The sequence below is a fragment of the Chlamydotis macqueenii genome, chromosome 25 (genome assembly GCF_036417535.1).
Source record: "Chlamydotis macqueenii isolate bChlMac1 chromosome 25, bChlMac1.mat, whole genome shotgun sequence".
In the NCBI taxonomy this organism is placed as follows: Eukaryota; Metazoa; Chordata; class Aves; order Otidiformes; family Otididae; genus Chlamydotis; species Chlamydotis macqueenii.
Genome location: NC_141580.1, coordinates 1,620,094 through 1,676,862, shown reverse-complemented (window position 1 = coordinate 1,676,862; position 56,769 = coordinate 1,620,094). Strand labels below are relative to the sequence as shown.

Sequence of the window (56,769 nt, the reverse complement as noted above, 5' to 3'; positions counted from 1 at the left end):
GCCAGCGCCTAAATTTAGTCTGGGCACCCCGCTCTGCACCCGGCGACGGTGGGGGCTTGGGGTCCCCGGAGTGGGGAAAGCAGAGCTTGGCTGTGTTTTGGGGAGCAGCTGGGGGTTGTGGTTTGGTTTTTTGGGGGGGTTATGTTTGGTTTTTTGGTTTTTGGTTTGGTTATTTTTTTTTTTTTTGGTCCCCTGCCCTTGAGGGCTGGACGCTGCTCTCCTTGATTTGGGGTGAAATCCCCCCAGAATGGCTACATTACAAAATTGCTAAATTCGGCTATTTCTAGGAGAGGTTTTGCTGCTTATTGCCGGTTTTTGCGACTTTTCGGGTCCAAGCCGCCGGCGCGCTGCGAGCGCGGAGCAGCGCGGGGACCACCGCGTCCCTCCGCACCCCTCCACGCGCCGCGGGGGCGTGGCTCCGGCGGGCCACGCCCCCTTCTCTGCGCGCCGGGGCGGCTGCCATTGGCTGTGCGGGCGGTGACGCGCGGGGACTGCGGTTGTTCCGCGAAGCGGCGCCGCGGCTCCGTTTGCGTCGCTTTAAAGGGGCCGCGCTCGCGGCAGCCCCAGCAGCGGTGCCGGCCGCGCCGCACCGCACCGCACCGCGCAGCTCAGCCGCCGCTTCCCGGCCCCGTTCACCGCCGAGACGCCCGGACGTCTACGCACCCACCGGCACCGGGGCGAACCGGGCGCTCCCGGGAGGTTCCGACCCGGTAAGGAGGCTCCGGGGACTGAGTGACCGGTGACCGGTACCGGGAGGTGCCGAGCTGGCAGGAGGCTCCAGTGCACCGGGTGTCGGTGCCGATCTGCTACGGCTGGTGCCGGTACCGGGAGGTGCCCACCCGTTGGGGGTCTCGGGACCGGTACCGGGAGGTGCCCGTCCGGTAGGACCCTGCGGGGACCGGGGCGGCTGGTGCCGATACCGGAGGGTCCCCACCGGCTTGGGCTCTCGGAGAACCCGTGCGGCTGGTACCGGTACCGGGAGGTGCCGACCGGGCACCGATCGTGCATGAGTCAGCCCGGTTGCGGCTGCCGCCGGTACCGGGCGGACCCGAGGAGCGGCCGTGCGTGAGTCGGCACCGGTCCCGCTCCCCGGGCTGGGCCGTGCCGGTACCGGAGACGGAGCAGCACCCGCCGCTGTGGATCCCGGCACCACCGGCAGCTGACACCGGGCTGGCACCGGCACCGGAGGGCGAGGGGCCGAGGGATGCGCGTGCCCGGTGCCTGCTCCAGCACCGCAGTGCTGGGATCCAGTTTGGGATTCCCACAAAACCAGCTGCCAATCCGGCACTCACCGCCTGCCAGCCGTGGCTTTTTGGGGCCAAAACCACCTGTTTCGGGGTTTTTTTTGTTTTTTTTTTTGTTGCTGTTGCAGAGCAGAGCGCTCCGGCCCCGATCGGCCGCAGTGGGAGCCCTTGGCTGCCGTAGCGCTGCGGCTTCCTGGCAGGCGGCAGGAAAAATAAACACCGTTAAAAAAAAAAAAAAAAATGGAACATCCCATAACCCGAGATGACCGGGGTGGGTGTTCCCGTTCACCCCAGCTCACCCCGGGCGGGGCCAAGCGGCAGCTGTGGGGCAGAAGAAGGGGGTGAGGTGGCAGAAGAAGGGGGTGAGGTGGCAGAAGAAGGGGGTGAGGTGGCACCTTGGCGCGTGGAGGGGACGGGGGCTGGCTGAGACACCCCCTCCGAGCTCTGCTGGCCGGTGCTTTGTGGTTTATTTGCTCGTTTCTGCTTCGGGAGCTGTGGAGCTGGCCGGGGAGGGCAACGGGCTGGGTTTTATTCCGGGAGCGGTGAAATCGTCTCCTGATCCCACTGACGCGTCCGATGGGGCTGGAGCGGGAGCGTTTCCCCTCCTTTGCTTTTGGGGCAGCGGGACTTTGTCCTCTTATTTTACCCTTAGTACTGCCCTGGGGGGGTGGACAAACAAGGCCGCCGAAGGTCAGCGGTTGGGTTTTGAGTTAAAATTTAAAAATCTAAACGTCGTACGCGCCAGAAACATCAGGTGGTGTTTTAAGGTTAAAAACGTTAAAACCAGGTGAGAGCAGAGTGTGCTGGGGGATCCAAACCAGCCCAACGGCTGTGCCTGCAACTGGGAAACGGCCCCATGCCCCCTCGCTTTCCCGGCTCCGAAATCGGGTGCTGATCCCCGTCCACGCTGGCTTGGGCGCGACGGGGGCTCGCGCAGGGCCTGATCCTGCGGCGGAGGGCGGGTGCGCCGTGCAGCGCCGCTCCTCTCCGTGCGGCTCGTCCTGCGCTGAACCCGCTGCGGGGTTAAGCCCGGAGTGGCACGGCGGTGAGCGGATCTGCGGAGGTAAGGAGGGCAGCGAACGTCGAAGGGCTTCAGCCTTTCCTCCCTGGGCCTCCTCGGGGCAGAAGGGTCCGGGGGATGGCTGGAGGTACCGCCAGAGAGGAAGAAAACACCGAGATTTTGGGGATAAATAACTCTGGGGAATTACTCTTGTGGTGAGCCCAGCAGCTCATCGCTTTTATCGGGTGTATTCTGACCCTCATCCCGAATTCAGTTTGTTTAAGCCGTTGTGTTTGACGCGATTAACGAGCAAATACCTGTTTTATTTTCTGTTTCAACATTCAGGCGTTGCATAATGTTAGGAAGCGCGGCCGCTTTGCTTTTATTTTGGAGAGAGTCCCTTTCTTGCAGAAGGTGGACGGACGCGCTCCCGGGAGGCAGCCGCCGGGTGAGTCATCTCCACGCAGAAATAGCTTTGCTGGGAGCGGTGACACGGTCCTGCACGGATTTCACTTCTCCCCACCCCGGATGGAGCCGGCTGCTCCATCCCACGCTGCTAGCGGCGTGCCCACGGGCGCTGCCAGCTCCCGGCTGGATTGAACGGGCTGATTTAGGGCTGGGAGATTTGCGAAGTATTTAAGGTTTCCAGGGCAGAGGCAGGGTTTGAGGGGGCTGCTGTCAGACCCCACCGCTCAGCCTGCTTCTCTGTAGCTGGAGAGGATGAGCGCTGGTTTGTCAGAGTCGCTCTCAATGCTGCTATCATCTCCCTTTTCTGCATCGTAAGGGGAAAACAAGACATGGGGAAAGGAATTTGCCCAGCAGCCCCCGGAGACCGGTGGTGAGAAGTGCCATCCCAGGCCTTTATTCACTGAGCAGCTCTGGCTTAGATTTCAAATCCTCCTTTGTATAAAAGCAACGCACATTTTGGTGACGATCAGTAGCGGTGTTGGGAATGGCTGAGAGTGGAGGGCTCTTGCCAAAGCGTGGCAGGGATGCTCCGATCTCCTGCCCGTAGAGAGCTGGCCAAGCTGACCTCACAGATTATTATTTTCCTTAAAAATCCTTCAGAATATGGTCCGGTGGCCTCTCTTCTCCCCCATGAAGGGGAAGCAGCCGTTGAGGCACGCGGCTCGGAGCGCTGGGCTGGGAAAGGCTCTGGTGCCGCGGCTCTGGGGACACCGGGGCAAGGAGCCTGGCAGAGCCACTGTTTTTTTTGTTTTCCAGCCTTTGGGAGCGGCTGGATTTATCCCCGTTGGGGCTGTTGGTGTCCACGGTGCTTCAGGGAGAGCAAAGTGATGCTGGGGAGGTGGGGAGGGGAGGCAGGGGCTCCGCTGAGGGCACGTTAGTGTGAGCTCGGGGTGGCTGATGCTGCTTCCCACCTCGTGCCGGTCAGCTCTCGAAGGAGGCCGAGTTAAAAGAAACCAAAAGAAACCAAACTGGCTTTTTTCTCACCTCATAGGTCAGGGTTTTTGTTTTGTTTTTGTTTTAATGAGTGTAACAAAACGTTAATTCAGGAGAGGGGGCGAAGTAGATGAAGGGGAACCTGAGCTGAAAAGCGCCAAGGGGGCTGTGGATTGCGGGGAGGTGGCTGTTGGGGTCTGTGTTTGACCTGTCTGCCTCAAACCCCGGCTAGGTGCTGTGAGCCTTTCCCAAAAACACCAAAATGCGGGGCCCCCACTGAGCTTTCTGAGGGGCGGGCTAGCCCCCCCGTGTCCACGTCATCCCTCACGCCGTGTCCGCGGGGATAACCAGCCGTGGCAGGGCTCCTTCCCTCTGCTGCTGCATTGGCACCGCACCGTCTCCTTGCGGCTTAGACCCAAATTATTTTCTCGCCGCTGGCACCTCTTCAGAATATAATGAAAAGAATTACAGTTACTCTTTCATTTTTCATCTTTTTTTTTTTTTTTTTTTTTTTTTTTTTCCTGTTTCTCTTGGTTTGGCCCTGAAAATCACGGTGGCTAACCCCACCCCCAGCCCACCTGCGGCATTATTTGCTTTCAAATTATGTCTGTAAATAAACACCAGCTTTTAGTGGATGCTTCTACCAAGAAATAACCAGTGTTTGGTTTGAAGGCTTCACAAAAAGTCACTTTTACAGGATTTCAACCCGGGCTTTAATTCTGAGAGCCCGCTTCCTTCGGCCGTGTGCCACCTTGGCGGCGCGGTTGCGGTTTATTATTTTAGCAGCGGCGTGAATGGCATTTGTGCCCAAAATAGCTCGCTGCTGGGCTTCAAACCAGCCAAATCCCCCGCGAGTCACCTTCAGCTGGAAAACTCGTCCTGGTGTCATCCTGGTGGCAAAGAAGTCGTTGAAATTCTTCCAGCCCCAGCTAAGCCACGCTACTGGTGCCCAGTTAAAAATTGCCCGTGTCCCACTGTGTTATTCCTCCCGCTAAGCATCCGATTGAGTTTCCAGCCAGGTTTGGCTGTAAGGTTGGGGTTTTGGTTTTTTGGGGTTTTTTTTTTTTGTTTTTTTTTTGAGGTTTCTCATCGCTCTGCTTTGATGGCTGAGGACCACAAGAGGTCAGCAAAAATCAGGAGACGGAACCTGGGCTCTGCCTTCGCTCCGGGCTGCGGCCTGGCACATCCTCGCCGGAGCTCCTGGGCACCCGGCTCCATTCCGGGATAATTACTCCATTAAAAGCAACACCCCCAGCTAATTAGACTGGAAGAAAACCAGGGCAGTTTTGGAAGAGGGAGCATGTTGCCGTGGTTTATTGCCCAGCTGTCCTGCTGGCCGCTTTCACGTGCGGCAGAGCGCGGGTGCGTGGGGAATTAAGAGGGATCAGGAGCATTAAATGGGCTCTGCCCGCTCGCCCCGCTCTCCGGAGACTCCCTTAATTCCTCCGCTCCCGGTACGGAAGGTCCCGAGCTCGGAAGTTCACTGCAGGACGTAGAGCCCGGCCATGCCGTGACGTTTGGTGCCGTGCCCGAAGGGGGCAGCCGGGACAAACCCAAACCGTTCACCCAAATCCCCTCTCCCCCTTGCAGCCCGGAGAGCAGCCCGGCGAGCCCTGACCGCTGCCCCCAGCGTCGCGCTGCCCGCCGAGGGATGGTCTTAAAATGAAACGGTGCTGCGAGGGCGTCGGGCTGCCATGCCTGTTTAAGGTCAGTGCCGCTCGCGCCCGGCTTATCCGCTCGGAACGGGGTTGTCCCCTCCCTTCTTAGGGGCAGGGAGCGGGAATCGGGTCCCCGTCCCGCAAACCTTTGGCCGCAGACAGCGCGGGAGCGGCCGGGAGGTGAGCGGGTGCTACTGGGGCCGCGGGGGGTTCAGCCGCGGGGAGCGGGAGGCTGGGCTGGGGCTCTCCAGCTTTGCACCGTGTCGGCAAAGCGGGTGTACTTCGGTTTTGGAGCAGGGCAGGAGCGGGCTCTGAATTACGCCGGGCTTCGCGGGAGCCTGCGGAGCCCGAGCCAGGGGGAAACTGCATCCAGGGGACGGAGCGAAAATGAACCTGCTGGGAAGAGCCAGACTTATCCTGGCAGCTGGAGGGGTCTGCAGGGACACAAACCCCTCTTCAGAGGTGGGACAGGAGATGGCCAGGGAGTAAATCGCTCCCACAGGGCAAGCCGCCCCGAGGCGCATGCTGTCCCCTCGCCCCTTGGGAGGATGTGCGCGGTGGTCGCTCGGCCCAGTGACCGCCTGGACCGCAGGAGCGGGATTAGCCGTGACAAAATGATCTCTTTACAGGCAGGATAAATGCCTTAGGGCTGAGGTATGTCAGTGGGGGATTAGCTCCCCCAGGCCCAGCTGGGCTAATAAGCTGCCTGGGGGTAAGGTAGCCAAGGGGCATCGCTCTGCGGGGCCGGCCGCCTCTTGCTGCTGTGGTTGCCACCATCACCATGCCTTGAACTAACGGCTGGGCGTTATCCTTCCGCCTCGCAGGGTGTTGGCATGGCCAGCCCCCGGCCTCCCAAATACCTCCTCGTCTTCGATTTCGACGAGACCATCATCAATGAGAACAGCGATGACTCCATCGTCCGGGCGGCTCCGGGGCAGGCGCTTCCGGAGCACATCCGTCAGACCTTCCGCGAGGGCTTCTACAATGAGTACATGCAGCGCGTCCTGGCGTACATGGGGGACCAGGGAGTCAAGATGGGGGACTTCAAGACTGTCTACGAGAACATCCCCCTGTCCCCCGGCATGCCGGACCTCTTCCAGTTCCTCTCCAAGAACCACGAGCTCTTTGAGATCATCCTCATCTCTGATGCCAACATGTTCGGCATCGAATGCACTTTGAGGGCAGCCGGTTTCTACTCCCTCTTCCGCAAGATCTTTAGCAACCCGTCCAGCTTTGACAAGAGGGGGTACCTCACCTTGGGGCCCTACCACAGCCACAAGTGCCTTGACTGCCCGGCCAACATGTGCAAACGCAAAATCCTAACAGAGTACCTGGCAGAGAGAGCCCAGGAGGAGGTGGAGTTCGAGAGGGTCTTCTACGTGGGAGATGGCGCCAATGACTTCTGCCCTTCCGTCACTTTAACTTCAGCTGACGTGGCTTTCCCGCGGAAGGGCTACCCCATGCACTTGATGACCCAAGAGATGGAGAAGAAGCAGCCTGGAGCCTTCCAGGCCACTGTTGTCCCCTGGGAGTCGGCTGCGGAGGTGGCCCGCTATCTCCAGGAGGTCCTCAAGAAGAAGTGTTGAGGCTGGCTCAGAAGACACTTGCATACAAGAAGCGGCTGGGAAAGGAGAAGCCTGGGGCGGTCAGGCCCCGTGCCCCACGCTCGGCGGCACTGCTGGGTTGCCTTCCTCTCCCAGCTCCTTCCTCCCTGGTGACTCCAGCACTTTCTCTCAGACCCCTGCTCCTTCCCCTGCCTTCTCTATGCAGCGCGGACGTCGGCCGGCGTGGGTGATTGCCAACACTAATGGTGATTTGTTTGTGGGTTTTTCTTTTTTCCCTTTCTCTTTTGACTTCACAAGAGCAATTCCTAAAAGCCCAGAAGCCGGCTCCCCGCGGGCTGGACCCTGCACACGCTTCCTCCTGCCTTCGTCCCCTCGCCTGCCTGACCTTCCGCCCTGCCAGGAGCTGCGTGCTGCCTTGAACCCGATGCCCGAGGGCTCCTTTTGCCTCTTCCCGAGGCCACAGAAAATTGAATCCAGGAAATCGGCGCTGCCTGGGCTCGTCCTCCACGTCACGCCCCTGGCTGAGCTGCTGAGCCTCTTGATGGACTTACCTGGCCCTTGAGACTTTATCCTCTGAAAAAACATGACACTAGGAACAGGAAACCTTTCAGAAAGGTGGTACCTTGGGGAAAAAAAAAACCCCAAAAATCAACACAACCCTCCTCTAGCCCATCCCCAGCCGCTTGCCCAGGGCACGGGCACAGTGGCCCATCCCGCTGCGGGCAGGTGGGCCTGTTCTCGCCTTCCACTTCCATCCTCTGCCTCTGCTCCCGGGGGAAAACGTCCCCCGTGTCCCCGGGGCGGGCAGTTTTCTCCCTGCCCTGAGCCACTACCGCTTGTCTCTTGGCGTTTGCCGGATCACATCGACTCCCCTCGTACCCGGGCGGGCAGTTTCCCTCCTGGCCCGGGGGAGAGGTGCCGAGCCTCCCCGGGAGGCCTGGTGCTGCGGCACTTCTCCTGGCACGGGGTCCCACGGGGGGCCAAACCCCACCTCGTACCCCCCGATCGCACTCCGCGGTGGGGACCTACAGCGTTGGCTGCTCTCCGGTGTTGGCTTCTCCTGGATTGATCCGCAGCCTTACCGGCCCGTGAGGGCGGCTTGTGACTCCTCCAAAGCCTGGAAACCCTGACAGCAAAGCTGAGCAGTAAGGAAATAACCAAAGCAGCCCTGAGTTGGTCCTCCTCTACTTCATTTCCCCTCTTCTTTGTTCTTCCTCCTCTGGACCCTGTTCAACTGTGTGGAACTTAAAGCCATGGAATTAAAAAAAAAAAAAGAAATACATATATATGTACATAGCTAGCGATCTCTATATTGCAGATACACAAGCTGTTGGTCTCCAGGACATAAACCTGCGTGAGAACCGGCTCCCAGAGTGGCACGTGCTTCTTGTTTCTCTTCCTCGGGCTGGTGACGGGGGGGTGGCGGTGGAGGGGGAGCAGCAGAGCGGGGCCAGGCTGCAAGCGATGTCTGCGGGGGGACGCTTTGGTGCAGGACTGGGCGCGGGCTCGCCCCCTTCTGCGGCTCACGCCGACGGGGACAGCAGGCGGGGTCCTGGGGACGCGGCCGGGCGCTGCTCCTTGTCCCTGGGGGTGCTCAGCCTCAATTCTTTCCACGCTTTGGTCCTGCGCTGCCCTTCTTCCTCCCGCGGGGCCGGGAGCGTCGCCAGCGCCAGGCCCCTGCGTTTCCAGCGGCTGAACCTCCCCAGCACCGGCAGCAGCCCGTGAAATACAGACAACGAGGGCGGGCAGGGGGCCGCTCCAGGCACCGGAGGCTGCCAAGTTGTGCGAAACGCCAGCCGTGCAAAGCCGACGTTGGACGGGAAAAGCAGAGGCCTGCCCGAGCGGGAGCAGGATCCGGGTGATCCGTGCTGAGGGGTGCGGGGGAGGCCGCCCGCCCCCGGCGCTCAGAAGGGCTCCACGTAGTTGCTGGGGAAGAAACCCGCTTCCTCGCCCATGACGCCCTCGCACCAGCCGTCCGAGTAGCGGCGCGTGACGAAGAGGAGGGCGCCGGGCTGGAAGGAGAGCTCGTTGTCCTTCTGCCGCGTGTAGGGGTAGAGGGTCACCACTGCGAGAGGAAGGAGAGGGGGCCATGGAGTCCGGCCAGGACACCGCAGGGGACAGGCCACGCCGGGATGGGCGGGAGGGGGGGACGTGAGCAGATCAGAGCGTCGCTCGCCACCCCAGCCCCAGACGACGTGGGGGCAGATTTGGGCCCTTTGTGCCCTGGGTGTGGGCAGGGGCTCAACTGAAAGCCCCACGGCACAGAGATGGCGGGGGGGGAATCTGGGGACCCACCGTACCTTTCTCCAGGTAGCTCTCTGGCGCCCAGGGGGGGTCCTCTGCAGCCGGGGGTGGGGGGGGGGCCAGATCCTCAAAGTCAGGCAAAGCTGGCGGTGGCGGCGGCTCGAGGTCATCAGGGGCTGCAAAACCCACAGAAAATCCATGGGAGGTGAATCACAGGAGGGTTTGAGTGGGAAGGGACCTTAAGGATCATCCAGCCCAACCCCCCTGCCAGGAGCAGGGACATCTCCAACCAGATCAGGTTGCTCAGAGCCCCGGCCAACCTGGCCTGGAACGTTTCCAGGGATGGGGCATCCACCGCCTCTCTGGGCAACCTGGGCCAGTGCTCCACCACCCTCACAGGGAAGGATTTCTTCCTTACATCTCGTCTAAACCTACCCTCTGCCAGCTTGAAGCCATCACCCCTCATCCTGTCCCACCAGGCCCTGCTGAAGAGTCTCTCCCCATCTTCCCTGCAGCCCCCTTTGGGCACTGGGAGCCGCTCTCAGGTCTCCCCGGAGCCTCCTCTTCTCCAGGCTGAACAGCCCCAGCTCTCTCAGCCTGGCCTCACAGCAGAGCTGCTCCAGCCCTCTCATCATCTGCGTGGCCTCCTCTGGACCCTCTCCAACAGCTCCACGTCCTTCTGCTGTTGGGGGCTCCAGAGCTGGACGCAGCGCTGCAGGGGGGTCTCACCAGAGTGGAGCAGAGGGGCAGGATCCCCTCCCTCGACCGCTGCCCACGCTGCTGGGGGTGCAGCCCAGGGTGCCGTTGGTTTCTGGGCTGCCAGCGCCCGTTGCCGGCTCACGTTGAGCTTCTCGCCCACCAGCACCCAAGTTCTTCTCCTCGGGGCTGCTCTCCTTCCATTCTCCACCAGCCCAAAGGATTCCGTGGGTGGCAGAGGCCACACGCAGCCCCCATGTCCCTGCTACCGCCCCGGACCACCAAGCACTCACCTGGGAGCATGAGGTCCAGCGGGGACACGGCCAGGTCCGGCGGCGGCGGGGGCAGGTCCCCGGGCAGAGGTGGGGGCGGCGGGACGGCAGCCGCAGGCGGTGGGGATGGCCCGGGCGGGGAGGGGAGCGGCGGCGGCGGGGGGATGCCTTCACTGGGCGCTGCCGGGGCTCCGCTCGAGCTGGGGGTGGAAGAGCGGTGGTGTCAGAGTGGGGGGCCAGGCTGGGGGGAGCTGGCTGTGCCCCCAACCCTTTGAACACAGACAGGATGGGGTGCCACTCGCTGCGGTCGCCCCGTGGGCAGGATACCCCAGCGTCTCTGTGTTCTCCCCACACAAGCCCTTTGCCCGCTCCGTGCCTCGGTTTCCCCATGGAGGGCCACCTCTGTAATGGGATTTTGCTCCAGAAACCAGCGCTGCACAGGGCAGCGCATCTCCCGCTCCCCAAACCCACACAGCGGGGTGACGGCGGCTGCCCCGGGCCCTGCCGACCCCCCCAGACCCTCCCGACCCCTCCGGCAGCCCCCGTACCTGACAGAGACCAGAGAGGAGGTGGAGGAGGCCGCGGAGACCTTGCCCTCAGGAACCACGGGCGGCTGGACGGGCTCGGGGACGCGGGCGCTTCTCCTGCGGGCACAGAGCGGCCGCTGAGCCCGGAGCCTGGCCGGCAGCTCAGTACAGGGATGGGGGACGTGGTGGCGAGCCCACGGTGGCTCTGTCCCTGTTATTGTCACCCGTTTGGTGACACAGAAAGACAAAGCCCCAACCCCGCACCCGTCCCCACCCGCAGCCTCACCCCAGGGTGCCCGCAGCCTGCGCCGCCGACTTGGTCCCCTTCCGAGCCAGGGTGCCGGTGCGGGACAGCTGGGTGCTGTGGTCCTGCGGGCACAGGGAGACATGGAGGCACCGTGGGTGAGGGCTGCAGCATCTGCCCCCCAAACTCATTGCACCCCAGAGAGCCGTGGCCCCCCCGCCCCAGGCAGCAGCACCCCGAGCTCCCCGGTGGGAGCAGCCGAGCGGAAGGAGCTGCGGTGCAGAGGCGGCCAAAAAGGCGCCTGCCACCGTGAGAACCACAGCCCCAGCGCCGCCACTTCCCCTCCGGCCCCGCCGCGGAGTCGCTGGGGGCTCGCGCCCGCAAGGCTGCCGAAACCCCGCCACCCGCGGGTGCCTTCCTGCGTGGGCGGTTTCGGTGCTGGGAAAGGCACCGTGGGGGTGGGAGCGCCACGGCTCAGCACTGGTCGCCTTTGCTGAGCGCCGTGTGCCTCAGTTTCCCTTTGCTGGGTTGGATGGTGTGTCCCCCTCCCCAGTCTGGGACCGCTGAGCGCCAGCAGGATGAGTCCTGGGCACGGACGGACCCCAGTTCTCCAGTCTGAGCCCACCCGTGCACCCATCAGTGTGACACTGGCAACATCGGACACCGAGAAAGCCCAACCGAGCCCCCCCACCCCGGGCTGACCTTTATGCCATGGCCAATGTCGTCCAGGATGCTGAAGTTGAGGGGTTTCCTGTAGTAGGGCTCCAGGCAGGGCAGGTTCGGGGGGGACATGATCTTCTGGTAGGACAGGAACCTCTTGCCGACGGTCAACGAGCCGATCTCCCGGCGAGACACCTTCTCCTTGTGCATGTCAACCCTCTGCAGAGCCAACACTGCCTCCACCGTCCCATCTCGGCTGCTCCGCACCTCCTGCCACCCCTCCATGTCCACCACCCCCTCCATGTCCCACCACCCCCTCCACGTCCCGTCTCCCTGCCAGTAACAGGGGGGTTGCGGGGAAGGATCAGGGTTGAGCCTGACCCAAAGCCGCCGGGGTCCTGCCCTGCTCCATCACAGCAGGGCGAGTGACGGCCCTGATGTCCCTGCAAGCAGATCTGGCCCTTCCAAAAGCAGGGTCAGGGGGACAGGGCAGCGGCGGGGGGATGTGTGAGCCTCGGCCGCCCTGAGCTGTTCTCCAGCGTGACCACAGGGTCCCATCTCCTCCTGTGGCTGGAAAGGCTCCGGGTGGCTTCCAAGTGCCGGGAAGAGGGTGAGTGGCCACGCGACTCCGCACCGGCATCCCTCGGATTTGGGAGGACGAGGCCAGGCCCCAGCAAGGGGAAAGCGTGGCAGCCAGCCCAACACCCGGAGCCCCATCACTCTGCTTTGGCTCCTCTGAGATTTCCCAGGCAGCTCCCACCACCCCCTCCACTGGGATTTGCAAGTGCCCAGACTGGGAGAACACGCCAGAGACCAGTCTCCCAGCCCCAGCTGGACTCATCCCCCTGGGACGCGCTGGGTGACCCCCACCACCACCCGAGCAGAGGGTCCTACGTTTCCACTGCACGGCGACGCTGCGATGGGGGCCGAGGGGGCCAAGGGGAAGGAGGAGGCTCTTCGGCCCCTTCAGGCTGCCCACGCGCCCTTTCTCAGGGCCCAAACCCCGCCATGCGCCCGCGCCGCGGGGGGACGGTCCCACCTGGGCCACGCAGCTGACGTCGGCCTCCACCCTGCGCAGCTCGGCCGCCTGCAGGTCCAGCAGCCGGAGGAAGGCGGTGGCCAGGTTGCTGACCTGGTACGTCACGCTGGCCAGGGACTGCGTGCTCAGCGCCATCGTCTCCTCCAGCGCCTTCCGCTTGTCGCTCGCCTGGCGGGGGAAAGCCAGCCGGTGGGACCAGCCCACCCTGGACATCTTCACGCGGAGTCACAGGGTGGCAGAGATGCTTCCTTCTGCTTTCCAAACGCATCAAACTTCCTCCGGCTCTGCCGGCCGGACACACGGCCACGCGTCAGGCAGCAGCGCCTGGCTTTTCCAGCCCCAGGATTCAGCGGGATTCCTCCCCCGCGCAGTGACAGGGGGTCCCCGCTGCCGGGACGCTGCGGGCGCTGGAGCCGAGCACCAAGCTCAGCCCCCTGCCAGCGCTGGGGACAGCTGGCCCTGCCACCAGCCGTGCTGGGGACAGCATCTCCGTTCTCTGAGCAGCTCAGCGCGTTTCCCCTTCAGCTTCGCTCCGGTGGGTCGGCTGCTGGCAGCCCCCCGGGAGCAGCGCCGGGGTCTGGCTGGGGCCAGCGAGGCCACGGGGATGGGCTCTGCCAAGCACGCAGGGACCCCTCCGGCCGAGACACCCTGCTCGGCAAATAGGGCTGGAATGAGCCTTTTCCCTCCTATTTCACCCCAAAAGCTCCTGCCCCCCACCTCCCTCAGGGCGTCCAGGCAGAGAGGAGGAGGAGGGGAGCAGACAGCAGCAGAGCTCTGCCCTGCCAGGAGGCACCTCCAAAACGCTGGGGACAGGCTGGGGACAGCCCAGGCAGGGCCGGTGTCCCCGTCCCCTCGCAGGGCTGATCTGGAGGCACCAAACTCCCTTCATCCCAAACCCCACCCTGAGAGCTGAGCAGAAAAGCTGCTGTGGAGCAAGGGGGGAAACTGAGGCACGAGAAGAAAGAAAACCACACAGCGGCATGCAATGCGTGGTAGGAAGCCTTCCCCATCACCCACCAGCCACCACTGCAGGACCACCACCACACCAGGGCTCCCAGCTGCCCCCCGCATCGCCCCCAGCATCGCCCCCATCCCCAAAGCCGCAGCTCGTCCCGCGACGCCCCCCGGCTGTCCCTGTCCCCCTCACCTGCAGGTAGTTGCTCTCGCAGTAGTCAGCGACCCTGAGGAGGTTGCAGTGGTGGTCGCGCAGGACCTGCCGCCCCGCCGGGATGTCCCGCTGCTGCAGCTGCTCCAGCTCAGACATGGTGCCGGGCTCAGCTCCCACTTCCTCCCCGGCCGCCTCGCCGTCTGGTTTTGAAGCTCGCGGCGGAGCTGACGCAGGGCCCCTGGGCGCCACGGTGTCCCCGTCCCTCTGAGGGACACCCCGCCAGCGTGGAGCCCACCCTGGCCACCTTCACATGGTGGCTGTTGGCCAGCGTGGCTCCGGCCCCACGTGTCGGTGGCCAGTCCCCGGCTGTGGCCGGTGGTCACCCCGCTGGGGCGGGGGATGAGAGCGGCTGCCACGGTGAAGGATGTGAGTCACAGGGGAACCTGCCGCGCAGGGTAGGGGTGAGCGACCAAAGAAGATCCCGACGCCCCCATCTCTGCCATCCGCACCGCCCCCGCCAACGAGGGGTGCTGCCCTCCCAGCAGGTGTGGGGCTGAGCACCCAGGGAGGGCGATCCCCTTCCCATCGCCTCCATGAGCCAGGCAGAGCCAAGGGCAGCGCTCCGACTGCCACGTTCCCCCCCGGAAAAGCCCCGTGCACCCTGTGCACTCCACGCAGCATCGCCCCGGCCACCCGGACCCCGCTCAGCCCAGGGCACAGAGGGATGTGACAAGTGACCCCGTGGAGGTGTCCCTCCTCCCCTCGCCCGGGACGGCGCGTCCTTCTCCATGCTTTGCTACCGGCATTTCACGGTAAGCCACGGGTGAGGCTGTGTGGGGGGCAGGAAATTCCCACTTCCCCACCGCTTGGAAATCCCCCTCCACCCTCTCCTCCTCCTCCCAGCGGCGCTTCCTCGAGGCCTCCCGGGCTCCGTCCTCAGCCCCAGCGACTTTGCACCGGCCAGACGGGAGCGAAACCCACGCCAGGGCTCGGCCCTTCCTGAGCCCACGGCCCCACCAGCACAAGGACGAGGGAAATGATGAATTTCCTCCAGCACCGGCCCAGCTCCTCACACCCTGAAGGACCCCAAGCCGCTCCAGCAGCTCCCAGCCCCCCGATGAGGCTGCGCCAGCCCCTCAAGGTCCCCTCACCCCCATCCCCCTCCTAAACTCCAGGAAAGCTGCTCTGATTCCCACAGGGGACGGTCCTTCTATCCCAGCCCAGGGCAGGGCCCAGACACCCATGCCAGGAGCTTCCCAGTTGCCCCAGTCACTTGTCCCACAAAGCATTTCTCCACCCCACCCTTCCTCCCCCTTCCTCCCCCTCCCCGCAGCCCCAGCAGCGATTACCCCGGCTCTAAGGCTAATGCCCAACACCTGACCAGCTTATTCTCCTGAGTCTATTATCAGCTTAAGGACCAAAGACATCTGCTCCCCGCCGCCCTCCCGCAGAGCTGAAGGCATCTTCAAGCCAGGATCAGGAGAGCGAGCGTCCAGTCGCCGGCTTCTCCTCTTGGATGGATCTCTGAAGATCTCCGCTGAGAGGGGCAGTCCCTCGTCCCCAGAGGTAAGTGGCCTTGCCCCCTCCAGGGACAAACGGCATCGTGGGGTCCACACGGCGCGGGAGCCACCTCCTCTGCGGGTTGGTAGCGTGGCTGTGCCGTGGGTTTGGGCTCCTTGTGCTCTGCATCTCCCCGGGCATCAACGGGGAGAGGAGCACTGGGCACTCACACACCCCACCAGAGCAGCCGCCGAAAACCAGCGGGATCTGGGCCACGTGAGCCCGACGCCTCCCAAAGCAGGGCCAAGGCACTTTTCAGCTTAATCACATTTACATTTTTTTTTATTGAAAAGGTCGCGGCCAGGCTTTCAAACTCAGGTTTAACACGGGAACTGATCTCAGCAGTGCGGGCTAGCTGTGCGGGAACCTCACCTAACCCTTGGATGGATTCTGTGAGAAAACAGCTGGGCTTTTCCAGCCCACTCGGGCTCAAAATCCCGCTGTCGCAGCAAGGAAGTCCTCTGCGTTATCACTGACCTGGGGGGAAGGCACAAGGAGGGGAGAGAAGGAAAAAAAATACATATATACTTAGCTCCTTACAAAGATGCTCTTGCCCAGGCACAGGACATGATGGGGAAGGTCTAGTTTGCAAACCTGGGCATCCAGGTTCTCGTACGAGGCTGCTGCTCCGCCAGCCCCCAGGTAGCGGCTTTTCTCCAGGCTCAGCCGGCCCCGCTGAACGGCCACCTCCCGTCTCAGGGAAACTGCCTCCCTGGTAGCAAAGATCTCCTTAAAAACCAGGCTGGATCCTCCTCCACTGCCCGCAGGCTGCATCCGTCGCTCCACGTGCCTGCTGAGAGCACGCAAACGAAAATCCAGTTATGGCAAACGTTACACGGAGGGGTTTGAAAGGTGCCTCAGTTTTTTATCACCCACATCTCGCGACGGGAGTAACCGAGACCTTAGGGCCGAAGCAATAGTCCTGATGTGCCTCAGGAGAAGCCCAGTTATACACCAGTAACGAGCTGTTTCCCGCGGTTACAGGGCAAAATGGCTCAGGACATGACGGAGAAGGAGCTGCTGAAGATGGAGCTGGATCAGCTGAAGAAGGAGGTGAAGAACGAGAGGCAAATGGTGAGTTTTTCACCCAGACACAAAGGGGCTGCTCCCTGGGGTGACCTCCTGACACGATTGTGCTCCAAAGTTTTTTAAAAAAACACACAAACACAAACAAAACAAACACAACCCCTGAAATGAAACCCCAAACACAGGCAGAAGCACAAACGCGGCCCTCGGGCTTCGCCCCACGTCCCAGAGCCTGGGAACTGCAGCGAGGTGCCCACAGCACCCCGGGGACACCCCACGCTGGGTGGGACGTTCACGGCCACGCTTCCCCTTCCCTGGCTACACGAGTGGGCTCGTAGGCAGCCGACGAGCGGGAGCGCTGAGGGTTCGCTCCCGTCACCCACGCAGAGCATCTCCTTCCTCGGCAGGTCTCCAAGACCGGCAAAGAGCTCAAGGAGTACATCGAGTCCATGGCGGGCGAGGACCCGCTGCTGAAAGGAGTCCCGGAGGACAAGAACCCCTTTAAGGAGAAGGGCGGCTGTACCATAAGCTGACCCCTCGCTGCTGTCACCGCCGGGCACGGGGATGTTCCCGCGTGCGAGCCAAGACTGTCAGGAACCTGCTTTCCCTGTAGTCTGACCTCAGCATGGGGAGTCCAGAACCAAAGCGTAGTGCATCCAAAGGACAGCAACACACAAAAAAAAAAAAAAAAAAAAAAAAGGGGGAAAAAAAAAAGAAAAAAAAAAAATCACCCCACTGCCACCGGAGATGAAGGTCAGCAGCCAGCGCAGTGGGTGCTTTCGTGCTCCCACGGCTAATTTACATTTGGTTTCCTGCAAGCAAAACTTCTGCATTTTCAGCAGCCAGCAGCAAACTGGGCTTTAATGCAGCGGCAGAGCTGTGTCTGGTCTCAGACTTCTCCAAGCAGCCCAAGCCTGGAGCTGAGCCGCTGCCCGCTGCCGAGGCGGCTCCCAGCAGGACCTTGCTCCAGTCAGTTCCTCTTGGTGCCTCAGTTTCCCCGCCCGGTACAGGAGGGCAATACCCACCCCGCTGCTTTGAGGCTTCCAGGGGTCTGAGGCTTTATTCTCTTTATTCTTACGCATCCCCCCCAGCCCGTGACCACCGCTGCCCACCACTCCTGCAGCCCACGGTCCACGCCCAGCCAGGGGAAAGCCAGAGCAGGGCTGGGGGGGCTTCACCCAACGCAGGGTAGGGCACGGGAAGGAGCAAGGCCCCAGGCAGGTTGTTCAAACCCTCACCCCCACTCTCAGTCTCACTTCCTCCCCTGGAAACCCCCCGCAGCCGTGGGAAAGCAAGCCCAGGGCTGCCAGGTCCTGCCTGAGACCGGTGGGTCTGAGCGCTGCCTCACCAGCTGCAGCGGGCAGGGAAGGGTGGCCACGTCCCGTACGGGCAGAGGGGCTCCGAAGTCTCATCTCACCACGTCCCGCCCGTGACGGGGATGACTTGGAGCAGGCGGTTTGTGGGGCAGCAGCTCCTGGGAGCGAGACAGGATGCACCAAGCCCTAAGCTGGCAATGCCAGGCCACGATCCTCCTGCTCCCAAGGGCAGCTTCTTCTAGGACAAATTTCATCCCCTGCCTGACGGAAAATGCACAGCAGCTGGGGTGCAGCCTGCTTCCGAGTTCAGCAGGGTGATGCTTTGGGGAAGATTCAAGTTGTTTGGATTAGTTTGTTTGTTTTAAGTCCATTACATCTACATACCATCTTTTAGCAAACTCCCCCAAACATCCTCAGATGATGAACCCCAAACAGAAGCTGCAGCTCTCTATTTCTCAGAGTCCCCCAAGTCTCATCTCTGCCAGTCTGTCCCCGCCCCACTTCTGCTTCGAGCCAGCCGACCTCCGACACGGCGGCAGCCCTCAGCCCCACGCGGACACAGCCTCTGCTCCGAGGTTCCACACATCCTGCGGTAGATTTGGACACAGCGAAGCCAACGGCTGCAAACCCAGGACAAGAACAAAGCTCTCCCACACGGTGGGACAGGGTGTTTGGGAAGAGGCGAAGGGCGTGGGTCTACCGCGATGGCGGCGGCTGGGGCTCCGGGAGCGCGTGGAGATGGGCCTGGGAGCAGTCCAAATGCAGTGCTTGGAGGACACTGCTTTCAACCCCAGGCGGAGCGGCGTTTTCCTGCCTTCCAGGCCACTGCTTGGTCTCCTCGATGGCCGGCCCTGCTCCGCACCGAGCCCCAGAGGCATCCCAAGATGGGGGGTCCCCGGCAGAGGATGGACACAAGGAAGAGGCTTTTCCTCAGAGGGGGCCATTCCTCTGCAGCCAGCACCTCCGCTCCCTATGCAAAAAAAAAAAAAAAAAAAAAAGACAAAAATAAAGGTGGTTTTGTTCGTTTTGTCCTCCCTCGCAGACGCTAAATAAACCCGCCAGCTGCACCGCGGCCTCTGTCTTTCTTGTGGCAGCGAGGGGCAGGGTCGCGGGGCCGGCGGCCCTGAGGAAAGCGGCTCTGCCAGGGCCCGGATCCCGGGCCAAAGCCGGACGCCGGGGCCCGGGCTGCCCCTGATCCGCGGCCATAACCCGGGTACGGCCGGGCTCCCCGCCCCGCGAGGGGATTGACCCCGCTAAACGGCTGGAGACCCGCGCCAGAGCCGGCTAAGCCGCTGCTGAAGGGATTCGGGACGCTCCTGGCCCGGTGGGGCGGCTTAGGCCGGCGCCGCTGTCCCCCCCACACCACCCACTCGCGACCGCGACACAGGCGCGGTGAGACCGTGAGCCCCACCGGGCTGCTCACGATAACGCAGTGGGAGGCGGGGCGCAGCGCGCTCTCAGCCAATAGCAGCTCGTGGAGGCGAGAGTGTCAGCCCCAGCGCCCAATCAGCGCCGTAATCTTTGAGAGCGCTCGCTGTTCTCCGCTCCGCCCCGCCGCTCCGACGCATGCGCAGTGAAGAACCGGCGCCCACGCACAAAATGGAGACCGGCGGGGGCTCGGAGGGTGCGGGCGCGACGCCCGGTGTTGTCGCCCCTCAAGCTCCGGTACCGGTTCACAGCCGCCTTCCGCCGCCTTACCGGAACGGCGGGGAGAAGGGCAAAAGGGAAGACGCGAGGTCCCACCGAGATTTGAACTCGGATCGCTGGATTCAAAGTCCAGAGTGCTAACCATTACACCATGGGACCGCTGCGTGTAAAACCCCTCCCCGCACCCTCCATCTATCCTTCCGCTGCCCACGGGTGACACCCCACACGCGCAAATCCGGTTGATTCCCCCCCCCACCCCTCACAAGGGGGTCTGCTTCCCACGCCGCTCCGGTATTTTCCGTGTCCGTCCGCGGAGGAGGGGACCACGGGGCCCGTCCCGTGTCTCCACCCCACGAGCAGCCTCCGGACCCCTCCCGGGGGGGCTCAAGGGCACCGAGAGCGACCGACCGGTCGCTCTCGGTGCCCTTGAGCCCCCCCGGGAGGGGGCCGGAGGCTGCAGCTCCATTGGGGAAGCATCCCCGGGATGAGAAAATGATATTAATTATTCTTACAAACCCCATTATATCAGGGTACCGGCCCCGTTTGGGTGCTACCCGCGCGGAGGACATTCTGGAGCATCCTCCAAGATGTCCCCGAGCTTCACCGCTGTCGCCCTCTCCTCCCTCAACACCCATTTCCCCCCTTTCTTTCTCTATTTTTCCCCATTTCCCCCCTTTCTTTCTCTATTTTTCCCCATTTCCCCCCTTTCTTTCTCTATTTTTCCCCATTTCCCCCCTTTCTTTCTCTATTTTTCCCCATTTCCACCCTTTCTTTCTCTATTTTCCCCCCTTTTCCCCTTCTTTCCCCCCCATTTCCCCTCCCGACTTTTCCATTTCCCCCCCATTTCCCCTCCCGACTTTTCCATTTCCCCCCCATTTCCCCTCCCGACTTTTCCATTTCCCCCCCATTTCCCCTCCCGACTTTTCCATTTCCCCCCTATTTCCCTTCTTCCTTTCTCTATTTTCCCCCCTATTCCTTCCTTTCTCCATTTTTCCCCTATTTCACCCCTTTTCCTCCCCCAACTCCATAAAAACACACACACACAAAATTTTATTTTTCGCTTGTTTGTTGTTTTTTTTTTTCTCTTTATTTTTTAAAATGGAACAGTGGAGTAAAGCGGTTTGTGGCAAAAAAAAAAAAAAAAAAAATCCAAAAACAACCTCGCTGGAAGAGAAATGGAGCCCACGTCCATCCGTAATCCCAATTCCACATCCAAGCCAACAAACTGCCTCACGCGAGGGGACAAGGGAAGAACACGGATTAGAAGAGGCAAGGAGGAGAGGGAGGGGGAAAAGATGAAAAGAAACAAATCAGCTGAAAAGAGGAAAAACAATATCATTACAGGAAAGTACTTTTTTTTTTTTTTTTCTGAATAGCCTGAAATTGTATTGGGGCGGCTGCCGAAGAAGCAGCACCCTTGGGTGCACCCGTCCCGTGGATGAGGAGGCGCTGGGTGCTCTCAGTGTCGGGGCGCAGAGTGATGCAGCGCCCCAAATTCAGCTCGATCCACCCCCTCATGCTATCATCAACCCGCTGCCACCATCCTGCCCCAAAAACGCTGCTGGGGAAAAAAAAAAAAAAATAAACAAAAGAAAACCATCGACTGTGACTCCCCCACCAAAAAACGGGGTTCAGCCCCGCCGGGCTGGGGAAGCGAGGATGGAGGTGCACTGCTGATGGAGGAAGTAAATATCAAAGTTCAAAAGGAAAAAAAAAAAAAAAAAAAAAAAGGAGAAATGGAAGATTGAGCACTGAAAAAAAAAAAAAAATTAAAAAAATCAGTCACAACCAAACGTTTCGGACTGCTGAGGTCTGGAGCTTTTACAACTAATGACCACTTCAAAGTGAAAAGAAAGCCCATAAATTCTATTTTTAAAGAACATTTTTCTTTGGAAAAAGAGAGTATTTTTTTTTTCCCCTAAACTACAGCATGTGGAGTTGCCACTACCTAGTTTTTACTCTATTGTCGCTAAGAGGTAGATAAACAAAAATGAATTGGTTATATATAAGGTCGTGCCCCGGGTCTGACGCGCGGCGGAGCTGAGGGGCTCCATGGGTGTGGAGGGGGGGGTCTTCGCCTCCTCTGCAGCCACCCCAAAACCTGCCGGGTTCCAATCCGGCCGCGGGAGCCGACGGAGGCGGCAGTGGCACGGGGTCGCGGTTTAGGGCCAGATTTTCTCCCGAAGTCAAGGAATTTGACGAATCCGGACGCACTCTGAATGAATCGACGCAATTAACTGCCGGGTAACGAACGCTCACGCCAGTTACGGCCGTTTGAAGGATTCCCTCCCGCCCCGATTCCAGTCAATCCCACAGATTTCCCGGGACGACCCACCAACAGCGCCGTTCCCTGCCGCGCGCGGCTCTGCCGGGGCCGTGCTCCGGATCAGCCCTTCCCCATCCCGAAACATCGGCAAACTCCTTCCCAACGGACCTCGCGTTGCTTTGCAGAGACCATTTCCTAAACCGGTCCGAAAAAATGGCTTCCGTTCTGTCGTACATCCCGACTCCTGGGGCTTAAATTATTAATTATTCTCTTCTTTTTTTTTTTCTTTTTTTAAGCAAAAAAAAAAAAAATCCCTTTCGCTGTTAGCTCGTGCTGATCCGCAGCACCCAAATACTTTTCCACAGTTCATAACCCACCGCTCTGCCGCGCCGGTGGGGACGGGCCGCTGCCGCCGTCCCGCCACCGCCGTCCCGCCACCGCTGTCCCGCCACCGCCGTCCCGCCACCGCTCAGAGAGGTATTCGTCTTCAACAACAACAAAAAACCCAAAAAACCCTAAATAATTCTGCCACGTACAGTAAAGCAGCAGGGATCACACCCGAGTCAGCCCAGGGCTGCCTCTTCAAGGGGTCCGACTCGGCCGCTGTCCCACCCCACCGCCCTCCCGGGAGCCTTCCTCATCGGCTCTCCTTTTCCTCCCCCACCACGCAGCCCTCCCTACGCGCGGGGCGGAAAGCCGGGACGCCAAAACTGCCTCCCCACCGGCCGGGAGGGTCTCTGCCGAGCCCCGGGGTGCCGCAGGCCGGATCCTGCTGTGGGGGGGACGGTGAGGGACCCCCGTCCCGTCCGTCCCTCGGGGCTCCCCGTTCGCTCTGAGGTAGTTTGCACGTGTACGTTTCCAGCTCGCAGCACCTGCACCGTCTCCGAAAAAAAAAAAATAAAATAAATTCATGATTTAAGAGCCTCTGGCTGGTTTCGCTCTGCTCTGGATCTCATCCACAATGACAAATGAGTTAAAAAAAGAAATAAAATTTAAAAAAAAAAAAAAAAAAAAAGTCTGATTCGACCAAATGGGGATGTATCTCTCTCCTCCCCACGCGCCGCCGACACGGAGCCGCCATCGGGCGCCCCGAATTAATCCTAGCCTTGAACAGCTACCGCCAAGCACCCGCTCCGCCGCCGCTTCCCAAGCGCAGGCATCCGGCGCGCGGCCGCCCGCCTCCGCCCCGCAGACGAAGCCTCCCGAGCTCGAGCGCCGCTCGTCCCCACTGCCCCACGGCCGCTCCCGAAGCGAAGCCAACGCCAAATCCTGCGCCCTCCGGCCGGGAAAGGCCGTGGCCGGGCTCAGCACGGCACAGCCCGAGGACGCGCGTTCCGAGGATGCTGAAATATTCCCGTGCCCTCCCAGGAGAATACGCGTTTCACAGGATCGCACCGATTTCACTCAAACAAAACAAAAAGCTATGACGGAAAAAAATAAAAGATATTTTAAAAGACTGAAAAAAATCAAAACCCGCCAAAAAAAAAAAAAAACCCCACCCTCGGTTACTAAATTCTCTGAAACAAGAAAGTTCCAAAACCACCAAAGCCTATGCTGTGTGGACCAGCAGGGGACGGGGAGGGAAGACCTTCGTCAGTAAGAAGAAATTAAATTAGAGAGATGTCTTCAACTGTCTCATAGCAGGTCTGCACGTCTGATCTTTTTTCCCAAGTCTAGAAAACACTCAGAATAGTTGGAGCTAGAAGTTAAACAAGATTTTTTTTTTTTCTGGCACTGATTACCTATCTGACTAACTTTTACTGCTTTTTTCTTTTCTTTTTTTTTTTTTTAAATGCATTAAAAAAATAAAAACAAACCTAAAACCTAATGCCCAGGAAACACGAAGTGTAGCTTAGAGGCAGTTTCTTTTCTGCATTTACAACGGATTTTCCCCGGGTTTGACTCTGTGAAACCCTTCCACGTGCGCCAGCCGGGTCGGGCTGCAGCGAGGAAGCACGGCCCCGGCGTCGACGCCGAGCCCGCGGATGCTCTCAGCGCCCGAGAAAGCGTTCAGAGCTTGGAAGAGGAGAAACATGGGTTGAGAGTTGGGGATTTTTTTCTTTTTCCCTCTCTTTTTTCTCTAGCTGAACGACCAAAGAAGATTCTGATGGCACTAAAATGAGGCGAACCCCCAAATCCAAGTCTCTCCGTAGCGCGGCGGCGGTTTGTTCCGGCGACGCTTTGCAGGGGATACGGAGCCAAGGAGCACCCGGCGCTGCCGAGACCCGGCTCCGTCCCTCCGCACGCCAGCCCCGCGGGGAAACCGAGGCACGGAGAAACGCTTTCCCTGCCCGCTTTCCTTCCCCACCACGGCACGGGACGCAGCCGGCGGCACAAACCCTGCCCGCAACTCCTCCCCGGCACAACCCAGCGAGCACAAAACCCATTTTACGCCGTTCCCTTCTCCTTCCCGGAGGCTCCCTATGTTCCCCCCGACCCCACTCCAAAACCTGGCACCCCTCCTCACCCCACGGACAAGGATGCTCCCGGGCAGCAGCCAGCCCCTGGGACGGGGCAGTGCTGGGGCTGCTCCTTGCTCACGGGAACTAAAAAAAAAATTAAATAATTTAAAATTAAAAAAATAAACCCAAATTATTTCTGCTAGGATGAAAACACGGCAGAGAGGAGCCAACATCGGTGCTCACCCTCCAGGCAGAGGTTTCCCCTAAATTACCTTTTATTCTGGAGCAAGGAGCGACCAGAGGAGCAACCGTGGGGCTGGGAATCCTTCCTGTTCGCTGTCGGGGTTCGCTAGAGCTTTTTTTTTTTAAAAAAAAATTTTCCTGCTTATTCTTTCCGGGTCTGATCCAGGGCTCGTGCCCATCTCCTGCCACCCATCTCACCGGTCGGCCGCGCCGGGGATCCCGCTTTATCCCGCCTTCGCTCCTTCCAGCTCCAGCTTGGCTCTGGAGAAATACAGGAGATGCTCGGAGGCGTCTTCCTTACCGCAAATCACTTTATATACGCAACTTCCCTTGGGAAAACAAAGAGATTCACAACCCCCCCCTAAAAAAAGCACCGATCGCTCCCGCGTTCCGGCAGCGGGACCGGCTTGGGGGTGGTAAAAGCATCAAAAGTTTCCCAGAATCATCAGATTTTAGGTCAAGATCTTCTCACTGCAACAACCAGATCAACAGGACTGGGGGTGCTTGGGGTGGGATCCGGGTTTGTTCTCTTTTTTTTTTTTTTTTTTTTTTTAATCCCTCAATGATACAGTAAAACCAGTTATCAAAAACGCTTGCTGTCGGGAAAGTCAATTATAATCACCGATGTCTGAATACACTGCTCTGTGCAAGGCTGGAGAAAAAAAAAAAAAAAAAAAAAAAAAAAAAAAGTAGAGAGCCAGAGATTTCAAGTAATAAGAAACCGTTTTTCCCTAGGACAAATGCCAGTCTTCCTTAAAAAAATTAAAAGTAAAAAAAAAAAAAAAAAGAGGAAAACCCCACAGAAGCCCCGCTCCCACCTCCCCCCGAGGGGCAGGAGCTGCCTAGCCCTAATTTTGCTCATTCGACCCCAAATTTATGGGAAAAAAGGGTCAGCGCTTCGCTACTGCCAGTGCCGGGCCAGATCCCACGCTCCTCACCCACCCCAAATATTTTATTTTTTTTAACTACCATTGAAGCAAGAGTCGTTTTCCTGCAGGTACGGTGAAAAATAGCAAGATGGGACTCAAAAAAAAAAAAAACAAAACAAACCCCTGCGAACCGTTCAGAGGCAGAGGTTCAGGCCCATCGGTCCTCAGGGTCGGATCCTCGATGTGCGTTTCTATTTTAAAAATTGGCTCCTATTAATTTCTCTCTCCTTCTCACTTTTTTTTTTTTTTCTTTTTCTTTTCTTTTTAAATTGCTTATCCTCGGTAAAACGGAGGCAAATCTCTGTAAAATATTTCACAGCATCATAGTGGAGAAGATGGTTCGACGCTGCCTCCGTGGCAACACGGGAGGCCGATTGGTTTGGGTTCTGGGATATATATAAATATATAGAGATATATATATGGCTTCCAAGTGTTAGGAAAAAAAAAAAAAAAAAAAAAATCGCCTGAGCTGGTGCGGTTTAAATACCAGCAAACCCCATGTACCCCACTTTGCATAGTCAACGCTGCCTAGGAGTCCGTCCCTGCATCCCCAGGAGTGGAAGATTCCTGATCCCAAAGCTCTTTCACATTGATTTCTCGATGGAGTCGGATTGAGAAAGGCCTTTCAGCCAGTGGCAGGTGCTGGTTGGTTTTTTTTTTTAAAAAAAAAATTAATTAAAGAAAAAAAAAAAAAAAAAAGAAAAAGAAAAAAGAAAGAAATTAAGTTTTTCCAATTGAAAAAGTCGGTGGGCTCCAATTTGTTCAAGGTCTCGAAGAGTCGCGACATCTGACAGCTCTTGCGTTGTGGTGAAATTCCTCAACTGGCTTGAAAAGGCCAAAAAAAAGAAGCTGCTGCCATCTTTTCCACTATGTCTGAAATTCCTGTCGTTCTCCATAGAGAGCTCATAACACTTGGTTACCTGCACATAACTCCTGGCTCATAAGAAATTATGAAACTTAACTTCTCTTTTCATTAAAAAAATAAAATATTCAAGACTATCAGCTTTTATATAAAATATCAGCAAGCCCAAAAAAAAAAAAAAAAAAAAAAATCAATTGCTGAGGTAACTTCATACCTTGAGGTAGCTTTTTTTTTCCTTTTCTCTTCTTTCTTTTTTTTTTTTTTCTTTTTTTTTTCTTTTTTTTTTTTTGCGTTTCTCAAACACACAGCAATACCTGGCCTTCCCCCCCCGACATCTCCCTGTTGTTGCAATGGTTTCAGGGACGGTAACTGCTGCCGCGTTCCCTTATCGCCCAACCGCCCGCCTGCCCGCCGCCGCCGAATTTCAAGCCGGGTTTTGGCGTTGGAGGATGCGCCCAGGAAAAGGCCTGTTGGAGCGGGAGGGCTGGTCTCCCGTTCCGAAAATAACCGGGTAAAAGCACCAGTGCGACGTTTGATCCGAATTCCCACCTTTTAGCCCCAAATTGGCTCCCCTGTTGGGTCGCTCCCAGGTCTCCTCCTGCCCGGGGGGTGCAGGATCCCGCATCATCCCTCTCCCCGCAAATTAACCCCAATTTTGCTTTCCCACCCTCCCAAAATCAGCGTTAAATCCGTATTTTTGCTGGATTTGCGGCAGAAAAAGGCGGCGCGGGGGCTCGGCCGGGGGCTGCCTGGGAGGGGTGACGGCAGCAGGTACTGTCCCTTCCAAATACTCCATATTAAAAACAAATCATTAAAATATATCTAAAATATAAAATCCACGTAAGAGTGATGGGAATCAGTAACCATATTACATTCGTGTGACGCGTATATTTGGTATCGTCTCATGAGAACGGTTATTCTTACCGCAGAAAGGAGGGTGATGCTTGGTTGCCTCTTTTTTTTTTAAATAACGAAAAAAAAAAAAAATCTTTCTATACTAATAAAAATGTGCCAAATTTCAATCGTATTTTTTCCCCACCTAGAGAGATTTGGAGAGGGGAGAGTAAGACACACAGAGCCCCGGGGGAGTTCAGGTGGGCCGGCACCTCCCCGGCTCGCTAACAGAAATATTCCTGGGTGTTTTCCGAAAAATTCCACACGGCTGAGCCCCCGGAGGCTCCGATTTCGGGGCACAAACCTCCCGTTCTGCACGCATTTAGTTCCCATAACCTGATCACGAAAGAGATGAAGATTAATTCAATATTTCCTACCAACCAGGGTTTCTTTGCCTTTTTTTTGTTTGTTTGTTGTGGTGGTTTATTGCTGTTGCCCGGAGGGAAAAGCGAAGCCCTTCCCTCGCCCTGCCCTTCCCCAGGCGGTCCGTTCGTCTCTAGGACGCGTCGTCACCTCCGCAGCGGAGATCACGGAGAAAAAACGGTCGCGTGTCCCGCTTCCGCCATTATTTCATAGGCTTAAAAAAAAATTTAAAAAAAAAAAAAAAAAAGAAAAGAAACATTCAAACAATGGGAAAAAAAAATAATCCTGGAAAACAGAGGTGCTCTCCTGGCTCCTAAGGCTTTACAAGGCACTGCACGGGCAGGAGGAACGATGCCCCCCACCGTTCCGCAACCGGAGCGGTGCAGAGCTCCCAAGGGACCCAAACCCACTTGGTGCTACGGTGGGGGTTTTATCTTTTTTTTTTTTCCCCCCTCCCGCAATGGATGTCGTTACCAACAGGGGTTGGTAAAAACCCACTGGAATTTCTCTTTAAAAAAAAAAAAAAAAAAAAAAAAAAGGAAAAAAAAAAAATCGAAACGAGAGGCTCCAAAAGGCTGCTCTGGGAACACCCACCAGCCGCGGGGCGGGAGGGAGCCGGGGGTCGGGGAGACGCAGCCACCGGGCGCCCCGGCTGGGACGGGACCTCCGAGGGCTACTTAAACGAGAGGGCGAACGCTGCACCCGCCAGACGGGACCCAGCGCCCTCGCCGCGCCGTCGTCCTCGGGCGCCCGGCACTGCAGCGCGCGTCGCAGCAGCTCTCAGCTTCTTTTAAGTCGCTGTGCTGGCACGTGGAGCTAAAAACGGATCCGATTTTTTTTTTTTTTTTTTTCTTTACCCTAGCCATCTACCTTGGAAGCCAATCAAACTGCCTTTTAATCTCGATCGGTTAATGAAAAAATTAGCAACTGTCTACGGTAACTGATTCCCAGCCACTCTTAAGCCCGGCATTGGCTTGTTCCGCTTTTCACGTTGGTGTCGGTGCCGCTCTTATTTCCTCCGTGCTTGCGTCTGGCCGCTCTGTCCCTTCTGGTGCTGCTGCTTCACCTGGGCCAGGATGTCTCGGATCTTGCGCTGAGCCATCTGTGGATGAGAAGAGCAAAAGGGGGAACTGGGGGGGACCCCGGGGCGGGCAGGACCCCAGGGGCAAGGGAAACGGCTTGGCACGTTGTGAAAGACGCTACAGTTCGGCAGGGCTGGGCGAAGTTGCTCCTGGAGATCCCTTCCTCCTCTATTTTTAGTGAGGTTTCCTCCAGACGTTGGGTTTGGGAGGTCACACACGCTCTGCGTGTACACAGACTCCCACAGTTCTCCCTGTTTCCCCCACCACCGCTCCCGGCAAAAGGCAGAGCTCACCGTCACCCACTTCGGCAAACGCCACCGGCCAGGCGTGGAAAAAATGTCCACAGGAAGGCACACACATGGGCACACCCCCATACGAGCCACCAGAGAATCCACTAGCGCTAGCGCAGGAGCTGCCGGGGCTGTACCTGGCTGGCGTAGAAGTGCCCAATGATCTTCACGATGACCTGCTCGTTCTCGTCGGGGGTCTGGTCCCGCGGCACCACCACCTCCGCTGCCGTCAGGTTCTGCAGCTCGTTGACCTGCGGGGACGGGGCAGAGAGCACCCCGTCACGCTGTGCCGGAAGGACCGGCCCCTTCCGGGTAATCCCAGTCGGACCACTGGGAAATCCGTCCCTGGGATGTCCCCAGGGACCGGCAGGATGATCCCATTCCCACCCCAGCATCGCTCCCACTTACGGTTTTGCCCCCCTTGCCGATGACCCTGCCCGCGGCCGAGGCGGGGACCCGGATGTGCGTCTCCAGCTTCACTTCTTCCTTCGGCCCAAAGAAGTTCTCCTCCTTCAGCTTCCCGTAAATCCTGCCCTGCGCCTGCGGAGGGGAGGGAGCACGGAGTCAGGCACCGTCCGAGATGTCCCACTCCCGCATGTCCCCACCAGTTCAGCGGGTCTCCGTCCCCGGGACGCCACAGCATCCCATGAAATCCCAGTTCCTTGGGGTTCCAAACCGGCTGAGCTCCTGGGAGAGCTGATGCTGGGTTTGCTCAGCTGCAGACCGGGTTCAAAACTGGGTTCACCGCTCTGCTCCTCCCTTCCCAGACCCGTGGGGCGCTGGAGAGGGACACCCCAAATTCCCTGTGGTGACAACCTTGAACTGAGCTTCCGGAGGGCCCGTGATGACGACCATGCGCACTTTGGAGTCCGGCGTCTCCGGAGGGGCAATCTGGAGGGGGGAGAGGACGGTGGCTGCGGCGGGGGCGGCACGGGCAGGGCGGCGGCCGCACCCTCCCTCCCACGTGCCGCAGGATCGGGCCCCCAGCCCAACCCCCTGGGTTTTCCAGGTGGTTTTCCCGGCTGGAAAAGCCCCCACGTGAGGAGGTGCTGTCAGAGCAGGGGTCCCCACGGGGCAACCCTACCTTGATGGAGGCACTGGCGAACCGGGAGAGCTGCTTGATGTGCTGGCCCTTCTTGCCGATGATGGCGCCGACCGCCTGCGCAGGGATGAAGACGTGCACCGTCTCCTGCTCCGGAGGCTGCGGGGACAGCGGCACCGCTCAGGGCTCGGCGCCACCGCGGGGACGGGGGCTCCAAGCCCCCTCTCCCAAAGCGATGCCCACACCACTCTGAGGGCGCAGGGCTGAGCCGCCAGCAGACCCCGCGGGGTCCGAGCGCCTTTCTCCACCGCGTTTGCAATAATTTAAGAGACCAGATCCCGCGCCCACGCTGGACCCGAGCTGCCCGCTGCCAGCACAGGATGGCGATGGCACCACAACCCTGACCATCGCGAGGGTCCTCTCCGCACAGGGGAGATCCCGAGGCGGAGGCTGGAGCGGTTGGAGCTGCCCGGTGTTCACGTACCATGAAGGAGCTGTACGGCGCGGCGCCGGAGACGCTGCTCGGCGGAGGAGGGACCGCGTTGGAGGAGGCAGGGAAAAGGCCAACAGCAGCCAGGTTAAGGCCAGGGATGAGGTGAGACTGCAACTGAGAGCGAGAGGAGAGAAACGCTCATCGCTTGTATCAGGGCATCTCCCTAGAGAGCTCCCGTCAGCGGAGCCGCGGGGCAGGACCGAACCCCACTCACGCTCATGGCGGCCACGTCGTTCTCGTAGGCTTCCCTCACTTTCTTCATGATCTCCTGCTCGGCCTTGCAGCAGTTCTCGATGGAGCCCTTCACCGTGATGGTCCTCTCGGGGTTGTACAAGGTCAGGTCCTGCAAGCTGATGGGAAAGCCAGCGTCAGCACAGAGACCCTGCCCTGCCCCACCAGCGCCACGCCAGGTCCTCCCGTCCTTCTGATGGGTGCTGGGGACACGGGGTGCCACTGCCACCGTGTACTGGGACTGCCTGCTGCCAGTCAGAGCAGGGACCAGCATCCTGGTTTGCACTGGGAATTCCACTCCGCTTTCACCCAAAACCATGGCTGAAGGGTAAAACTCCAGTGCTGGCCACCAAACCAGTCGGTCCCGAGCTCTGCAGCCCTGAAGGGACGGGGAGGGGACACGCAAGGCACGGGGAGGGGAATACAGAAAATACAAAGCCCAGATTTTTCAAGAAAGCTTTGGGGAGTAAAGCATCCACGCCACAGGTTGGCTTCTCAGCTGCCGGCCAGGCACCTCTGCCCGCTCCCATCCCATCACCCACCTCCTCCTCATCCTCCCCCTCCGCCCCGGGCTGAGGCAGTTCTGCCCTGGTTTCCCCAAAGGGAGCGAAGAGCCTTACGACGAGATGGTGATTTTTGTCTCCGTGTCCTGCTCCACTTTCTTCAAGTTTCGCCCTTCTTTGCCGATCAGGCGCCCCACAAAGTTGTTATGGGCCAAGATTTTCAGAGGCACTTCATCAGCTCTTGAGAGAGGAATGGGGAAAAAAAAAAGTCCAGCGTGAGGGATTAGTGCAGCCAGAGGAGGAGGGATTCGGTACGGAGGGATGGGGGAAGCTCAAGTCCCGCGGTCCCCCAAACCAAAGCTCCCGCACGCGCGGGAGCATCACCCAGCCCCAGGTGCCGGGATGGTACCAGAGCTCAGCCAAGAGCTGCGGACGGGATCTGCGCGCACAGGGAGAAACCTTACGTCTTGGTGTCCTTCGCCTCCTTCTGCATGATCTCCAGAATCATCTTGCAGGCAGCGGAGCAGCCCTCGGGGGTGGAATGGATGCTGATGGCTTTTTCTGCAGCTCCCGCGTTTTCTTTCCGGTGCACGTCAATCCTGGAAAAGCACGGGATGGATGCTGAGGCGGAGGAGCGGCTACGCGGCTTCCCGGCTGCTCCGCTCCCCCCACGCCCTTCCCGGAGCTCGCGCTCGACCGTAAGGTTGTGTGCGCCCAGGGAAGGCGAGACGAGTTAATTCTGGGCTCAGCACTCGACACGGCCGTGGCGGCGAGAAGCTCAAATCCCAGAAATCCAAATAAGGCACCAGCATCTATTTATTTTAAGTAACACGAGCGATGAAGCGGTGGTGCGAGCACGTGCCTGGGGGACGGGGTGGGCTGTCCATCACTTCGCGTCTTAGATAAAGCCCTCCTTGGGGGACAAGAGCCGCAGCCAACACAAGCTCAGGGGCCAAGGCGGGTGGAGCTCAGCAGGCTCGGGCTACGCGAGACCGGCCGGAGCAGTGACCTCGGAGACACGTGGGGAAGCGCGGCCAAGAAAGCCTGGCTGGGGCAGGGCACGGGACGGTGGCTCTTGGACACGCTGCCCTGCGTGGCGAGAGAGGCCCCAGACAGCCCCTTCTCCAAAAAACCCACCCTCCTAAATCCCTAGGGACCACTCAGCTCACCGAGGTGCAAACCGGCTGGCGGGAGAAGGGACTCACTTGGACTGCGTCTGCTTGGTGATGTTCCGGATGGTGGCTCCTTCCTTGCCGATGATGGCACCCACGTACTGGGTGGGCACCAGGAGGCGAAGGGGGATATCCACCGGCTGCTGCTTGACCGGCGCGCCCGCGGCCACGGGGGAGCCCTGCCTGGGAGCGCCGCGCGCCCCGAAGCCGCCCCGCCGCCCGTTCTCCGGCCCTTGCACGGACTGCTCGTCGGGGATGTAGGACACCTTCAGCGCGTGGTTCTCCAGCTGGTGCCCGTTCAGCTTCATGATGGCTCTGCAAGGGGAGAAGGGGTTGGGGCGGGGGTCCCTCCCACACCGAGGGGCCGCGCATCAGCTCAACTCAGAAGGGGCCAAGCCATCCCTGGCGTAACACCCGGCGAGGAAGCACCGGGAAGGGGGAATGGAGACGTCGCAGATGCTGTGGGGACCCGGCAGGACTTTCCACCCGGCCCAGATGAGTCAAAATATTTTAAGAGGAACCACTCTGAGCACCCAGGGGAGGGGGTGGGAGCGATGGATGCAGGACAGGATCGTGCAGGGAATGATTCCCATGTCTCCGCTGCCTTCTGATTTTTGGCTGGTATTTCAAATCCCTCTCCCGGTCGAACTTCAGGGGCTGCAAGAGCTGAAAGCTGCCGGTAGATGGGGCTGGCAGCAAGAGCAAGGCGGCGGCTTTGGCCACCGCTCTCCACAGCTCCTTCAAACCTCCCCGGCTTTCTACAGAGAAAACCAGAACTGCAGCTCTCCAGAGAGTGGTCAGTGACTCAACTCTTGGGGGGGAAAAAAAAATAAACCAAAAAAAACCCAACAACCCACCAAAACACCACATAAAAAAAACCCCACCAACAAAATTCACCCAAAAAAGCCCTAAAACCAGCTGAGCAGAGACTGTCCCTGCTCGCAGTCCCATCCCTGCAGGATGCGAAGGAACCACAGAAGGATGCTGGTTCCCCTGTTGTTGTCGTGGGGTGACAACCCGTGAAGGTTTCCTGCGGCCACCACGCAACCACAGCAGCCACGGGTTTAACAGCTGAAGCGTTACCGGCCATCGGGAAGCTGGTGCGTTGGTGGAGCGACCACAGGCCACGTCCCCAGGGACGGCGGCCTGGCCGCGTCTGAGACATCCCCACCTCGGTGATGGGAACCCTCCCAGAGAAAAACCTATCCATCCATCCCTGCGCTCCTCCAAGGCAAAGCGCTGATCCCGTCCCTTTTCCAGCTTTCCAGAGCTCTCCGTCGAGGCAAAGGAAAGCAAAATAACCAGTGAAAACCCAATTAATTTTCCATTTGCATTTAGTGGGACAGGGCAGGACGGGGAATGGAGCCCCAGTGACATGGCCATCAGCCAGAGAGGACACGTGTTGCCCGACGCCTACCAGCTCCTGCGATATTTGGTCTCATCGTGACTTTTTCTGGAGACATAATGCCTGAAATCAGGCAAGTACAGGGAAATCTCTACTTTTCCTTGAGCAAAAACTTATGCTTTTACTATGAACTGCAGCCTAAAAACATGGACATCCTCTGAAGGGCTTTCACCTGAGAGTGAAGGAAAAGAAATCAAAGTTCTGGGGGTTTCCTCAAAGGATTGCTGCTTTTTTTTTAGCCAAAATTCAGGAATTCTGGGCTAATCTGACTCCTAGCACTGGAAATCCTGTTTTCTGCAGGCGGGGAAGGGGCTCGCGCCGCAGCGGGGCGGGCAGCCCGAGCTCCCGGGGGACGCAGGGCGCTTACTGCCTGGTCTGCTCCCGGTTGGCGTAGGTGACGTTGACGACGGCGGTCTCGCTGTCCGTGTTCACTGCGACAACAAGAGGCAGAAATTAAAAGAGAGGCAGCGCTGACGCCAAGGTCCCCCCGAAACGCGGGGAGTCCCTGCTCGGACAAGTCCCCGCCGGGGCTCCCCGGGGATTTGCGAACATCGTTCTCCTGCGAGGGAGAAGAGCACCCAAGGGCCCGGGCCACGCTGGGACGCATCCTGGGCGGCACAGACCCTCCTGCCTCATTCGAAGGACCCCGATATCCCACCGCGCTCCGCAGCAAAGCCACCAAAGCCAACGCCACCCTGCCACCCCTCGCCAGAGCCCGGGGACGGCCCCAGGAGCTCCTCCGAGCCCTCCCGTCCATTTCTAGGAGGGTTATGGTAACTCCGCTCTCATTAAACACCCCACGGGCAATATCAAACCTCCTGTCTCAACCCATCGCCGTTAGAGGCTGAGAGAAAATCCGCTGAGCGGAGACAGACAGTCCCCGGCCGGCCTCGGGAAAGCATCCTGCGCCTTCCCTCGCAGCGGCCGCTGGTGGGTACCCAACGGGTGCGGCAGGACCGACGCCGATCCGGCACCCGATGCCCAAAGCCAGCGCGCGGGACTCAACCCTACCTTGCTCGCAGTTTTCTACGGTGCCATACTGGGCTAGCAAACCATCCAGAACCTGGAAAAGAGAGGAAAAAACCCCACTTTACACTGGGATTGTCAGGACTGACCAGGGAAACACAATCAATCCAGGCAGCTTTCTCATCATTAAGAGTTCACAAGCAATTAGCCGAAGGAAGCTCCCGCCTGCCCCGGGACGCTGGACCAAGGGGCCTCGGAGCCGGCTTCGGGGGAAAAAGAGTTGGGGAAAATCTTAAAGGTTGGCAGGAGGAAAGGATCCGTTTTGTTCCTTATACAATGGATAAATCATAAAACCCTGTTATTAACGGGGATTTCTGTTGGTGTAGCTTACGTCGCTTCTACCACTTGACTTTACTCCTGGAACGGAAGAGGAATAAGCTACGCGCACGCATGGGTCCGGTATAATTAGACCCAATTAATAACAAAGAAAAGGAGAAATGTACTTGGATCCCCAGTACAGAAACCTGGGGTGGAATCAGTCCTTAAATCTGAGCTACACTGCTCCGCTGCTGCTCTTACCTCCCATCGCAGCTGAGGCGGGATGTTCCGGATTTGAATTTTCCGGCTCCTGAAATAAACGGAAAGCGATGAAAAAGTAGATTTGGTGCCCGACGTGCAGCCGCCTCGCGCTGAGCTGCTGCACGTTGACGTGCCTCACCAAGCTTCGCATTTCCACACGCTCCCGGAGTTTCTGGTGGCTTTTGGCTCATTACAGCCAGCCCGGCCGGTGCCGGATTTACGCCGGGAGCTTCACCGAGAACCAGACACCAAAATCCACCCCCGACCCTTCGGCATCGGCTGGAAAGCCAGAGACTCTTCCCAGATTCAACAGAAAGATTAGAAAGCAAAAGGGAGCTGTGTGTTCACGTAACCCGCCCTTCCGTGCCAAGAGACGGTCCTCGGGACGTCACCCACCGCCGGTGGGACCCGCCGGAGCATCACTGCCATGGCCAAAAACCTGGCGGAATTTTAACCGGGGAGATCAAGGCACGGGCATCCCGGCTCCACCACCTAAGATGGTCTCAGGCTGCTCCTCCACTCCCATTTTTGGCTCTTCCTAACCTCACTTTTCCCAAAATAGAAACTTTTTTTTTTTTTTTAATTCCGATGCCAAATTTACCCCGGGGGTGCCGTCCCCCCCTCGCCCTGCAGCTGCCGCAGACAGCTGAGAGCAGCCGCGGGCTCGTCCGGCACCGCCGCCGCGCAACACCATCGCCGCGGCTGCCGGCACCCCGACGCGCCCGGAGCCCCCGTCGAAAGGCAACGACACCGTTCGGTGCCCAAAGCTGTGAAGGGTGCAGCTCGGTGGGCGCGATCCACGTGCGAGCAGTGCCAGCCCCCCACGGACGGCCGGTCCCCGCCGTTGGGCTGTTTCTCAAGAATAACCAAAACCACCGAATTTTAAGATGCTAAAGAAAAGGAAGATAAAGGCCACGACCGTGGCAGGCAGCTCAGCGTTGGTGGCACCGTATCGGGTAAAAATCCTCCGATCCGGTCATCACAGCACCAAGTATTTATGAATGCGTGAAATAATCCAAAAAAGGAGAGAAAATGAGATCCCAGATCCTTGTCTTCTAATGACACAACTTTAGAAGGCGCCTCAGCTCATTTCTCAACCAGAAGAAGTCGTCTCACGGTGGAACGGCCCAAAGCCATCGGGATGGTTTGGCCACGCGGGTGAGGGCTCCTCCTCAGCCCCTTCATCCCGCGGGGTGAAAGCGGCCGCCTCGCGCATCCCCGCTGATCCGTGCTGCCGACGCAAACCCACACGCGTCAGGATCCCCCACAGGGCTGGCCGAGTCAATCGGTTCCCAAGAAAACCTGAAGTGATGTTTCCCAAACCCACCAAACGTTCCCCAAAGATTCCGATCGGATGGACGGAATGGCCGGACTTAGGGCTGCTCTCCCTTCTAAAAGTCAAAATGAAACACAAAAATATATATATTTTCTTTTTTTTTTTTCAGTGCTCCCACCAGCTCAGCCACCAAGAAGGGTCCGGAACACCAAATTTTGTCACTGCTACAGATGCAAACCAGGTGGATGAGGAAAAAGAAACCAACCCAACCCTCAAAATTGCAGCATGCCATGGGGGGGGCTGCGGGAAGCAAAGCGGGGCGGGGGGCACGCTCTGAAACCAGATCCCGCGTTTCCATGCTAATCCGCATCCCAAAATGAACGGAGAGAGATCAAGAAATCCAGAATGCAACAAATGCCACAGTCCGGGGAGGGTGAGGAGGATTTGGAGAGGCAGAGGAGAGCCCGTAGGTCTCCCACCACCCGTCCCGCCACGGAAACTTCCCCAGATAGCTCCAAGCATCCGGACGGGCAGAGCACGCGTTCTGCAGACGTGTGACCAGAATCAAACGCAACGTGGAGAGAAAAGAGGCGTTTATGCCCTCACACCATAATTCTGCTGGTGGCATCTAATTTTCTCCCCACTAAGAAAAAAAAAATCGGCTTTCCTTTGCCAAGCTCACCGGAACGCCGGCCCAGGCAGAGCATCACCTGCATCCGCGCCAGCCAGGCAAGGCGAAGGGGCTGCGCTGTGCCTCGCTGGGGCCGCTGCGCTTTTATCAGTATGTTAATTAACCAGTAATTCCTCCCACCACGACCACGCCAGCGGGATTATTTGCCACTCCTAACAGCCTCCGCTGCTGACGGATATTAAATCCCACGAGACGACGCTCAGAGGGAGGGATGGGTCTTTCATCAGCCCAACCGGCCGCGCTGCATGAAGCGGAGCAGGATCCCACCACATCCCGGGATGAGCCGGCGCTCCGGACACTTGACTCCTGGCCCATCTCCACCGGCACCCATCCTGCCCCGGGCAGGGCGGAATCGGGGCCGCATCCGCCACCCCTCGGTGAGCTCCGGCTCGACACAGAGTTGCCCCACAGCGCGTGGAAACCTCTCCGGCGAGCAGCCCCTGCTCGAGCCCGGCTCCATCGGAGCGCTCGGCAGCGGCTGTGGTTAGAATTACAGAGGAAGTCACGGATAAATAAACCCCGCTATTTGCTTTGCTAGGAGCGGGTCCTGCTGTATTGAAATCCTCGTCGCGAAATGCCGCTCTTCGTGCCACCGAACGCGACGGCCGGTTCTGCCCGCTCCCACCTCCGAGTGGAGCTTTGCTCCAAATAAATAACTCCGCGAGGCGGCGATTCCCCGGCTTTTTATTCTCCATGTGCCAAAGGCGGGAGCTCCTCCCTCCTGCGCCGCTGAAGGGCTCTCCCAACCTCCGCTCGCCCAACCCTGGCCGCCAGCCGGGAGCGATGCTCGTGCCCCTCGGGTGGGCAGGAGCCCCGGACCAGTGCCGGCATCTCCAGCCCATCGGAGAAGGCAACGGCTCCGTGGGATGCTGCTCATCTCATGCCAAAGGCAGGAGCCCCCAAGAAACTTGGGGCGAGCCAGAGCAGACTGATCGAACTGGTAAAAAAAAAATGTCTATTTGCAAATCTGGGCAGTTCCTGCACACGCTGGTGGCCTTTTTTATTTAAAAAAAAATAAAAATAAAAAAAATAAAAAAAATGGGGGAGGAAAGAGGAGGGATCGCCGCCCTCCTGCTCCGTGCCAGCAGTGCTATTTGCGATAACGGGATTTCAGCGTCCCACTACGTCTGTCCGTCAGCCCTCAAAAACCTGCCAACGCGCCCGGCAACCCCACGCGAATCTGCCGGCTCTCCCGCAGAGCAGGGAGCAAAGGGAGACCTTGGAAATCTCTCGACGCTCTCAGTAAACCCTCCCTGGCCGTGGGCTGGGATCACTGGGGGAAAAACCCACCCATCCTGCTGCATCCGGGCTGGTTCCTCGCTGCGGGGGAAAAGCAAAGAGCGGGAGCAAAGCGCCACGGAGCAACCCGGAGAAATCCAGGAAAGGGACGGGGGATCCTGCAACACCCGAGCACGGCGGAGATTTCTCACCCTCTCGCGCCGGTCCCGTCAACACCGCGTGGGTCAAACCCAACGCGCGCCAGGAGGAACATCTGCTCCAGAAGAGAGAAACAGAGGTGAAACGGGAAAAGGCAGCGGCGAAGGAAAACCTTGTTCATTCAGAAAACACCCACTGCTGGTCCCCGACAGCCGCGGAGCCAGGAAACCTCCGTGTGTCCCTAACGCACCCTGAGCCCTCCCAGCTCACGTGGCATCGCTGGCCCTCAGTGCCGCATCGGCAGCCGCATCCCGCGTCCCCCAGCGCCGCGAATGGACCGATACCTGCAGCGACCTTCGCAGCAACCCCCGATCACCCAGGGAGGCGGAATCGCCATTAAGAATCCCAAATCAGGTTTGGGGTTTTCTTTTTTTGTTTGGGTTTTTCATTTTTAAATCCAGCTGGGAAACATCCAGGTGCAGATTCAGCTGGCAGCATCCCCCTTCGCTCAGCCCTGGACGCAATCCCCAGAGATCGCCTTCCAGAGGGTGGCCGGAGCCTCCCGCTTAATTAAGAATCTGCCGGTAATTCCCCGGAGTGGGCTGGCACGCTGGCAGCGGTGGCAGGGACCCAAGAAAGGGGCACCAGCTAGTTAGGAGCAGGCAGCCTGGCCGGGGGCCAGCAGCAGGCTGGGGCCGGCCGCCGCGAGCCGGAGACGACGGCAAAGCAGCGTCGGCACAGCCCGGCCTCACTCGAGGGTTCCCCTCCGCTTCGCACGAGCCTCGCCCGGCGTTTTCGAGGCGATGCTCCGGGGGCAAGCATCACCGGCACCGGCGCGTCCCTGCCTCCGGTGAAATCCGCTGCCACCTCCTCCCGATAAAGTTCTGGCCACGGGTTCCACACCTGAGACAAAAACTGCTCTGTCCCGGCGTGGAAAAGCTGGAGAGATGCTGGGAGAGGAGCATCGCTGCACCCACAGCTGCTGAGCGGGCTCCGCAGCAGAGCTCGGGATAAAACCTGCACCCCATGGACGCATCACCTTCCCCTGCCCCGCGGTGCAGGCAGGGGCCGGCCAGAGGACTGGGACCATTTCACCAACAGAACTCAGCCCCGAGCAGTGGGATCGGCGCAGCGGGCGCAGGGAGGAGAAGGGAACGGAGAGCGCAGGATGCTCAGGTCACCTCGACTGCTGCGTTCCGAGTGCTTAGCCCCAGACGACGCTCCCTGTGATCCCAGGGGAACGGACACTCACAGCCGCCTGCGTTACCGGCGCACGACGCTCTTCAACGCCCGTCTTGAGGGAGCAATAACAACGCCCGGGCACAGGAGTGACCCCCACGAGTGAAACGGCCCCGCGGCGTGTCCCCCTCCAGCGCAGCCAGCCCCGCAGATTTCCTTCCTTCTCCTCCGCTGGTCCAGGTTTTGTTGGGACAACTTGATTTCTCCTGTAGCCCCAAAGCAAGTGGCTGATTCGGTGAACATCTGCTAGAGGAAGGACCGACCCCCAGCATCGCGGCAGGAGCTGCTGGTCCTCCGACCCCATCACCTGCACCAGGGAGTCAACAAGCACTCCGCGGGCACGCCGGAGCCGCGCACCCACCACACACCCTTCCCACGGGGCGTTGGCTATGGCATCTCCCTTACATCCAACACCTCCTGACCTTCTCCGTCCCCCACACGTACCTCTCAAAGCAGAGGTGACCAACGGCACCACGACGCTGAAGGACCACGCGCTGATGGCAGAGCACAGCCGAGCTCGGGGCTCTCCCCGACCCCGTCAGGGCCATCTCCCACCAAAACCATTTACGCAGCGTCTCAGGGCAGGAGGAGGACAGCCAAAGCCAGACATGGGGGGGACCTACTAGAACTGAACAACATTAATGATGGCTTTTCAATCAAATGCAAATGCTATGCAAATTGGGGGGCTGAAAACACAGTGCATCCCTGATTCAATTAACAGCATTTCATTTATCTAGTTAGGCTTTGATTCAGGAAAGCACTTAATCCTGCGCTTAATGTGGTGGTGTTGTTGTTTTTTAACGTTTTAAACATTTTTAAATAGGAAAATGTGGTTGCTAAGACACAAACGTTGCCAGGGGGACTCGGAGAAAAGTTGTAGCTGAAATTACTCGCTTTCCTCTTATAAATTGATAGGCTTTCAACCTGCCGGCATCTCCGCGAAGCAGGAATACTGTCCCTACGCTCCCTTCATCGACAAGGAAACAAAAGCACAAAAAAAAAAAAAAAAAAAAGGAGGTACCTGCCGGAAGCCCACGGCAGATCCCTACCACACCTCCCAGCACAAGCCGGTGCCGTCCGCCCGCTCCGACGGGATCGGCCTCCGGGCTTCAGCCACTTCACCCGTCATTCGCCATCGCCGGCGCTGCGCTCCGAGCCAACACATCTCTTGGCTTCCCCACGTGCCGGTCGGTGGTTGTACTATTAAACCCACCAACACGTGGACTTCCCAGCAGGACCAGGCACGCGAGGTCCTGGCTGGAAGCGCTCACACATCAGCAAGACAAGCCGGGGAAAAAAAACCCACATCCCAAATTCATCAGAGGATGCTCAAGCAAAGCCAGCGATCCAAATTCGTTACTCGAGTGCAGCATTACTACGGTTCGAGTAATACGTAAGCAGAGACAGATAGCTGAATTTTTTTCCGAATCCCAAATCTCCTGACCCAGCTCCTCACGAAGGTGCAACAGGTCCAGGCTGAACTTTCGGAGTCTTTGTAGTTTGGGAGAAAAACCTCAATATGGGAACAGGGAGGAACCATGGAGAAGTCTTCCCCCGAGTTTGTAAAGAGCCTAAAACCAGAGCTCTGAGGTTTGGAGGCATCGCGTTGGTGTTGAGCTGTAACGCCGAGATCTCAGACATCAAGAATATTCCACTTGAGCACATAAGGGGGGGGGGGGGGGGGGGAAGCAGATCTGGGCTGGCGTTTCTGAAAGGTTGGGGATAAGCCCCAAAAGGAGGGCACTTTTTTCAGCATTGAATTGCTCTGCCAGGTCACCACTGCCCTCTCCTGGCCACGCCGCTCCCCATCACTGCTCCCCCCAGCATCGCCCAGGCCCCCAGAACCCCACTTGGCCCCGTGCTTTCAAAGCCCGGTTTCACCGCTGAGGCTGGTGACTGAGGTGGGTTTGGACTACGACCAGGGCTGTGACGCAGGGCAGGTGTAGTCCCACAGACCAAGAAAGAGAGCGGTGGAACCCTATCAAAAAAGCCCCCAAACGTGAGGCAACTGAGCAGGATCCAGGAGGGTGGAACGGGAAAGAGCAGCATCCATTTGCTTGTCCTGAACAGGGACCCAGCTCGCAGCCTGCTCAAACATCCATTCAAACAACATTTTTTCCGTATCTCCCATAAAGAAAAAGCAAAGCTCTCCCAGAGAACCATCCCCCTGCCTCCAAAACACCTTCTTCCCACCAGACCTCAACTTAATGTCAGCAGTGCAGCCAACTAATTCAACTCAAACTCCAACACCCTTTCTTCTAAAAGCATCTTGTGTTACTCTGAGTTGCGATCTTCCTTCCTCCCAACCCCAGTGATCCACTTGCCCTCATATCCTGAACCTTCACGAAGAAACAACTTCTCTAGAAACCACACACCAACAAAAAGCCTCGGTGGCCACGATGGTTGCCGTTCACCGGGGGACCTGGCCAAGGCCAGAGAGGAGAGAGCCCCAGCTGCGCCCGCGCAACAGCAAAGCCAGCGCTGCAGGGTGGCTGACGGGAAAGAGATTTGGGGGTGGAATGAAAGGAAGAGGAGGTTGAGAAAGAAATATGCAAATACGTATAACGACAAGATTAAAGCAGCAGTAGCAGAAAGAAAAGCAGAGAGAACACTGGGCTGAACCTTTGAAGAGAAACGATCCAAGAGGCCCCTCCAGAAGGGATCAGGGCAAGTCAACGGAGACATTTGGCTTCTGGCAGCTGGAGGGACGCAGAATTGAACCGGCCACGGGATTTCAGAGAAACACATCATCCACGCAACAGCCTCAGACAGACCCCCTCGCCTTGGCTAGTAGTTATCTCTGGCAAGCCAGCACAGCATGATTAATCCTTTCCATCAATCATCTCAGCAATCAGAATTTGATCTTGGGCTAATAAATCTGTCTAATTGGCTTCTCCCCATTAGCTCTTTTTGGGAACCGTTTTGTACACGGAGAATCACGCCTCATAATTGATGAGATTTTTTCAGGGAGCTGCCGAGAACGAGGAGTTGTCCACGAGCATCCCTTTGAAAGCCTCGGAGAAGCCATTCTCACTTTCGGAAGAGCTGTTGCACCTCAAATGCAGAAGGCAGGGACTGGTTGATGCCTGGAGCTGGGAAAAATGCTCTGTCTTGTATTCCCTCCGCTATTAAACAGCTGTCCCACCTTTCCACTCTTCTTTTTCCCCCTGATCCCGGGTGGACGGTGCTGGCACGGAGCACACGCCACACCCACCCAGTTGAGCGCCAGCCTCGGAGAGAAGTCAATACCTCGGAGCTTCAAAAGAGGCGAGAAATCCCTGAGAAATCCCAAAAACCCTGACGCTCAACTCGCCCAGAGGAAGACTCCAATCATCCCCCAGACTTCTGCGGTTCGTCCTTGCCAAAGTCAATACATCAAGTACCTGCGGACAGGACGAGCTTCCCAGTAAGGAACAGAGAGGAAAGATGGATGAGTTTTATACAATGCACCCATTTTGCATTATCTTTCCATTCTAATTTGCTGGCGGGTGGCCACGCACTAAAAGGCTCTTTCTGACGCTCCGAACACGCCCCAGAGTCAAGCCCAGCCACACTCGGTGGGTTCCCACACCCGGCAACCCAACCCCAAACCTCAACGGAACGGGCTGACAGATAAACCCCGACAAACGGGTGGCAGATAACGCACCAGTTCCGTCCCAGCCACCTCCCGCCACGGTCCCACAGTGAGACACGTTGAGAGATTTTTCATCTCTGAAGAAAAACCTAAAATTTCAATTCTCAAACTGCCCTAAACCAAAGCCAGCCCCTGAGCTGGCGCTGGCTGGACTATGAGCACAGACCAGATGTGGGGTTTAAAGGCCAATTTTCTTGCAGACCATTGTGGAGGGGATGTAGAAGAAGCAGGGACCTGTTCCTCACCCCATCTTTTACCCTTGGGCCTCAAAGCGGTTCTGAGACCATCACTTCAGAGCACAGCACGACGCTAGGAACCCTACGGCAGCCAGGCAAGGGAGCACACAGCGTCGTTTGCGCGTCCTCAAAGCGAAGGGAGCACGGCCAGCTCCGCACGGCTGTCGGCTTCCCCCAACCCCGACAGAAAATCCCGAATATGAGCACACATGACAAAGCATATTCCACATTTTTGTGCATTCTGCACAACTCAGAGCATCTCCCTTCACCCACCAGCACCAACTTTGAGGAGAAACGGTCCTAAGTGTGGATCCTCACTCAGCCCCCCGCCTCCAGGAGCTACGACATCAGCCACTGAAGAAGATGCCTCAGGTCACCAGGCCTCCCGCTGTCCTCCCCCAAACCCAACAACGTGGAGAAGAAAAGCTTGGACGGTGTGGAACCCACAGCGCGGCCACGCCGACTCCCACCCTTCACCGCTGCCTTCGTTAGCGCGCTGGGGACGGGGGTTCAGGTGCCACCCACGAACTCCTCACCCACTTCTCCTTGCCAGGAGAGGGCACCTCTGCCCTCCTCCAGTGCCCGGACTCATTTCTAACTGGTTTCCAGTGGCTCTGATGGTGCTACGGGCTGGGGGATGCTTTGAGATGAGTTCAGGCTTCGCAGAGCGGCCAAGGGAAGCTTCCGGCTGCTCCCATGCAGTCAGTGCCAGTGGGAACCCCAAACCCCATCAGCGCACGCTCTGAGACCACTCTGATTTCTCAATAATTAAGCATTATTACCAGGGTGATTGACAGGTGTCACTCAGATACATTTCAGATAATTTTGCCTACAGAAAGTGGCCAGCAGCATCTTTTTATCCTGTATTTCCAGCCTCCCGGACAGCGGGGTGTTGGTCTCTTACTGGAGACCTTGCAAACGCTGCGGGCTCGGCGTGCCTCGAGCAGGGGAAATACGGAGGGGTTCGTTGAGGCCGAGGGGAGCTGCAAGGACTCAGGGCCCCGACAACCCCAGGTGCACAAGCACACGGTACCAGCGCGAGAGAGGAAGAGGAAACAGAACTGCTTGTGACTTCTGAGGGTTCTTCCGAGCGAGGTCTGTGTCAGGAGGAGGCGGCGGCGTGGGGGCTGCTCCGCTGCGACATCACGGTGCCAGGGAGGAGCAGACCCCGGTGCCTGGCAGGTACAGATCTGTCGGATAAGACTGGGTGAAAATCCGACGTACGAGAGCCTCCGGACGGGGCGGTGTGCCAGGGGCACTGACGCTGCTTCAAGCCAAATCAGGTCGAACCAGTGCAGCGAATGCAGGCAGACAAGCCCTCCGAGATCAAAGCGGACTCGTCACGGGAGAATCCAGAAGTTACAACACAGATTGTATTATCTAATGAACTTAATTCAAGGGTGGAGACCCTTTTGTCAAAACTCAAGTTAAAACCCATGACGCCGTACTCAAACCTGCCAGTCCTCCCAGTCTGGGTGGGTTCAGACCTCCAGCAGTCCGGACTGCGAGCAGCACGCTTGTCCCCGTCATACCGGGGACACATCCCAGCCCAGGTCCCAGACAGGAGCTCCCAAAATCCCTTCCAGCCCTGGCGGGTCCGGGCAAGGACGAGACGCGGATCTGCGGCAGGTTTGGTGTCGCAGCCGGGGTGCTGGGGTAAAGCTGTGACAGATTTTCCCTGAAAACTGCAAGTGAAATCTAAATGTTTCCGCTCTTCTGCCTAAGGGAAGATAAAGACAAGAAACTAACCGAGATGAAGAAGTACAAGTGAGGCTTGTTGTTTTTCTTCATCTTCACTTCCAGCATAAATTCTCAACAGAAGAATCGAGTTCTTCACCCAATCTGGTTGAAGCCAGACTCGCTTGCTCTTGCATTTCCTCTTCAGAAAGGAGGTGAGGGCAAAGCAAAACTCTTCTAAGAAAACGCGACCTGGTGTTTTCATTGAAAAACGAGAAATTAAGGTTTCTCACGCAGAGCCCACAAAAATCACCCTTCGGGGGGCAAGAGGAAAGACACCAAACGCCCCTTGGCTGGCATGACCGAGGAAGCCAGCGGTGCCTGCGGAGCCCAGGCGGACGCAGCCGTGCTCCTCCGACGGCATCAGCGTGGGTTTGGGGAGCGTTAAACCCCTCCGGCTGCTTCCTTTGTCCCCCCGGTGCTGGACCAGCAGCAGAGGAGACGTAAAGTTTCCAGACGTGGGAAGATGTCCCACGTTTGTTAGTTTTGGGGTTTTTTAGCAAGGGGGTCACGAACAAGAGAAGAAAGGAAAAGGCTGAGGCTCGGGTAGGATGAGGCAGGAGCTGGAAAACAGCAAGGACGGGGCTTTTCCACTCCACCGCCGAGCACCTCGTTACGGAGCAAAGAGCGGTGCCAAAGCCGAGCCACTCAAAGCCCACCGCTGCTCTGGCACAGGCAACGCGAAAAGCCAACCCGACAAACACACACCAAATAAATTCAGCGCACCGTTAGGGCAATCCAGCACAAAGCCGTCTGAATATCTGATCTGGATTTTTTCCTAAGTGAATTCCCCTCAGACACGTCCGTGCCCTCTCTCCTGTCTGCCTTCCATAAACATTCGCATCGCCAAGTTTTACTGGCACAAACAGCGGCAGAAAAGAGCTTTCAAAGTCGCACGAGTAAGTACTTGGGGGAAACTAAATACAAAATCGCCGCTGCGCAAATATTCACGCCAGGCACGCGAGGGTGCGCAGCCCTAAGGTGCAGGAACCATCACGGGGCGGATAACGGCTCACCAGGGAAGCTCGGCGTTCAAGCCGCAGCTTTTAAAAAGTCACAAATATTCTCTCCCCGCAGTACGTATCGCGTTCAGCAGTCACAGCCGCCCTGCGTCTCCGCCGTAAGCAAGAAGAGGCTACGGATGTCGGAGAAACTGGCCGCGTTATTAGCTCAGCTGTAGCGGAACGCTAAACAGTGACTATATAAAGTTCATATGAAGCTGTATGTTTAGGCTCAAATTCAGCACACGCCTCGTTCTACCATCGAAGCGGCCCCAGGAACTTCCGAAGGACAGCTTCCCTCTCCAAAAGCACATCCTTAGGAGCCTCGTGAACCCGAGCCTGAACGCTCAACACTCATATGGGGTTCCTGGCTCCTCGTGAAATCGCACCCCAGCAAACAGCTCCACAAAAGCCCACAGCAGCCACAAGCTCTCCTTCCTTTGAGAGATCGCGATTTTCTTATCATCATTGCTCATTTGATCAATTTGTTTGTAAACACTTATGCCGGAAGGCTTGAACCACAGGAGATCACAAAACACACATGAACGTCTCCACAGCAAAGAAAACTCACACGCTCCTGTCCATCTGCGTGTATACACGCACAGAGAAACGGTTACCCGTGATCACGTCTGCTTGGAGGTGACCGGTATTAACCAGGAATAATCGGGAGAAGACGGACAGCCCCGGTTAGGGGGCAGAACCGCAGAGCTCATCCCATCCCAGTGGCATCGCCGTTGAGGACGCAGCGTTTCCTGACGCCGCGCAGGTCAACGCCGCTATCGCTCATCACGCCTCGATCCAGGCATCGTTTAACGGCCGGCGGTTCTCTGCACACAACACAACCAGAGGGTCAGGACGCACGGCTTTGGATCACGCAGGAGCTCGAGCAAAGCCAGTGCTTCGCAGGTGACAAAGGCAGAGCCGGGAGGGAGAAGGCAGCACCTCGGGCATCGCTGCGTCCTCACCTCGCCGCGTGGCAGCTCCGCGCCCCTCATTCCACACCTCATCCGCAGCTCCCGATCCCCCGTCCACGCGTGCTCCCGGAATTCCCAAACAGCTTGACAATCCCTTCGCCACGAGCACGGAACACAATGGCTCTCTGTGCGGCGAAGAGCAAGGAACGAGGGGGACGGGTAACATCTCCGGACCTGCCAGCTCGTGCCCCAGCATCCGAGCATCCGCCTCTCCCTCGGGGCCGTGGGGCAGGACCCAGGGTGGGCCAGCGAGGGGCAAAACCCCCCGGGTGTCAGCTGGCCGCTCTGGATCTCAAGAAAGAAGGAATCCCGACCGTCGGATTTTTCGAGAGCGCTCAGCACGTCAGGCGCTAATCGCTTCTGAAAACGGAGCTTTTATTTAGACGCTTAAAGGCAAGTTGGAAAAATCTGGCTCCAATTGTGGGTGAAAATCTGGCCCTGAGAGCCTTTTTTTTTTTATTCTCTTCCCTTTTATTTGGCTCTAGATCACAATTCTCCTGTCTCTCTTACGCTCCGGTCGGGAGGCTGCTCCCCCAGGATCTCCTGTTTTTCACAAAGCTGAAAAGCGCGCGACAGCGGGATCGTCGTCGGAGTCAAAACTTTCTCCTCTTCGTGCAAATCAATTTCCCTGTCATCTCAAGTGCCGTTTACACACGGCGATACCCCGGGACCGTGCGGGATTTGCGTCTCGCCGCGCACCGCGTGGAGCCCTGCCAGCTCCCAGCGGTTCCTGGTACACGGGGCCGCCGCTGCTTTTACGACGGGCGGACCGTGCTCGTAGCATCTCGAACCCAACCTGGCGCGTTACGCTTAAAAATAAACCGCGGACCGAGTTCTGCCGGGGATGCCCACGGATTAGGGTTTTATTTTCTTAGACCAGTTTGCTCCGTACGGACCAGACAACTACAGTAGCCAGAAAAGTGTGAAATTTCAGCTCTGACCATGTCAGGGCTCCCAAGTGTCAGTTACAATAAAATAAATGACCCATTTCCTGACGGATCGCGAGGGCTCCTCTGAGACGGACGGACAGATTTTTTTATGTTTGTTTATTTTCTCTCTTTTTTTTTCTCCCCTGCCTGCGCTCCTCTGCTCTTTCGCATCAGGAGGTGGGAGTGGAGTAGGGATGCTCTCGCTCCACCACCGCCCTGGCAGTGCCCTCCCGGCTGCCCCCATCCCATCCCCACCGACATCCCCGTTCCCTCGCGCCGAGCTCTGCCAGCTCCTGGCCCCTCGCCTCCAGCCAGCACCCCAATAAACTGTCCCCCCCCGCTCTTTGGGTTTGATCAGCCTCCTCGGGGAAGCTCCCACACAGGGGCTGTAAAGGCAGCCGGAGCGAGCTCGACTCGAGGCAACGGCACGGGGAGGATCAGAGGTTTCCCAAAAGCACTTCCCGGCACACGCAGGGCACCCGGGTACCCCAAAGCCTCCCCTCCGAACGGGCGCCCGCACCCGAAAAGCTTCACTTCGGGTGCACCTGAGCCGCAGCCAAACCCCAGGGAAGGGGACAGGAGCCGGGCAGGGTCCCCACGGGAAGGGCTGGCAGGAGCAGGGACCCCAGCCCTGTGAGACCCCTTCTGGAAAGCTCCATCCATTCCTAACTCTGTCCGGAGGAGAAAACCAAGCAGGTTTCAACTAAAGCATGATTTTTTTCTGTTAAATTCAGATACTTAAAACCATGAAGACCGCTCCAGCATCTTCAAGAACAGGCTATGGACATCGAACATAAACTGGTGGGAAACTGGTTTCCACTCCCTTTCAGTGGGTCATTCCACCAGAAGCAGAAAACGCACACTGGTTTTAAGAAAATCAGCTTAAAACACCACCTTACACTGATGTTCCCACAGCTTCCCAGGGGCACTACCAAGGCACGGGAGGCGTAAAACCTCCAGCCCGCTTTGGTCCGAGACATCTGCAGGACGCGGGCTGGGGGGGGACCTCCTGAGGCCGCCAAGGCCAAGCCCAGCGTGCCCCCAGCCCGGCCCCGCCGCGGGGACACGGGTCTCGGCGGGCAGAGCAGCCCACGGTTCACCGGGAAACGAGCAAGGATGAGGACGGACGGACAGAGACGCGTACACCCTGCCAGCACCTCTTGAGGAAACAAGGGAAACCTTCCTGCCGGGACCCCCGCAATCGCCCCGGCTCCACCACCTCCAGGACAAATTTGCCATTTTCAGGTAAACCCCAGCAAAGATTTCCAAGCAGAATTCCCCACAGGGTTTACCGGCAACGACCAGACGACCCGGGATAAAACACCACACATCTCTGGAGCAAACACCCCCGTGGGTCTGGGCTTCCCGTCCTGTGAAAAACCAGGTTAAGATAAACTTTCCTGGAGAGCGGACTCTGCCAGCATCGCCTCCGCACCGCTCCCCGTGCTCTCCCCACGGCAGCTAAACGCCATCCCGAGCGGGCGCGGGATGGCGTGGGACACCGGCCCCGTCGCTGATGCATTTTTCTCCTGCGCTGCTCGTTTTCTTAAATTTCTGAAAACTTTACCAGGCGAGTGCATTTTCGTACCCCCTTAGGCACTCAGTGCAGGACCCTCCCGGATCACTTCCATCCTTCAAACTGGGCAGAGTAAGAACGGAACGGTGCACGAAGGCTCAAACCCTTCTTCTGCCAGTTCCTCCCCTCTATGCCCCACTTTATCGGGGTCCATCCGGTGGCTGGGAAGCCCTCACCCACAAACCCGAAGAGGGAGCTGGCGGTGCTGGTCAGAAGTGGGCGATTCCGGAGCGCATACCCTGACTTCAGCTTCTCAATGCTTCCAGGGCGGTGAAAACCAGAGTTTTCACCTAAAACTTTTTAAAATCTGCTCTCTGGTGAAATTAAAACAACAGAACAGAAAAGTCTCTGTGACCCCTTTCAAAGGCTTTTTTTTTTTTTCCCCCAGAAGAAACCTACAACCTTCAGGTTTTTAAGCTCCTGAATTTTTCAGTTTTCTCCTTAATTTTTGGGAAGGGGGAGACACCAGCATCTCCCAAGGGCTTCCCTACACATTTGCTTTAGGCTCCCACTCCTCCCCACCAAAAACACTCTGTATGACCAGTGGCATCACCAAAAGAAGCAGAAGAAACCCCCCACACCTTCCGCCTGCGTCAACGGAGGCACCTTCCTTCCATTCCTAAATTCAGCAAATTTGGAAGCCAGCAGGAAGGCGGGCGCTGGAGCCGGCGACTCCGGCAGGAAAAAGGGGCTGGAGATGTTTCCTCCAGCTCCAACCTGGAGCTGCAAAACCCCGGGCCAACCTTGGGCCATCCCAGCAGCCTGAACTCTCCCCAAACCCTCCCAGTGACTCTGGAAAACATTAACATCGCTGGGGGCTTGGGCTGGGGAGGGTAGAAATCTCCACGTATTTATTTTTTTTTTTAAATTCTGAAAGGTCTCGATTTTCAAAGCGAGTACTTTAACCCCAAATTCCCTTAGCCATATCTCTGTTTGCTTGGTTTTTAACCTAAAAGGTAAAGAATGAAACAAATTCAACTGGAGAAGCGCGCTCAGTCCCAGCAATTGCCACCAAGGTTCTCCAGGGAATTCCATTTAGTCTTTTCTTCGGAATTAAAAAAAAAAAATATATATATATCATCAAACTCCTCACAAAGGGCATCTACTCGGGACGAGCTCCATCTGCTATGGGTTCAAAACTCGAGGCTATAAAGTTTACAGTTAAATTGCAATTTTTTGCCAGTTTCGGCTCCTACGTGGAAAGGGGGAAATAAAGGCATTTCTCTCACTTCAGACTGTAAATCGGCGATTCTTTCTCTCAGGTATGTTAAAATTGATTAAATTATCTCAGGTTTAAGCCTCATGGATGAAATTCACTGACAAATTATTAATGACTAATTTAATGACAAATTATTTCTAATTTTTCTAGCCGGAAATCACCAAAACCGTATTAATTTCCAAATCACTACAGAGGTGTCAAACCAGTAGCAGAGAGCTCGCAGCTCAGAGCTGGGGGCTCACACAAATAAAGCAAAAACCCTCCAGATTATTACCCCTTCTGGTAACCAAAAAAAGTAGTGACCAACCAAATCCCACTAAACCCAGCACCCTCAGAATGGAGCGCGCATCCTGCCTCTCAGTTTCCAAGCACTGCTGTAAACAAGGGTGTCGCTAATTTTTTTTTAATGATGCTACAACTCGTACACCAGCCCTGTTTTAAGGGGAAGAGAATGATCTTAAGGCCGGATTAAAAACCTGGTTTGTCTCAGCATTCAGGGCAGTGCCTTTATTTTAACAGAAAAGAACGAGCAAACTTTTTTCAGTTCAGTTTCAGAGAATCCAAACATCAGGAGGGAGAAAGGCACAATTTTTGACTCATACTGACAAACAAAGAAATCACACTCGCTCTTTAGAAAAATTTTAAAATATTTCGTTACGAACAATTAATTGCACGACCATGCACACGCAAAGAGAACATTTCTCCGGTGTAACAACATTAATTTGCAACAAAGACTGGGGAAAAAAAAAAAAAAAGAAAAAGAAAAAAGCCTATTTTAAGATTTCTCCATCCATTTCTATGCACTGCACGAGACCCTCACGCCATTAAGAAGATTTAATAATTCCCACCCCTGCTCGGGAGCTCGCGGACCCTCTGACCCCACAACTTGCTGCGAGTGACCTCTGCCTAAAACCACCCTCGCGCTTCTCCGTCCGCGGGCGGTTATCAGCCCAGCTCCCGCTCCCCCCCCCCCCAGTTACTCGCTCTCATTCTCTCTGCTCGACTCACTTCCACATTCCTCATATTTGGAATGTCTGCTTGATGGATTCACTTTTTTCCCCCTCACCCCTCCTCCTCTCTTCATTCATTCATTCTTTCGACCCCATCGACTTCGGGCTTTTCAGCTCCCCAGTTCCACCCCCCCCACCCAATCCTTAATCTTAAGTAGGAAAACTGAATTCTCTTTTTTCCTGAAAGAATCTTTTCTTTTTTAACCTCCTGAAGAATCAACCATGCAATAGTTTTTTAAGATTTTTTTTTAAATCCTCTTAAGTTTCTCCAAGTTTTTCTATCAGCAAAGTTGAAGAAAAAACCCCTCCCAAACAGCAACGAGATACTTTAAACAAACCTAAACTAACTTTAAAACTCCGGGTTTTTAACGAAACGACATCTTTATCAGCACTGACTTTTCTTTCCAGTTGAATACTTCAAAAGTATTTCGTTAAAATGGTTCCCCATGATCATTAACATAAATTGCAGCGTTAAGTGTTATTTGAAGAATCACTGTAATTAAACAACTCTCAATCAGTTTATCCTGCCTGGCTGTTCCGCTGCAGCAGCCACACACACCAACCCCTCTTTCTTCTGCCATATTAACACAATTGGGATTTCTTAACTCATTTCTACGATGGTTTTAGGGACGGGAGGGATTTTAAAGAGGGAAACAACCAGCAGGAAAGCCTGATTTACATCACGCGATTTCACCGGGCACGTTCATTTCTAAAAACGCCCAAATCAGTTTTCCTGACCATTCCTACTTGCAAGGAGAAGAAAACACAACCAAAAAGTCAACTTTTTTTTTTTATTTTATAAATAAGCTGGGAAGCGCCCCAACGCTCATGACTTGTTTTCCCACATTTCGAAAGGGGGAGGAAAAAAAAAATTACTATCAGGTTTGGGGGGAGGGGAAGGCTGTTTGGTTTAGATCCCACCAAACCCATCTGATTCTGTCCGCGCTGCTCACACTTAATTAACCATTTCCTGTTCCATGTGCCTTTAAACTGGAAAATCCAGTCTTAGAAACAAGCAGAAAGGAAAGAAGGACCAAAAAAAAAAAAATTTTAACAAAGAGAAAAAAAAAAAAAGTCGCCTTTGAGGCAGCCTCCCCCCCATCATCTCAGCCCTTACACACGGCAGGGAGGGGAGGGGGAGCAAAACCAACTGACCCCCAAAACCTCATCCGGGGCGAACAACCTGCCAAGTTCCCAAGCGGCTGCCAAAAAGTTGCCTTTTCCCCCTCCCAGAGCCGCGAGCGGCTTCCCCGAAGTGAGACAAAGTAACCGGCTGCGCTGCCGTTCAAAGCGGCACCGGGCGGGGGGGGGGGGGGGGGGGGGGGTGTCATTTTAACCCCCCCGCCCCCAAAAAGGCTTCAGGCAGAGCGGGTTTGAAGGAGACCCCGCAACCCAACCCCTTCCACTGCTGGTAAAGTCTCCCCCCACCCACCCCACCCCTCATTTATTCGGGTTACAGGCGCCACAGAAATATTCCCATTTCCAGGGAATTTCCCCCCCACGCTCTGGGGAGGGGGCGAGATCTGCTCCCCCCAAGCTATTGATCATCCAGCAGCACTAAGAAAATAAAAAAAAAAAAAAATAGAGGGTTTGTTTTTTTTTTTGAGTATTCTGTTACCCTTCACAGGGTAATTGCCTTCCCAATAATGCCCCTTGCTAATTAAGCCCCAGCGAGTCACCCAGCGCTGTAACGAGCACTATCGATCACCCTGCTAAAAAATAGATAATAATAATAATAAACTCTTGGTGAGGAAATTATTAAATAGATTTTTTTTCTTTTTTCCCCTTTGGGATCAGCCCCTGCCGGGGGGAGCCCGCTCTGCAGCAGCCAGGGGCTGCAAAGTTTGGCCAAAGTGGGGTCAAAGGGGTGACCCCCCCCACCCCAAAATGGGCTCCCACCGCCCAGCCAAGATATGAGGGGGGGGGTTGTCAAGAGACGAAGGAACTGGGAGAGTTTGGGGAGGAAGAGTTGGCTTCGCCTCCTCCCTCCGCGCCCGGGCGTTGAAGTAACCGCCTCGTCACGTGGCCGACGCGGGTTTCGGGCTGCGCGATCCAACGTGGACTACGCGGGGCTGGGGACTAACTGGCCCTCTCCTTGGGCTTGGGGAGTTGGGGGGGGTGCTCCCCTGCAAAATAAATAAATAAACGAATACAAGAAACCACCGATGCAACACACGAGCCCCAGCGGGGCTGGGGAGCGCGGTGGCCGGGGCTGCTCCGGCGTCCTGCACGCCAACCCGGCGCGCAACAACAAAGGGCCAAGAAGATGGAGAGGGCCGGGCTGGGCAAGGCCGGCGGCGGGCGACGTCGCTTGGCAAGTAGATGGAAAGCGTCAAGAAAGGTCGGGTTCGCCCCAAAACAAAAGTTGCCGGTGGGCAGGAGCTAGGCCAGCGCCCCGCGCTCGCCGGGTTTTAAATCCCTTTCCGGCATGGCACCGTGAGCCCAGCCCCATGGGGTGGGCTTTTTTTTTTTTTTTTCCTTTTCTTTAAGTCCTCACCACCAAACCCCAGCAAATTTCACTTTTTAATTTTTTTTTCTAATTTTTTTTTTTTTTAATTTTACAGTTCTTTTGGAAAACAAAAGGTTTCGCCCATTTCGCAGCAGAGGAGCCGAGCGAGGCTGGGAAATTCTTCCAGTGCCACAAGTTTGAAAATCCCAACCCAAAATGCCTCAGCCATCCATCACCTTGGGCAAGCCGCTGGATAATTGTTTAACCATTTCTTTTACAAAAAAAACAAACAAACAAACAAAAAAATAACTTGCTGGCAGAGGAAGTTTTCTTTTTTAAAAAAAACACAAACAAACAAAAAAAAAACAACAACAAAAACGAAATTAAATGTTGATCCTCAGAACTGCCTCTCACCTCGCTGGGGACGTATCTAAACCCAAATCACCAACATCTCTAATTCCACATGCACGTTTCTGGGTGTAATTTTTTTGCCTCCTTTATCTTACGTTAATTTTTTCTTTCCCCCCCCCCAACAGAAATTAAAAAAAAAAAAAAGAAAAGAAATTAAAACACTGTATTACCTTTGCTTTTTAGGTACTGAATGTTCAATCTCTAGCTGTTTTCCATGAAGCTCCACTTTCCCTAAAAACAAAATGTGTCTGTTTTTGAAAATCCGGGTGGAGTGGTCAGAAAGCTTTGGATAACATACTATCACGTGAAACCTGGCAATTTAATTCAAATTATGACGAACTACGCACAAATACATTTCCCGATTCCTTTACAAGTGCATTTTATTCAATATAAGACTGGCTTCAAATGGGAAGCGGTGGGAGGGAGTGGTGAGTGAGCTGCCTGGACAATGTTCCTTAGGAATATTTAATTCCTTAGTTCATCCTGCTTTGAGCGAAAGAAAATGAGGAATAATATTTCGAGACCAATTCTTCGCCTTTATTTCATTCCGCCTTGTTTAATCCCTGCGAGAAGTCCCCCGGGGAGATTTCTTTCCCCCTCCCCATTAAAAGGCTCAAAGATTGTAACTCCATGGCAGAAATGGATTTCTCTTTGAAAATGGAGTGGGTTGCTTCGCTGCTGGCTTACTAGGATGATTTTTTTTTTTAATTTTTTTTTTTTTTTTTTTTGGAGGGGGGAGAAGAGGGGAAGAGCCCGGCGGGAGCCCGGCCGAGAGAGGGGAGGGGAAAAAAAAATTAAAATTCAAATATTTTCAAAATTATCTGCTTCTCGGGGAGCTTTTTTCTCTCCCTGCGAGCAGCATGGCGACCTTCGCGCTACTCCACACATCACATGCCCCAGGAAACCCAGTTTCAAATCAAAATGGCCAAAGTCCCAGCCCACCCGCCCGCACCGCGACGGGACCCCCGCGCCGAGCCCCGCCGGGGCGGCCCACGCGGGGCGGGGGGCTGCGTGGGGTGGGGGCCACCCCGCTTTCCCTCCCCTCCCCCCCCCCCAAAAAAAGCGGGGGGGGGAAGTGGGGTCCCACCCCAAGCCCCGACGGGGCGCAACGGAGCGCGGAGGCCCCACGGGTTTTCGGGGGGGTGGGGGGGGCAGTAGGGGGTCAGCCTAGGAGGGGGGGGTCCGCAGCTCCCCGGGGAGGGGGAGAGGAGGAAGAGGGCGGGGAGGGAAGGCGAGATAACGCCGCTTACCCGAAAAAGTTTCGATGGCTTTCATGGCCCACTGCTCGTCGGGGCAGTCCACAAAGGCATAGCCGGACTTGACGAGGAACTGCCCGCTGAAGGAGATCTTGTGGTCGTTGAAGACTTTCTCCAAGTCGGCCGGAGTCACGCTCTCGTTTAGGTTCCCGATGTACAGCTTGTTCATGGTGGCGGTGACCGGGGGGGGCCCGGGGGGGCTGCACCGAGCGCCCGCGCCGTCGGGCTCCGGCCGCGCTCAGCCGCCGCGCAGCCGGGCCGGGGCCTTGGGGGCTTGCTTTTTTTTTAACCCCCCTCTCTTTTTTGTAGCCTCTTCCTAATTTTTTTCCTTTTTTTTTTTTTTCCTCCTCTCGATTTTTTTTCCCCCTTTGGGGAGGGGCTGCTGGAGGAGGGAGGGGGGGGTCGGCGGGCAGGGCGGTGGGGGCCCCCCCAAATCAGCGGAGCGGCACTTGGAGTGACACCGGACGCCTCTCGGCAACCGGGCACCGCCTCTAAATAAAACCGACCTGGAAAAATGAGTGAAAATGTTTGCGGGAGGAAGCCACGTGGTGATGCGGGAGGGCCCGGCCCCCGGGGGGAGGGGCCGGGGGGGAGGGGGCGGCCGCCACTTATTTATTTATTTTAATTTAAATACTACGTTATTTACCTCCACGCACACCCCTTCTTCCGAAGGGCTGGGGGGGGAGGGGGGACACGCATCCACCTCCTGTCCTGCGTGGGTGTCCGTGCGGTCCCCCACCCCCTCCGCCCAGCCCCGTCCCGTCGGAGGCACTTTCCCATCTGCTGCAGCCCCCCGCCCCCACCGCGCCCCTCCCCCCACCGGCG

General features: G+C 57.2%; 4 protein-coding genes, 1 long non-coding RNA gene and 1 other non-coding gene across 9 annotated transcripts; 2 read left to right on the top strand and 4 right to left on the bottom strand.

Annotated features, from left to right (window-relative positions):
- Positions 1–502: 502 nt before the first annotated feature.
- PHOSPHO1 (phosphoethanolamine/phosphocholine phosphatase 1) lies at positions 503–8,234 on the top strand. 3 transcript variants are annotated; one of them, XM_086766676.1, is made up of 4 exons: positions 503–710; positions 2,590–2,692; positions 5,236–5,352; positions 6,128–8,234. In XM_086766676.1, the coding sequence occupies exons 3-4, from the start codon at positions 5,308–5,310 to the stop codon at positions 6,887–6,889; spliced, it is 807 nt and encodes a 268-aa protein (XP_086622802.1). In that variant the 5' UTR covers positions 503–710; positions 2,590–2,692; positions 5,236–5,307; the 3' UTR covers positions 6,890–8,234. The 3 variants fall into 3 exon arrangements, with proteins under 3 accessions (XP_086622802.1, XP_086622804.1, XP_086622803.1); XM_086766677.1 differs by lacking the exon at positions 503–710 and adding an exon at positions 1,662–2,307; XM_086766678.1 differs by lacking the exon at positions 2,590–2,692.
- ABI3 (ABI family member 3) lies at positions 7,130–14,004 on the bottom strand. The gene is made up of 8 exons (XM_086766675.1): positions 13,698–14,004; positions 12,551–12,718; positions 11,554–11,730; positions 10,894–10,976; positions 10,629–10,724; positions 10,102–10,280; positions 9,169–9,288; positions 7,130–8,933 (listed from the first exon to the last, which is right to left on the bottom strand). Exons 1-8 carry the CDS (start codon positions 13,812–13,814, stop codon positions 8,773–8,775), a joined length of 1,101 nt encoding a protein of 366 aa, XP_086622801.1. The 5' UTR covers positions 13,815–14,004; the 3' UTR covers positions 7,130–8,772.
- A 1,466-nt stretch (positions 14,005–15,470) lies between these two features.
- LOC147597695 (uncharacterized) lies at positions 15,471–16,226 on the bottom strand. Its single transcript, XR_015261116.1, has 3 exons — positions 16,095–16,226; positions 15,813–16,011; positions 15,471–15,690 (listed from the first exon to the last, which is right to left on the bottom strand). It is a non-coding gene; the product is annotated as an uncharacterized LOC147597695 (long non-coding RNA).
- Positions 16,207–18,910, top strand: GNGT2 (G protein subunit gamma transducin 2). Its single transcript, XM_010121525.2, has 2 exons — positions 16,207–16,292; positions 16,652–18,910. The coding sequence occupies exons 1-2, from the start codon at positions 16,209–16,211 to the stop codon at positions 16,775–16,777; spliced, it is 210 nt and encodes a 69-aa protein (XP_010119827.1). The 5' UTR covers positions 16,207–16,208; the 3' UTR covers positions 16,778–18,910.
- Positions 18,911–19,294: 384 nt separating this feature from the next.
- On the bottom strand, positions 19,295–19,366 carry TRNAQ-UUG (transfer RNA glutamine (anticodon UUG)). Its single transcript has one exon. It is a non-coding gene; the product is annotated as a tRNA-Gln (tRNA).
- An 8,791-nt stretch (positions 19,367–28,157) lies between these two features.
- IGF2BP1 (insulin like growth factor 2 mRNA binding protein 1) lies at positions 28,158–56,113 on the bottom strand. Of its 2 annotated transcripts, XM_086766601.1 has the most exons (15): positions 55,939–56,113; positions 54,859–54,919; positions 34,930–34,978; positions 34,396–34,447; positions 33,752–33,815; positions 32,013–32,294; positions 31,272–31,406; positions 30,925–31,047; positions 30,288–30,423; positions 30,065–30,187; positions 29,623–29,739; positions 29,355–29,429; positions 28,947–29,078; positions 28,676–28,789; positions 28,158–28,268 (listed from the first exon to the last, which is right to left on the bottom strand). In XM_086766601.1, the coding sequence occupies exons 1-15, from the start codon at positions 56,111–56,113 to the stop codon at positions 28,176–28,178; spliced, it is 1,731 nt and encodes a 576-aa protein (XP_086622727.1). In that variant the 3' UTR covers positions 28,158–28,175. The 2 variants fall into 2 exon arrangements, with proteins under 2 accessions (XP_086622727.1, XP_086622728.1); XM_086766602.1 differs by lacking the exons at positions 31,272–31,406; positions 32,013–32,294.
- Between the last annotated feature and the right edge of the window lie 656 nt (positions 56,114–56,769).

What these genes read in the sequence shown, in the direction of transcription:
- PHOSPHO1 (XM_086766678.1), top strand. Translation starts at nt 5,308, where the DNA reads ATGAAACGGTGCTGCGAGGGCGTCGGGCTGCCATGCCTGTTTAAG. An exon ending in GGCTGCCATGCCTGTTTAAG is followed by an intron (nt 5,353 to 6,127) that starts GTCAGTGCCGCT and finishes TCCGCCTCGCAG; the next exon opens with GGTGTTGGCATGGCCAGCCC.
- ABI3 (XM_086766675.1), bottom strand. Translation starts at nt 13,814, where the DNA reads ATGTCTGAGCTGGAGCAGCTGCAGCAGCGGGACATCCCGGCGGGGCGG. An exon ending in ACATTGGCCATGGCATAAAG is followed by an intron (nt 10,977 to 11,553) that starts GTCAGCCCGGGG and finishes CTGTGCCCGCAG; the next exon opens with GACCACAGCACCCAGCTGTC. An exon ending in GCTGGACCTCATGCTCCCAG is followed by an intron (nt 9,289 to 10,101) that starts GTGAGTGCTTGG and finishes TGGGTTTTGCAG; the next exon opens with CCCCTGATGACCTCGAGCCG.
- GNGT2 (XM_010121525.2), top strand. Translation starts at nt 16,209, where the DNA reads ATGGCTCAGGACATGACGGAGAAGGAGCTGCTGAAGATGGAGCTGGAT. An exon ending in TGAAGAACGAGAGGCAAATG is followed by an intron (nt 16,293 to 16,651) that starts GTGAGTTTTTCA and finishes CTTCCTCGGCAG; the next exon opens with GTCTCCAAGACCGGCAAAGA.
- IGF2BP1 (XM_086766601.1), bottom strand. Translation starts at nt 56,113, where the DNA reads ATGAACAAGCTGTACATCGGGAACCTAAACGAGAGCGTGACTCCGGCC. An exon ending in AGCCATCGAAACTTTTTCGG is followed by an intron (nt 54,920 to 55,938) that starts GTAAGCGGCGTT and finishes TTTTGTTTTTAG; the next exon opens with GGAAAGTGGAGCTTCATGGA. An exon ending in TCGCCAGTGCCTCCATCAAG is followed by an intron (nt 29,430 to 29,622) that starts GTAGGGTTGCCC and finishes TCCCCCCTCCAG; the next exon opens with ATTGCCCCTCCGGAGACGCC.